This window comes from Dipodomys ordii, unplaced genomic scaffold (genome assembly GCF_000151885.1).
Source record: "Dipodomys ordii isolate 6190 unplaced genomic scaffold, Dord_2.0 Scaffold2, whole genome shotgun sequence".
NCBI lineage: Eukaryota > Metazoa > Chordata > Mammalia > Rodentia > Heteromyidae > Dipodomys > Dipodomys ordii.
Genome location: NW_012267218.1, coordinates 35,055,644 through 35,127,732, shown reverse-complemented (window position 1 = coordinate 35,127,732; position 72,089 = coordinate 35,055,644). Strand labels below are relative to the sequence as shown.

The 72,089-nt window shown below is 39.9% G+C and overlaps 2 protein-coding genes across 2 annotated transcripts in view; both read right to left on the bottom strand.

Annotated features, from left to right (window-relative positions):
• Positions 1–8,283, bottom strand: part of Ccdc175 (coiled-coil domain containing 175) — a 51,315-nt gene extending 43,032 nt beyond the window's left edge. The window contains exons 1-3 of the mRNA XM_013013929.1: positions 8,040–8,283; positions 6,416–6,501; positions 2,054–2,165 (exon numbers count right to left, since the gene is read on the bottom strand). Of these exons, the coding sequence (XP_012869383.1) occupies positions 2,054–2,165; positions 6,416–6,501; positions 8,040–8,283 (442 nt within the window). The remainder of the gene's footprint in view (positions 1–2,053; positions 2,166–6,415; positions 6,502–8,039) is intronic.
• Positions 8,284–24,488: 16,205 nt separating this feature from the next.
• Rtn1 (reticulon 1) lies at positions 24,489–49,395 on the bottom strand. Its single transcript, XM_013014007.1, has 7 exons — positions 49,194–49,395; positions 34,313–34,520; positions 31,216–31,354; positions 29,504–29,573; positions 28,920–28,966; positions 28,777–28,835; positions 24,489–25,311 (listed from the first exon to the last, which is right to left on the bottom strand). Exons 1-7 carry the CDS (start codon positions 49,252–49,254, stop codon positions 25,269–25,271), a joined length of 627 nt encoding a protein of 208 aa, XP_012869461.1. The 5' UTR covers positions 49,255–49,395; the 3' UTR covers positions 24,489–25,268.
• Positions 49,396–72,089: the final 22,694 nt, after the last annotated feature.

The window sequence follows — 72,089 nt, the reverse complement described above, 5'->3', positions numbered from 1 at the left end:
ATCTCCTCTGGAAAAGTAAAGGAGAAGAGAGGGCTGGCCAGGGACAAGTGAAACTGGAAAGCGATTTGAGCTATGCTAACATTTCAGACTTCCTTCTCTGCTGATGTGGGGGAGCCAGGTTTTTGATTCCTTATGGAGACCAATCACAAGATGTGAGAGGCAGACAGGGCAGAGTGTAACTGGGGTGGCATGTCTATTTTGTCCAAGTCAGCCCTTAAGACAACATTTCTGCAGCTGAGAAAAGAAAGTTAGTTATTGCACGTACACAATTTTAGTAAAAAGTGATTCACAAACTTAAGTGGAAAGCTAAACTATAAATAAAAATCGAAGGGGCTGAGATTGCATGAGTCTTCAGGGTTTTTTTTCTCCAGCAGTGCAAAAACAAAACAAAACAGCAACAATAATAATTTTAAAAAATGGTTAAAAGAAAACTAGGATAAGAAAGAACATCAAGAGTTTGGATATGGTAATGATTGCTTAGGCACAATACCAAAAGCACAGGTAACAAAAGAGAGAAATACATACTTGGGATGCTGAGAATGGGAAGATAGTGATTTCTAAGGTGGGCTCGTCAGAAAAGTATTGTTGAGATCCTTCTCAACACAAATCTGGGCATACCTCTGTCCTCCTAAACTACACAGGAGGCTGAGATTGGGAGAATTGTTGTTTCAGGCCAGCCTGAGAGAAATGTCTGTGAAACTCCATTTAAGCAGAGTGAAACTGGTCACAGTGGTGTGTGCCTATTATCCCAGCAACAATGGGAAACCTAAAATCATTGTATCATAATCCAGGGGTGTGCCTAGACAGGAAGCTAGACCCTATCTCAAAACTCACCAGTGAAAAACAAGGATGGAGACATGGCTCAGCAGTAGAACTCCCTGAGTCCAAACTCTAATACTGAAGAAAAATAAAGATGCATGAGGCTGCCCCCAAATTTAAAAATGTTTTGTTTATCAGAGGTCTATATACGCAGAGTAAAGATAAAAGCCATGAGGTGGGAGAAAATATTTGTATATATCTAATAAAAGGTTAGTATCTAGAATACAGGAAGAACTACTACTCAGTATCAATAATGACACCCACAAAATCCAATTAGACAATGGACAAAGGACCTGAATAGACATTTTCCCAAAGCTGATATACCAACAGCCAATAAGGGCAGGAAAGGATGTACAATCTCACTAAGCAGTGGGAAAATGCAAATTAAAACCACAATGTGGTCCCAGCCCATGCTTAATAAAAATTAGAACAATCCAGCAGGTAGCAAGTGTAAAACTAGAACCCCTTTGTATTGCTGCTGGCCATGCAAAATGGTGCAGTCACTTGCAAAACACTAAGAGTTGGTTCCTTGAAAACTGAACTCAGAATTATCATGCAATCTAGTCATTGCATTTCTGCAGATAAACACAAAAGAACTGAAAATAGAGTCTCAAATAGACATCTGTTATCTAGTGTTCATAGCATTATTTACAACTGTAGAAAAATCAACCTCCATTAGTCAGGGTCTAGGTAAGCATAGGTGAGCACTTGAGCACTTGAAATGGAATAATAATCAGCTTTTAAGAGGAAGGAAGTTCTGATACACGCTATAGTATGAATGAACCTTGAAGATATTATGCTGAAGAGAAATAAGCAAGTCACAAAAGGACCAATATTGGATTATGCCGCTTAAATTCCTAGAATCTCCCAAATCATAGAGGGTTAAGTTAGCCAAACTGCCTACAATATTGGATTATGCCGCTTAAATTCCTAGAATCTCCCAAATCATAGAGTAGAGGGTTAAGTTAGCCAAACTGCCTAATTTAATTGGATAAATATCACTTTGGAATAGGCTAATCATATATCTTTACTTAGACATGGAATGATTTAAATTTCTATATAGAATATGTTGTTTTTCTTAAAATGTAAGAAACAAATTATTATCAGTGATATGCTGTCTTAAGCAATTGTTCTAGTTGCAGTTATATAAGTGACAACTATTAAATGCAACTTGGTTAAAGTCCTTGGTTTCTATTTTCATAGGAAATAAATTCAGTCTTTACAGCAGAAGTACCTTCCATTTCCCTGTTAATGATAGCAGGTACCGTCTCCAGCAGGAAGTACAGCCTGCTCAGTTCCATACTCTCAATTTCCAAAAGATCGATTGTGTTCTTTCTCATTTCTTCCTGAAAAAATTAAGTTACATTAAAACAAATTAATCTACCAAAATAATAAGAGTGGTCTCCTAAATGAGCCTCTATAAATGTTTTCTGGGCTCTAATTTTTACTGAGCATCTACTGCCATTATTTTTATTGGAATAAAAAGGCAGAAAAAGAACAAATTCTACAGCCTTTTTTTTTTGTCCATTGTGGGGCTTGAACTCTGGGCCTGAGCGCTGTCCCTCAGCTCTTCAGTTCAAGGCTAGCACTCTACCACTTGAACTATAGCACCACTTCCAGTTTTCTGGTGGTTTATTGGAGATAAGAGTTTCAAGGACTTTCTTGCTGGGCTGGCTTTGAAACATGATCCTCAGACCTCAGCCTCCTGAGGTGTTAGGACTACAGGTGTGAGCCACTGGAGCCCAGCTTCTACAGCCAATTTTCAAGTCTCATTGTTATTTCTTCTACTTATAAATCTTCTTAATATGTTTCTCTCCTGTCTACAGTTTTAATTACTTTAAAAGGAAATATCCCAACAAGAAGGGAACATTGAAAAAGAAAACAATTGCCAAAAAAAAAAAAGAAAGAAAGAAAATTTCTATAGAAAAATCTATTTAGGGGGCTGGGAAGGTGGCTCAGTGGTAGAGCGCTTGCCTTGCATGCCTGAGGCCCTGGGTTCGATTCCTCAGCACCACATAAGCAAAAAGAAAAAAGCCAGAAGTGGCGCTATGGCTCAAGTGGTAGAGCACTAGCCTTGAGCTGAAGAGCTGAGGGACAGCGCCCAGGCCCAGAGTTCAGGCCCCACGACCGGACCCAAAAAAAAGAAAAAAGAAAAATCTATTTAGGTATAAGGAAAATGGGTTTCTTATTCATACCTATAAATCCAAACAAGTCAGGTCAGAAGATTGATTCATTTGTTTGTTTTAGATAAGTTAATTTCAGAAAGGAAAAAACATTCAAAAATTAATTAGGAAAAGAAACAGATAATCTCTTTCTTTCTTTCTTTCCTTCCTTCTCTCTCCTCTTTCTTTCTTTCTTTCAAATAAAATATGTTAATAGCTACTGTTATTTTATGACATGAAAAATTGTAAATATATTTTATTAACTAAAAAATCTGTTACAGCTGATTGCTGGTGGCTCATGCCCAATCCTAGCTATTCAGGAGGCTGAAATCTGAAGTTGACAGTTCAAAGCCAGACCAGGCAGGAAAACCTGTGAGACTCTTATCTCCAAATAACCACCAAAAAGGCAGCAGTGGTAGTGAGCAAAAAAAGTCAGTGAGCAATTGGTAGTGAGCAAAAAAAGTCAGGATCAGTACCCAGGCTCCTGAGTTCAATCCTTAGAACAGGTGTGTGTGGGCATGTGCAATCTGTTGCATAATTGTGTACATTATGATTGTTTTTCTTTAAAAAATAAAATTCATCTGGGTACAGTGGCTCCTGCCTACAATCTCAGTAGAGAAGTATAGATTAGAAGTAGAGATAGGGTGAACCATGGTTCAAAGCCAGTCTGGGCAACAACCTAGTAAGATCCCATCTTAATAAACAAGCCAGACAATGGTGGTTCACTTCTATAATCCTAGCCATGCTAAAGGTCAATCCCAGGCAAAAGTTCAACAATCTGTTTGGAAAAACAAAACAAAAACAAAAAACACTAAAGCTCAGATAGTAGGTCACCTGCATTGCTAGCACAAGGTGCTGAGTTCATACTCAATGCCAAAATAAAGTTCAATATAAACATCACATATACTGTGAAAGTATGATATTCTTTAAAGACTAGCTAAAGGTTTTAGGGCAGTGGGATCATAGCAGTTTTTACTTTCTTTCTTTTCCTTACCTATTTTTCTTCCTCAGATTTTCAAAGAATATTTATTATTGTAATAATGGAAAGATTTTTCTGTTATGTAAGAGGTCTCACAGCTCAGGTAATAAACAGATACATACTAGTTACTTTAATCAGACACGATGAGTATTTTTGACTCTTGCACATGCTGGAGGAAAACAATTGAAAGACATGAGGAAGAGGAAAAGTTTCCATAGGACCCCTTGGCAGTACAACATACACGAACTCTTCAGTGTACACTGGTTTCTATTCAATTGACTGGGATCATAAAGTATGACTAAGTACTATACATCCACAATTGCATGTAATTATGTAAGATATAGAGTGATAAGATTTTTATCTGCCGTCTGTGGACTCCCATACATTACAGTTATATGTCGACACTTTTAGATCTAGACCATGTAGCAGATTCTTATTTGATATTTTAAAATTAAATGAAACATTCAACATTTTGATCCTGCTGAAGAAGCCTTTGAAACATTCAGACATGACAAACAAACAGATATATTGATGAAAATTAATTTTTTTTCTTAAATATGTCTTTGATAGGAGCTAGGTTATAACTGAAAGAGGTTCTGCTCTTTTCATTAATAATAAGACTATTTCAGTGGAATAGACAAGATGAAAAATGATCTTTTATCTGCTGTGAAAGAAGCAGCTTAGAAAAAATTGATAGTAGGTACCATGGGTGTGATTTTGTTTTTGTTGTTGTTGTTAGGTTGCGGGGTTTGAACTCAGGGCCTAGGTGTTGTTGTCCATGAGCCTCTTTGGGATCGAGGCCAAAGCGCCACTTCCAGTTTTTGAGTAGTTAATTGGAGATAAAAAAGTCTCATGGGGACTTTTCTGTCCAGGTTGGCTTTGAACCACTATCCTCAGACCTCAGCCTCCCGATTTGTAGCTAGGATCTAGGTGTGTGCCACGGGCACCTAGCTGAATGTAATTTTTAAAAATTTCTTTTTTGAGATTGATTACATAAATTTCACAGTATTGTGAGATAGTGATACTTAGCTAAAGTCACAAACACATTTTTAACCTACACAAGGAGAATTGTCATTATCGTGGCCTAGAAAGCTTATGAACTCTACGAACTTTGACACTACAACTATTTTTTTCCAAATCTGGTGATATGTACATTTCTCTCCTTTTGCTTAGTGTCAGCTGTTCCTTCTCTCTCATTCCCCCCTCCCATCGCTGCCCTTGAGTTGCTTGGTTCACTTTCATCAATGTCCAGTGCAGCTGAGGGACCCCTCTGCTGTATTTTTCACCTGTTTCCCTCTGATTCTGTGCCCTCCTCCTAGCTTCCTTCATATGTGCACATGTATATACCATATGTGGGGTCAAGAACATAGAGTCATCTAAAAATGATACCACAAATTAAGAAGAGGTCCTTTGTTTCTTCAGTCCTGTTTACTTTGTCTTATCTTGTTGGGTTTTGAATTTAACATCTGCATATCAGGGAGACCATGTGCCATTTGTCTCTCTGATCTTGGCTTACCTAGCTCTATATGATTGGTTCCAGTTCCATCCATTTCCCTGTGAATGCCATTATTTTGTCCTTTCTAATGGCTACATAATATGCCATTGTATATAGGTACCATAATTTTTGGCTCCATTCATCTGTAGTGGGGCATCTGGGTTGTTTCCATATCTTGTCTATTGTAAAACAGTGCAGCAATGAACATGGAGGTGCATGTATCCTTGTATCCTGGTTCCTGTTGCTCAGGGTAGATGCCTAGGAGTAGTATGGCTAGGTCATTTGGAAGGTCTATGTTTAGTTTTCTGAGGAACCTCCAGATTGCTTTCCAGAGTGGTTGTATTAGTGTACCTTCCCACCAGCAGTGCAGTAGAGTTCCTCTTTCTCCACATTCCTGGCAGTATTTGTCATTGGCTGAATTTAGGATGTGGGCCATTCTGAGTGGGGTAAGGAGGTATCTCGGAGTTGATTTTATTTGCATTTCCTTTATGGCCAGGGATAATGCATGTGATTTTTTAAATAGTCAGTTTGCTATGGTTAGATGGTAGTTGTTGAGTGAATGTTTACTTGGTTGGTTGGTAATAGTGAGTTTTGTTAGTTGTTGGTTGGTTGGTTGGTGTGCAGGCATTTGCCATTTGGTCCTTCCACTAAGTTTTCTTACCACCCCTATTGCTTTCCTAAGTGACTTGACCTCATCCTTAGCACAGTATCTACAATTCATTTACTACATAGAAAACTGGGCAGCAATCTCTACTTATGGATATATTTTCCAAGTTGAACGAAAAAGATTTTTAACTCCAGACAAATGTTTCACCTATTCACCTATTAAAATAAATTGAATGAAGTTGGTGCCAAGTTAAGTTTTTTGAAAAATTAAGTGGATGATTGAAAAAGTTGAGCTAACAGATAACACAATACAGTAGATGATTGAAAAAGTAGTTCTAATAGACAATACAATACCAGTTGTTTAACAGCTACAGCAATGTCCTTGAGAAAGATCCTAGCTTCTTCATTGCATTTAAAATCGTCACTTTTCAGAGATTGTTCTAAAAAGCAAAGAGATTAGAAAATTAAGATCTTTTCTCTATTCAAGTCCTATTTAACCATTTATGTTCTGGTTCAAATACTAGAAGTGATTTCTAAATGTATTGTATATGTGAACTTTGTTGGTACTTGCTACATCCTACTACATAGCATTGTAATTTAGACAAGCATTTTATGCTTTTTGGAGACAAACTCATCTTTGCATATCTTCTGGTAGAAAGAGTATGACTAGGATGGGGCAAAAATATTGATACTTATAAGAGGTTTAAATCTACCATGGCTATACTGAAGGTTTGATTAGCCATGATTTCATATGCATACACTAAGTACATATTAATATAAAGTAATATGGGATTGTGCCAGGGGGCACATATCAAATAAACTGTTATTTTTACTTCCTTGCAAAAATTTGAAGCATGGAATGGGATTATTTGTAAAACTAGAAATTGTGAAGAAGTTTCTGTCTTGCTCCTAGCCGTGTGTGTGTGTGTGTGTGTGTGTGTGTGTGTGTGTGCCCTTTCTCCACATGTTCTGTAAGTGACTTTGCAAGTCACCATGTTAAAGACTCAGAGGTGCTACTTATTTCCAGTGGGGTTTTGGTTTGTTTGTTTTAAGGAGGGAATGAGCATGCTCTTGTTCCACTTGCAAATAAGATGGAGAGCAACATATTTTACAATCCATACTCATAACAAAAAGGTTTTTTTCTATCAAAATTTTTTGAGAGTCAAGACATTATTAATAGAAAAAATATTTGTGCCTGCATACTAAGGTTGAATGGACATGGTGATATACTGATCATCATGAAAAGAATTCAAGGCCCGAGCTGGGAAGCTTGCTTTGCATGCCTGAGGCCATGGGTTCGATTCCTCAGCACCACATAAGCAAAAAAAGGAAAAAAGCCGGAAGTGGCGCTGTGGCTCAAGTGGTAGAGCGCTAGCCTTGAGCTGAAGAGCTGAGGGACAGTGCCCAGGCCCAGAGTTCAGGCCCATGACAGGACCCCCCTCCCCAAAAAAAGAATTCAAAGCCCAAGTTCTATCAATAACAATGATTATTAACAATGAATATTAATATATTAATAATGTGCATCTCATTAGTGGTGAACATTCTTCATAACACTTGTCCAGACCTGAGAACTGTGGAATTAAATCAAGCCTTTTATGAAGGAAGAAAGCATCCTAAAGAAACAGCAACATCGTCGCAGAAACCACTATGATTATTTTGAAACAGAAAGACGATTCATTCGAGTAAAACAAGGAGATGTTTTGCTCTTTGGAGAAATGATTTTTGAGGAGCTACCCAGAAATACCCTTTCTTGGACTAACACATTGAGCTTTCTAATAAGTATGTTGGCGTGGACCCATTTAAATCTAAGTTTCCTAGTTTAATATAGCCTTTTCCTCTCCTATTCGTCAAATAAACCCTGGCCAGGCAGAGTCCCCTGGTTTCAGGAGGAGGATTTTCCATTAGAGGCGGTGGAGCACTGAGCTCCGCCTGGCCTCAGCCTCCTGTCCCTGAACTTTGCACTCCCGGGGCCTCTCACCTATGGCAAAGAGTTGCTCTAGGGCAGTGGTCGCCACAGAGGAGCCCAGAGTAGGGGGGACAGTGCTTAGATCCACGGACAGACTGGCGGAGATGGCGACATTCCTCCCCAACTCAGGGACCAAGGAGTACAGGAGTTTCCAGGCCATTTTGCTGCTGTTGTTCACAACCTCCCAGGCCCGAGTATGGCGGTTGCTACGGGCAACGAGGATGCCGTGGTCCTCGTGCGCCCCCTCGTGGTCCATATCGGAGGTGCGGACTACCAAGTTATTATTATTGTTGTTGTTGTTATTGTTATTATCATTATTATACTTTAAAAACTTATTGTACAGGTGATGTACAAAGGATTACATAAGTTAGATTATGAGTGCATTTCCTTTTGAACAGTGTTATGCCCTCTCTCATCCACTCCCAGCTTTTCCCTTTCTGACTTTTCACTCCCTAAAGTTATACAGTTCATTTCCAACATAGTGTCTAGTGGATTTCACTGCTGAATTGGTTCACCCTTTGTCCCACCGTTTCTGTGCTTTCCTTTCCCCTCCCCAAATCACATAAATTTATATACAAGACAAAAGGCACAGAAACAAAACATAGTGACAAAAGAAAATAGACGAAAGAAAAAAAAGATAAAAACCCATGAACGGTATAATAATAAAAATAAACCTCTTGTTTCCATTTCTTGGAGTTCATTTCGATAAACATCATTTTATATGATCACAGGCACATAGCTATTAAGCCCTTGTGATCCATTACTAAGAATAACTTCTTTGTTCTCACTGTGTGAATGTTTAGAGTGCTATTTAATCATGTCCAGATGTACCTATTTGTCCATTACTGTCCATTGGGTTTACTTGTAGATTTATAGGAACATTCTAGATATTACAAATGAGGGAAACCATGCAGCCTGTGTTTCTTTGGGTTTTACTTTGCTTAGTATAATTTCAAACTCTATTACAAAGCTATAGTAATAAAAACATCTTGGTACTGGCACAAGAATAAGCCTGAGAACCAATAGAATAGAATAGAAAACCCAGAAATGAACCCACAGGCCTATAGCCATCTAATCTTTGATAAGGGAGCCAAAAACACAAAATGGAAGAAAGATAACCCATTTAACAAATGATGCTGGCAGAATTGGCTATACACATTCAGAAAACTGAAGTTAGAGCTTTATATTAATCACTTTGCACCAGAATTAACTCCAAGTGGATCAGACTTCAATGTAAGACCAGATACCTTGAAAATATTACAGGAAGGGATAGAAGAATCACTAGGGCTTCTAGGTACAGGTTGAAACTTCCAAGTAAAGATCAAAATCAAAACAAAGAAAGACTGAATAAATGAGATTGCATCAAACTGAAGGGTTTATGCATGGCAAAGATATAGCTAGCAAGATAAATAGAAAGCCCACAGAGTGGAAGAGGATGTTTACCAGCTATGCATCAGACAAGGACCTCATATCTAAAATAAACTTAGAGCTCAAAAAAATTAAACCTTCTCAAAACAAATCCTCAAAGAAACAACAACTCAATTAATAAATGTGCTAAAGACTTAAAGAGAGATTTCTCTGAAGAAGAACAAATAAAAATGTCCAATAGACACATAAAGAGATGTTTCACATTTCTGGCCAGAAAAGATATGCAAATCAAAGCAAAATCGAGATTCCACCTCACCCCAATTAGAATGGCCACTATCAAGAAGGCTAACAATAATAGATGCTGGTGAGGATATGGCCAAAAGGGAACACTACTGACTGCTGGGAGTGTAAACTTGTTCACCCACTCTGGAAATCAGTATGAAGGTTTCTCAAAAGACTAAACATAGAGTTTTCCTATGACCTAGCAATCCCACTTCTGGGAATCTACCTACTTGACCACAAACCAGGCTACACTAAAGCCACCAGCACAACCATGTTCATTGCAGTATTGTTTACCATAGCCAAGATATGGAATCAACCCAGATACCCTTCAGTGGATGAATGGATCAAGAAAATGTTGTATACACAATCGAACACACACACACACACACACACACACACACACACACGATGAAATTCTATGCTTCCATCAGAAAGAATAACATTACCCCATTCATAAGGAAATGGAAAGGCTAACTTGGAAAAAATTATACTAAGTGAAGTAAACCAGACCTCCCAAGTTCTAATGTCCACATGAATTAGGTGGTCTTCGAAGGATAACATTCCCTCAACTCACACCTCTAAATCTGCCTCCCTCCCCGACTTCCTAAACCATTCCCACTCCCTTAGTTTAAGATTCATATCTTCTCCACCTCTGAAATCACACTAACCATCATGTTTGCATGCCTGCCTCTGTCACCTTCTCCAGAAGAGCCTTTACAGGAAATAGCTTCATCTTTCATAAACCTTGCTAGGGCTATTCTTTTACTATCTCCACTTTTACAGACAAAGAAACAGAGGCACATTTGACTAAGTAAACTTCCCAAGACCAAAGGAGAAATGTAGTGCATTTAAAGTGGCGTATATAGCTATATATGAATCATTGTGGGGTTTTGTTATCTATTCCTGTGCACATTTTGCTTTGAATCAGTTTTCTGCCTTTTCCTGTCTTCCCTTCAAATTGTGAGTTCTTTGATGACAGGAACTTAGTATTATTTTTCTCTGCATTTCAGAAATCTAGCGTAGTGTCTAGCTCCATTTCAGTGTGACTGCTTCTTTTCTGCCTCATTATGGACAAGCATAGATACTTTAACTGCCTCCCCATTCTGTCTCTGTCTCTGTCTCTGTCTCTCTCTCTCTCTCTTTGCCTCTCTGTCTCTGTCTGTCTCTGTCTCTGTCTATCTCTGTTTCTGTCTCTGTTTTTCTCTCTCTCTCTGTCTCTCTTACTCTTGTGCTGCCACTGGGTTTGAACTCATGGCCTTTAGCTTTTTTCCCCCCTCAAGGCTAGAACTCTTCCACTTGAGCTCAACTTCCAGCTTCTTGGTGAAAGAGGCTCATGGACCTTCCTGCCTGGACTGGCTTTGAACTACTTTCCTCAGACCTCAAGCACCTGGATAGGATTACAGGTCTGAGCTGCTGCCACCAGGCTTCACCCCTCACTTTTCTTTACAGATGTTGAAACTGAAGTCAGGACAGCAACAATAGTTATTGCTAGATGAGGAGTTGACTGCTCCAAGCTTCAGGCTCTGCTCTGCATCCCATTTAACGCTCATAGGGATTCCTGTGAGGGAGCAATTTATTTACTTATTTACCTATTTATTTTATTATCCCCAAATACTTGTAGAAAGGTATTCCACATCAACAGTCTCAGTTTATGAGAACAAAGCATCTTGGTCAGTGCCAGCCCTTTCATTACTCTCCCCACATTGATCCTATACACCCACCTCAACTTCCCTAGTTACCTTGAGTCCTTTGATTATATTTGCACACTATTCTCTCCAATCATCCACTCCTTCTTACCCGCTCACCCCTCTCAGATAAGTTACATTTCCGTTTCTTGGTATTGATCTTGTTAAACTGTTAATTGTTCAAAAAGGTTACACTATAGAAGCCTACACCTGCAAATACAATAATTTATTCTGTGTGATTGTGTCTATATGCCTATGGTCTTGTTAGTGTTTTCATGTATGCTTATATTTTAGGTCTAATTTCCACAGATGAGAGAAAATATGTGCCCTTTGTCTCTCTGAGCCTGACTTTATATGCATTTTATTTCCAAGTCCATCCATTTCTGTGCAAATGACATGATATTCTTCCTGATGGATAAATAAAATCCCAAAGCATATATTCCATTCTCTTTGCTTTTATTTTTTAAACATTTTACTGTAAAGAAGATGTACAGAGGGTTTAGAGTTTCATGTCAGGTAATGAGTAAATTTCCTTTCGAACAGTGTCATCCCCTCTCTCATTCTATATCAGTTTTTCCTCTCCTGATCCCCCTCCTCCCAAGATGTATTAGTTCACTTCCAACATAATGTCTAGGGAATATCACTTTTAAATTGGTTCACCATTTGTTCCACCATTTCTGTGCTTTCCCTTCCCCTCCCCAAATCAGATAAACCTATATACAAGGCAAGCAGTACAGAAATAAAAAACAGTAACAAAAGGGAATAAAGCAAAGGAAAAAGGAAAGAAGAAAAAAACTTCAAATAAAAAACCTCATAGTTCCGTTGCTTGGAGTTCATTTCAATAAGCATCATGTTATATGATCATATGCACATAGCTATTAAGCCCTTGTGATCCTCTCCTAAGAATATCCTCCTTTGTTCTCACTGTGAATGTTTAGAGTGCCGTCTAACTAATCATGCCCAAGTGTAATTTTTTTGTCTTTTACTATCTATTGTGCTTACCTGTAGATTTATAGGCACAGTCTAGAGATTACAAATGAGGGAAACCATACAGCTTTGTGATTCATGTACAGGTTGTGGGGCATCTAGGCTGTTTCCATACTTGGCTATTATGAATAGTGCAACAATGAACATGAGTGTGCAGGCCCCTTCATTGTATCCTGACTTGTGATCTTCTGGATATATTCTTGAATGAGGTAACATTGTCCACTTTGCCCATGAGACCCTGAACCATCATGCTAGAGTGCCTTGGAGAAGGCTCAGCTGATCAACAATAAATCTAGTTCCAGATGTTTTTTTCACTCAGGAAAAACTATACCCTGACCTTGGACACTGTCCTGCACCCTTCCTTGTTGCTACAATTTGCTCTATTAGTAGTTTGACCTCTTGCTGCCTTCCTGTGCTGTCATATGTGGTAGGAGCAAGAAGCTAGATTAATACATTTCCAGAACATCCATGCTATCTGGTTTCCACCAATAGAAGCCAAAGGCAAGAGATTAGAAGAGCAACAACCCATTCTGCTTCTGTCTCCAGGAGAGGCCATTTTGGGACCATAGTTGATTGCAGGTCACAGCAGTTTTCATGGCTCCTGAGCTGGCAGGAGTGGGATTCAGGTTCCAGCAGTCTCCATAGTCACAGCACGAAGAGTGGGTGTGGGGGCACTGCTCATGGGAGGGGGCAACTTTCCACTCTCTGGGATCTTCTTTGCTTACTTCCTCTTTGGCTGTTATTGTTCTTGTAACACATTCTCTGTAAGACTTTCTCCTGGAATTATCTAGTCTGGACCACACCAAGCCAACCTTTACACTGTCACCAGAATATTCTTCCTTCTTATCATCTCTTTTGTATCTCACTGCTCTTGGTTGTCTATGAATGAAGCGTAATCTCTAAAGAGACACTGGTGATTCCCCAGTTACTGGCTAAGGAAAGCTGCACAGGCTTTCTGAATTATTAGGTCTCTTTGTTTCTCTTCTTGTCTCTCATATTCCCTCTCCTCGAGCATGCAATGGGAGAAATGTCTAGCCTCTCCTCTATCTCATGGTTCCTTTTATAAAAGATGTCTTTTACAAAAGTCATCCCATCCTTTTCTAAAACAACATGAAAAGCATTTTGGAAATGAAAAAGTCCAAGAAATGCACTGTGAAGAAGTTTACCCTCATGAGCATTCAGAGAACAATAATACACTTGTTTTCTGTGTTGTATAAGATTAAAATGAATAATAATTCAAGGTATAGACACTAGAAATGTGAACAACTCTACCTCCTCTATCTTGAGGAATCTTAGCATACAGTAATATTTGTAAGAATGGTTCTTACAGACATAATCACTGACTGAGCACTGGTAGCGCCTATAATCCAAGCTACTCTGGAGGGTAAGATCTGAGGATAGGAGTTCAAAACTGGAGATGTGGTTCAAGTGGTAGAGTACCAGCACTGAGTAAAGCTCAAGAAAAATGCCCTGACCCTGCATTTAATCTCCAGCACCAGTATACTCTCTCCCTCTCCCACTCTCCCCTCTCTCTCCTTCTCTCACTCTACCTCTCTCTGTCTGTCTGTCTCTCTCTGTCTCTCTTCTCTCTCTCTCTCACACACACACATACACACATCACAATGATATGGAAGCACATGGTATTTGATGATAGTATTGCACTGGTGGCTACTTCTTCATATAGATCTAGAATCTTTGGAGAAAACCCAAACTTCTTGGGTGTGTTTGTAATTCATGGGTGAGGCCAAACCAGTGTCCCACTCTTAGTAGATATGTTGTTGGATATCTCATGAATAGGAAATGCTTCCAGGTTACAGGCTTCTGTGCTATTTGTCAGGATCCACTATGGCTTACAACCAGACTACGTTTAAATCTTTCTGGGAAGAAAATACTTATAGCAAGCCGAGTTTCTGTCTTTCTAATTTCCAGCCCTACTAGCCTGGCACAGGACCTCATCTCCCCACCAGTGTTTGATCAGTCAGATCTTGTTACCTGTCTACCATCTCCACCTGTTGTCATTTTCATCCTCAGAACTGTTGCTTCAAACCAGTGGCTTACTGTGGCCACGTGGAAGTCCCCCACTTCCTTTTTCTCAAGGAAGGAAGTTACCCATAGACTCACATATTATCTATTCTTCTTTGAGGAAAAGTGAGGTTAGGATGGTGAGTGCCTGGGTTCCAGCCTTTATAGGGAGAGCCAGGGACAAGGGGGCTCAGAAGAGCTAGAGGATTTCCTACAGAAAGTCATCCACACGGACATTCTTCAAGCTACTGTTTAATCAACTGCAATATGATCCCTATGCCAGCTGGCTAGGTGGAGTTTTCCTGGGTGGCTGGGAAGAATTCAGCACAGTTTCTAGTATCAAATAGGAAGGCTGATTTTTGTCTTCTCCATTCTCAATTAGATCTTCCAAGTTAAAACCTCTATGTTGGATGTATGTCTTAAAAGTCCATAAGATGTTTATACATTAAAGAGTCTCCACTCCTTGAGTTTCTTACAGATTCTAAAGTACCCATCTTGTGGTCCTGGCTACAGTTCTCAGTTACAGTGACTTTAGCATCTGCTTATAATAAAATGGCAGAAAGATCACCTCCTCTGGGTAGTGCCAGATTGTTAAGAGACGCAAGCAGATGGGATGGCACCCATAATGAAATTTGCCAAACAAGGAAGGGCAGACTCTGTCCATGTTTTCATCAGTCTCCTTTCAACGGCCTCTCTTGACTACTTGATTTTATCTAGCAGCAGAAATTCCTGAGCAGATTTGGAGCAGGTATTGGTTACATCAGATTTAGTGTCGTTTTGGAATGGCTTACGTAGTCAACCTTCTAGTCCCCATTTTTTTTTCATCTGTAAGATTATGTCAGGTGCTGCTGGCTCACACCTGTGATCCTAGCTACTCAGGAGGCTGAGATCCGAGGAGTTCAAAGCCAGTCTAGGCAGGAAAGTCTTGAGACTCTTATCTCCAATTAACCATCAAAAAGCCAGAAATAGAGCTGTGGCTCATGTGGCAGAGTGCTAGCCACGAGCTCAGGGACAGTACCCCGTGTCTGAGTTCAAACTCAGGACCAGCACAAAAAATGAAGTTATAGGATTATTAAGACAAGGGGGAATGAAGATGTGCTACCCACACAGAACAGGCCAGTGGAAAATAGAAAGCATTTTCTACCAGTGGAAAATAGAAAGCATTTTTTTCTGAAATGCAAATATTAGCTATTCACCCCTGTAATGAAATCAACATTTGCCACTCTAGAAGTGGGAAATTGGTCTTATTTCCATGCCATTTTCTCTTGGACACTGCCAGGAAGTTTCCAAGGTCAAATCTCACCACAGAAGAAAGAAGTCTGCACAAACATCAGAGAAAAATAGGGCCACACATGAGTGAGTGCCAGGTTCTTCAGCTCAGTGCTTGTTACATGCCTGCTGTGTGCTGGCATTGTGCTGGTCACTGAGCATCTACCAAAGAGATCTTTAGGTGGAGCCAGAGCTAGAACCTTTGAGGAAGAGAGACCAGAGCATTGAGAAGTCAGGATGTGCTTGTTTGTCTTCTAGTAAAGAGGGACAAGAGGTAAAAGCAGGAAAAGGAAGGAGAGGGGGGGAAAGGTGGGAATTTAAACATCAGCTTTCACCCACACAGTACCCTCCATACTTCTCCCCTCTCCATGATAGGGACAAAGAGCCTGAGGAGTCTGATTTTCCCTAAAGGTTCACTTGTCCTCCTTACTTCCATCATTATATATCATAACCTCTGATCAACCCTTCAACAAAATACACTTGTGAGATTTGGCCCTAATTCCCCAGAAGACGGGAATTCCTCTTAAAGGCAGGGTGGGTTTTGAAGCACAGCTTACAACCTGATGTACTTGCATGTAAGTAGGGAAATGCCATAACGACTGCCACACCTGCAAAGTATTTTCTCTTCTTACAAAAATGGGTATTTCTCTGTGAGACTTTCTCCCAATGAGCTGGGATGGTTATGATTAGCCTACTGTTAAAGAAAAATTACACAGACACTAGACATTCAGTGATCTTAGGCTTAGAATTAGACAGTGGTGGGGTGGGGGCCTCTGACTCAGGTTGGGGACACAGCCTGCCCTGCCAGAACTGCTTTGTGGCACTGCAAGGAAGGGCAGATTGTTGGCTGGCAGGGGGTTAGGGCAATCTGATTACACAGGCTGTCAGCAGAGCCATCAATGTGGCCAATGAGAAGCAGGTGTCCAGCCAGGTATTTAGGTCTTGGGCCTTATTTCACTCCGCAGCTGGATGTTATGCTGCAGGCAAATGTGCAGTGAATGATCAGTGCAGGCAGACTAGACTGCACCCTGCTGGAAGCTGTTTATTTCTTCCGGAAGTAACAAGCTACTTACAGTAAAATAGGCTTTGTGATTTTTTTTTTCCAAGTGAGCATTAGCAGAGAAATCTGAAATTAACTTGGGCCAGAAATAAACAATGCTGTATTTGGCAAAGATGTCTCATTTCTCATTATCTTTAATCACTTATGTTTCAGGTAGTTTCTTCAAAAGGTAGCAATGATCATTTCTAGACATTCCCAATACTCATGGTCTTCAAAGTAGCAGTGTTTTCAATTTTCCTTAATTTAATTCTTATTTTTAAAGAAGTGTATTACATTAGATGATTCATCTGAAGATGATGATGAAAGGAGGTAAGTTTTATAATTTGATTTTCAAAAATCTGTCTTCTAAAAATAAATGGGCAGCATATTGGAACACACAGGACGAATGAGCATTTCTGGACTTCTTGAAGGAAAGGGAAAACACAAGCAAGTAAGTTCCTGCAGCTCTGACTCCCCTTCCCACCCAGTTCCTCAGAGAATTTCCTTCCCCATCTCCCCCACTCACCTGTCTTCCTCAGGTGGATCTGGTTCCTGTATTTCTCTGACTAAACCAGGCCTGGCCTACCCCTTCTGCTTTAGTACCTTCCTGCTTACCTCATTAGCAAACAGTTTGGCTGCAGGTGTTCATGTGTCATGCACTTGGTTCTTTTCATGGGGGTCTCAAGGTAGTGTTCTTTAAGTAAGGCCTCTGGGCAGTTCCACAAGCCTCTACCCTCTCCGTGGCTTGCGGATGATGTATTTTTCATTTTTATACACCATTAAAGTGTTTTCTGCCATGCGCTCATGTGGTCAAAGTAGCCCTTTGTGGAATCAGTGTGATGCTGTTTGAACTTTCAGCCTCCCAAACGATCAGCCCAACAGGCCTCTTTTGTTTAGAAATACCTAACCTTGAGTATTTCATTTTAGTAAGCAAAATAGAGTGGTCACTATATTTGAAAGTGTTGTCTCCATCTTGGCTATAAGGTAATGTTTTCACCCTGAATTCTAAACTAACTGGACCTCATCTTCTCGTTGTTTTTACTCAGACTCTATTTCCTACCTCCACTCAGCTCTTTTTCTGCAGAATTTTTTTTCTAGTCCTGGGGCTTGAATTTAAGGCCTGGGCATTGTCCTTGAGTTTCTTTTGCTCAAGGTTTGCGCTCTACCACTTGAGCCACAGCGCCACTTACAGCGTTTGCTGAGTAGTTTATTGGAGATAAGAGTCTCACCGTCTCTCCTGCCCGGTCTGGCTTGGAACCACAATCCTCATATCTCAGCCTCCTGCGTAGCTAGGATTATTGGCACCAATGCCCGGCTGCCTGAGAAATGGTGGCTGGCTCCCTGCAGAATTTGACAACGTTGTTCAATAAGCCCAAACTTTATTTTTGTGGTACTGAGGATTGAACCAAGGGCCTGTGCATGCTAGGAAAGTGCTTTACCCTTGAACCCTTGGTTTTGGGGGACAGCGAATTACTATGTGGCTCAGACTAGCCTAAAAATGAACATTTTCATCCCTATGCCTCTGGTTGTTGGTGTTAGAGATGAGCCTCACCTTGTTAGGCCCAAACCTTCTTTAGAAAGGGGAGAGGGGTTTAGTGCACTGGGGATTGAATTTAGGGCTTCACACTCTTATTTAACTTTTTCACTCAAGGTTGGTGCTCTACTACTTGATTCAACCTCTTCTTCTGGCTCTTTGCTATTTAACTAGAGTTTCATGGAATTTTCCATCCTGGCTGGCTTTGACCCAAGATCCTCAGAGCTCAGCCCCCTGAGTAGGTAGGCCCATCTTAATTTGCTCCCAAGAGACCTAGATTGTACTCTCCCCTCTTTTTCTGACTTTTTCTGCTTCATAGGTATCTCTGGCTCACTATCTTCTTCCTCCTGGTTGTAAAATGGGGACATTTATCCTGGGCCCTGAGCCCTTTGGAGTTTTTGTGTCATGTTCCCTCACACAGAGGCAAACCTACACAAATACCTTCTGGCAGTATCTGCTGCTCAACTCTAATCTTATAGCCAAAACAACTATTCTCATTGTGTATGCTGCTAGAATACCAAATTTCAATATGCTTGAAATCGAAGTCTGTATTGTAGGTGATTTTTCTGTTTTGAAATCACTCTGATATCATCAGCTCATCTTGAAAGCTGACTCAATCAGAATATTTTTTTCTTTACCTCACTAATCTCTCAGCATCCAAAGTACTTGGTTCAAGTTTTCCTGGGTGAGAATTATCCTAGGCTGAATGGCTTCATATACAATTCTGTGTAATAATCTCATTGTTAGCTCTGTAAACTGTAGGCCTAAATTTTGTCATCTGTAAAATTGCAAAATTATAGGATGATCATAAGAACTATAGCAATTTATCTAGTGAGAGTCTTGCCTAGAACAAAATAAATCATCCAATATATCTAGCTATTATTATCTCTATACTATGAACCCCTTAAAAGACTTACGTCTCAGGCTGGGAAGTTGGTTTAGTGGTAGGGTGTTTGCCTTGCATGCATGAGGCCCTGGGTTTGATTTCTCAGCACCACGTAAGCAGAATAAAGGCAGAAGTGGCACTGTGGCTCAAGTGGTAGAGTGCTAGCCTTGAGCTGAAGAGTTGAAGGACAGCACCCAGGCTCAGAGTTCAGGCCATTTGACTGACAAAAAAAAAAAAAAAAAAGACTTATGTCTCTTATTCTCCTACACACCTAGTCCAGAAACTTGCACTAGATACTTACGATGTTGTTGCAAAAGATAAGAAGAGATTTGTGTTTGCAGAATTAAAAATACATATGGCTAAAATCTTCTTTGTGCTTGCTTTTGTGCAGGTGTTGGGGCTTGAACTCAGGGCCTGGGCCCTGTCCCTGAGCTTTTTTGCACGAGGTCAGTACCCTACCACTTGATTTATATCCCCACTTTCAGCTTTATGGTGGTTAATTGGAGATAAGGGTCCCCTGGATTTTTTTCCTGCCTGGGCTGGCTTTGAACCTTGATCCTCAAATCTCAGCCTCCTGAGTAGCTAGGATTACAGCTGTGAGACACCAGTGCCCAGCTCTGTCTGGGTTTGTTAGAAAGGAAAGAGCTGGAGAAAGGTAGCCTCTTCCCCCTGATCTGCTACTCACCTTCTTACCCAAGCCAATGAGGCCTTACTGGTCATTCCTATCACAGAACCCTGAAAGACATTAAAAAAATACCTTTTGCTTTGTTTTAAAACTTGTTGAAGTAAAATAATTTAAAAATTTGAGTTTTTGTCTTTAAGTAGTTGTACAAAGGAGTTACCACTCAACAAATCAGTTTATGAAGACAATGTGTCCTATTGATATCACCCCTTTCACCATTCTCCCTCTCAACCTTCCCCCTTCTCAATTTTCTTAGGTGCTGTCCTTGAGCTCTTCAGCTCAAGGTTAGTGTTCTACCACTTGAGCCACTTCTAGATTTCTGGTGGTTAATTGGAGATAAGAGTCTCACGGACTTTCCTGCCCGGGCTGGCTTTGAACTGTGATCCCCAGATCTCAGCCTCTAAGTAGCTAGGATTATAGGTGTGAGCCAACAGCATCCAGATTCAATTTTCTTTTCTTTTTTTGGGGAGGGGTCCGGTCGTGGGGCCTGAACTCTGGGCTTGGGCGCTGTCCCTCAGCTCTTCAGCTCAAGGCTAGCGCTCTACCACTTGAGCCACAGTGCCACTTCTGGCTTTTTTCTTTTTGCTTATGTGGTGCTGAGGAATCGAACTCAGGGCCTCAGGCATGCAAGGCAAGTGCTCTACACTGAGCCACCTTCCCAGCCCCCAGATTCAATTTTCTTAATTTAATAGGATGTACATTGAATTATATGAATGCATTCTGCATCCCCTTGCTCTCTTCATTTGTCTACTCCCCTTGACCCCATTCCTCACCTTTCCAGTACTAGCTCCCTGGTGTTGTGAGTTAGTCTTTCTAAAGAATCGCACCATTTGAACTCTCCCTTGGAAATACCATATTTCTCTTAATACATTTGTGTGCACTTACATGCAACCCCAATGTGTTTATTCATTTATAAATTAGTTCTAGGTTCCACATATGAGAGAAAAATGCTAATAACAGATGTTGGAGGGGATGTGGCCCAAAGTGAACCCCACTGCATTGTTGGTGGGAATGTAAACTTGTTCGACCACTTTGGAAAGCAGCATGGAGGTTCCTCAAAAGACTCCACATAGAGCTTCCCTATGACCCAGCAATTACACTTCTAGTCATTTATCCAAACGATCACAAACAGGGCCATACTAAAGCTACCAACACAACTATGCTTATTGCAGCCTTATTTACCATAGCTAAGATATGGAACCAACCCAGATGCTCCTCCGTAGATGAATGGATCAAGAAAATGTGGTATATAGATACAATGGAATTCTATGCCTCCATCAGAAAGAATGACACCACCCCATTTGTTAGGAAATGGAAAGACTTGGAAAAATTTATATTAAGTGAAGTAAGCCAGACTCAAAGGAACAGAGGTCCCATGGTTTCCCTTCTCTGCAATAACTAGTATATGTATAGGACAAACAAAAGAGGTCAAAAGCTATGTACATATGACCATATAATCTGATACTAAGCAAAATGAACCCCAAGATAGGGACACAAGAGATTTTATCTTTCTTGTTGTTCTTTTTAATGTATCTATAATGTATCATGTGATATTTTTTGGTTTCTTTGTATGTTCTTCCCCCATGGTATAACCCCTGTTGTCACTCTATTTGATTCCAGTGTTCTGCATCTTATATATACATTTTTCTAATTTGGGGAGGGGAAGGGAAATAACAAAATGCTGAAATAAGGATATAGGATGACCCATTGTAACAATGCAATGTACAAGACAGTATGTTGAAAATTAACAACTTTTTGGGGTGGGGGAGGAGTTGGGGAGGCGGGGAGGAAAGGGATGATGGGGGAAAAATTAAGGAGGGGGTAACAATGCTCCATAAGAAATGGACTCATTACCTTGCTCATGTAACTGTAACCCCTCTGTGCAGTATCTTTACAATAAAAATATATATTAAGAAAAAAAAGAAAAATAATTTTTAAAAAGGGAAACAAATGCATCCCTTATCTCTCTGAGCCTAGCTTTATTTAACAGGACTTTTTCTGGGCCCACTCATTTCTTTGTAAATGATGTACTATCATTCCTTCTAATGGATGAATAAAATACATTGTGTATATGGTACCACATTTTCTTGATCCATTCCTCCATTGAGGGCTGATTCCATACGGTGACTATGGTGAATAGTGCTGCAATGAACAGTTGTGCCAGTAGATTTACTGTAATCTTTTGGGTAAACATCATTCTACTGCATGTACCAGAATTATCACTTAATGACTATGTTTCAAAGGCTAAATTCTTTATTAACTCAGGTTTCAGTTAAGGTGACCTCCTGATTCTCAACACTGCTGAAGTTAAGGAATGAATAGTCCCCTTGGCTTCGGTGATATGACATCTTTTTCCTGCCGCCATGTGGATGTAGGGACTAGGTTAGGGGAATGTGTATATAAAATTAAGCCACCCTATAAAGCTCTTTAAGATGTGTGTCTTGGGCTGGGAATATGGCTTAGTGGTAGAGTGCTTGCCTAGCATGCATGAAGCCCTGGGTGTGATTCCTCCGTACCACATAAACAGAAAAAGCCAGAAGTGGTGCTGCGATTCAAATGATAGAATACTAGCCTTCTATCCAATGAATTCTATCAAATGATAGAATACTCAGGGACAGTGCCCCAGGACTGGCACACACACACACACACACACACACACACACACACACATATATCTCTGTCCTTTCTTTTCTGTCTGTATTTATGGCAGGATTGTTCTATAAACCCTAGATTTAAGAACTGTCTTCAAGCAGGAAGGTCAAACCAGTGAAATTGTGTATTTAGAAAAATCACCACCAGTTAAGCCCTTAATCTTCCTTAGCATAGAAATAATAGAGGCTTACTTTAGCCATGGTCAAGCAACTGCATCAGTAGCTAAACTGATCGTTTGATCTTTGTGCATCTGAATAGCAATTTGAGATGAGGTGAGATTGAATATCCTGTTTTCAATCTCAGATCTAAATCTTGTTTAAGATGGGTATGGGATGATCAAGCAATGTATGAACTATCTCTTTACTTCTGAAATGATCCATCAAGTATACCGTAGCCTCTTCATCTACGCACCTCTTGCCAACCGCATTCATCCAGAGAATTTCTATTATCACCGCCAGAATCAGCTCACTCACCCTGGGGTCACCCTGGGACCTCTTCTCACCTCTCCACTGCGTCCTCATATTGTTTCATCACCTCCAATATCACACTGGCTAATGTCTGATGGAGAAGAAACAACATACCACAAACCCTGTGTTCTATTTGTTAAAGGTGTATGTCCATACTTGTTGTTTTGTAAGCCTGAAGTTTCCCTCAGGAATCTTCTGTACTACTGCCAGAAAAAGGGATTCCCTAACTAGATCCTTCTAATGACAATCCATCCTCTGGACCAATAGGAGGGAGGAAAACGCTGTGAATGCCAGTGTTGAAGACACTTATTCTATATAATAGAACTACACAGAAGAAACTTCATATTGCAAAGACTGAACATTGAAAAACACAAAGGAAGATCAAATCCAGTATATGAAGCACACATACTATCACTGCGTTCTACACTCTGGTAGTCCAAGTAATCCTTCTATTTAACAACTATCAAAAAGGACATAAGACACCAAATTAAGATTATTATTTCCCTTCTCCTGTTTTCTGTTGGAATTATGTTACAATTATTGTATTCTTCCAATCTTCTAGCCTTGTACCTTTATTGTGTCGGCTTTTATGTAACTCTGTGATTGAAAGAATAAAGCCCCAAATCTTGGGCACAGGTGTCTGTTTCTCCACCCCGTGAAAGCATCTTTCCCAGGCATCACCATTCCCAGGATAAGCACCTTGCAACCCAGTTCAGCTTATACTCACCATTCTCTTCACACACTGTGCACTTCCACGCACAGTACACTTGGCTCCTTAGTTTCTGTCTTTTTCTTCATTCTGGGAACCATCTTCCTCTGGCAAAACCCAGCCCAGGATCCAGCCCTGATGTTCAGTTTCCTGAATCTTATCATGTTGCTTGAGCTTGTGACACTGCTCTGGTTTTTCTGGCAGGCTTTGTCTACCTAGCATTTAGAAGTACCCCAACATCAAGATGGACATTCCTTGGTGGTGTCATGATGTCATTTCCCTTGTAACTCTCACACCTTCTCTTGACTCCTTAGATACTTACTGAGGCCAAAATTGGTCAATGGCAGCATATACAAGTGAACAATTCCTTTTCTCTTCTGCTCATTTTTCTCCTCCCATTGCTGCTCTTTCATTCTCTTCCACCTATTCATCTTTGTCTCTTGAGTATCACAGTAAAATAAATGTGCAATTGTACTTCTATAAAAGCAGAGTATGTTCATAGAAGACTTGGTATGGAAAAGGCAGGAACTATTACTTTTCTGATTCACAGTCCTATCACTGCTCAACAGCAGTGGCTCAATAAATCATTACCAAAAGAGCCAGCAGAGGACAATGACAACTGTTCTATGCCCGTGTTGTGTGGCACATGGTTACTAAAAGTTGATGTACAGATTTACATCACTCTCTAGCTTTTATAAACTGAAATATCAGCATCAACTATTGAACGAACAATAAGAATTGTTTTTCTACTACTCTTTAGTGGCTTCTATTATTAACTCAAATAAGTTATAAGAACAATCTGGGGTTAAGCCTTATGGAGAAAAGAAGCAGGGTAAACACTTTTGCATTTTCTAGTAAGATCAGGACAAGACAGGAAGAAACTTTCTACATTTAGTAACATTTATTTATGCATTCAGTATCAAGTACATAAGTGCAAATATCCAGAGTCCATAATTAAGTCCATTAGGAACTACAGAGAAAGTAATACAAATTGTAATAAAGTTAACATGCTGGTAACTTTTGAGTGACCATACATGTAAATCAGCCCGTCCATCCCATACAACAAAAGGACTGTGTGTTCATGTTGGGGTGTATTCATTTAATTAAGTTATACAAAACTGATTACCATCAACTGCTTTTTAAATTATATTTTTTATGTTGTATGTGTTGGAAAAATGCTAAAACATCAGTCTACAATTCTATATAGTGTTATTAAAGATTAATCCAACCAGCAACCCAAGGACATATAAGCGATTTCCACTATTGCGTCAGCTCACTGGGCAGGAGAGGACTAGCTGCAGGTTAGAAGCTACAGAAGCACTGCAGAGAGGAAGAGGAGGAGGAGGGAGAGGAAGAGGAAGAGAACACCATAGAAGAAAAGATAACATGGGCTCTCACCATCATGCACTTTTTTGTTTTTTAGCAACACAAAATTAAAAACCACATCTAATACACTTTTCTCTATACTTTAGTGCTTGACACAAGTGACTCAAATATTCTAAGAGTACAGAACAGCCTAAAAACAGCTGTTTTAAGGTTTGCCTCTAAGAGTATGGTAACTGGGAGGGAAAAATGATCGATTTGCAGTAACGAGTCAAAAGAGAGTGGTTACCACAGCAGACATCCCTGTTTGTATTCTCTTCTTGCTGGGATGTCCATTTACTCAATGTGCCTTTTGGCTCCTGGGATTTTAGCCTGAATTCTAAAAAGAGAATGATAAAGAGGTTACCAGTGAGATCATTTTATGCATTCATTATGTTGCACTCATTAGCCAAGTGATCAAATAGTTTGATATGCTAAAAGCCATTATAATTCTTTTGTTTGTTTTGTGCAAATGCTGGGGCTTGAATTCAGGGCTTCATCCTCTTGATTGGCTGCACTCTATCAATTGAGCAATGGCTTTTTTTTGCTGGTTAATTGGAGGTAAGAGTTTCACAGAATTTTCTGCCTGGACTGGTTTCAAATCACTGTCTTTCAATATCAGCCTTCAGAGCAGCTAGGATTAAAGTGTGAGTAACCAACACCCCACTGGTGTTATAGTTTTAAGTGTGTGTCTAAAAACTCTTCTACCAGGCAATAAAAAACAAGTGAAAATTGAATAATGAATGACTCAAGAATATTGTGTTCTTTAGGCTATAACTTTTTAGGTAGATAACTATATCAACTTTTTGCAGGGAGACTCTAGAAGCTAAGATATAACAAAGGTGCCACTGATCATGTAATTTGGGGCATTTCTACAAGAGACCAAAAGTACAGTAACCAGGAAAAGTAGCATATACAGAGTTGGTTCTGGATTAAACCAAAATAAACAAGTTTATGCCTATGTTCGCATTAGGCTCTGGTAGCTTATGCCTGTAGTCCTAGCAACTCATGATGCTGAGTCCTAGAATTTATGGACTAAAGCCAGCACTGAAAGTAAGGTAGGTGAGACTTTGTCTCCAAAGTGACCAGCAAAAAGAGGGCTGGATGCTAGCTCAAGTAGAAGAGCTCCAGCTGAGTATACATGCTGAGTGATTGTATGACAGTACAACGTGCCTAATACTATAACAAATAAGATAATCAAATAATCCCACACAAACCTATGTGTGGTCCAACTGCCCTAGAACTGGAATTAAGAAAATTGTCTTAGACTAAAGTATACTATTCATTCAGTAAATGAACATTTTTGGGCTTACAGACTCATCTTTAACATGTGGGTACAGATTAGATATTGCCATAGCTCCTAACATTCTGCAATGCTCACACTATGGTTGCATTACTGTAGGATGGGCTTGCACTTTCGAATTTGAAAGTATATGAGTCCACCAGGTAGATTTTAATCCTCTGGGCTGGGCACCCTTCCACGTTCTAGAATTCCAGGTTTAACCCAGGGGAGAAGGTACTTGCTTTCACAGAGTTTTTATTCTTGTAACAATTAAGTAGAGAGAAACAGACAAGAAAAGTACACATGGTGACAAATGGTATAAAACAGAGGAAGGCAGTGTGATTGAAAGTTAGGGGCAGTATGGTAAAGTGAGTAGTGCTTACTTTAAATCCACTGATCTGGGAAATAGATGCCTAGAGGGCAGGCAGGAGTCACTACACAAAGATCTGGAGGTGAGGGGCAAGAAGAGTAGAGGCTGGTGGGCTCAGTGTGTGGAGGGGACAGGCCTGTTAGGTAGGTAGTCACTGGATGGTATTAGAACTTGTGGGCTATGGTAAGGGGTTTAGATTCTCTCCCATGTAATGGCAAGCCATTGGAAAATAGATAGTGATGGTGAGTGTTTAAAAAAATGGGGAAATTAGAGAAAGCAATTATAGAGGGATTCCAGTGCCAGATGAGCATGGTCAGGGTGATGTGTTAGACATGAAAACAGCAGGTGACAAGTTTGGGATCTAGTTTGGAGATGGGGCCAGCTTGTTGATGGATTGAAAGCATGGACAAGGGGAAGAGAAAACAAAATTAAAAAGATTGGTTTTGGTCTGAGAAGCCAGGTGAATGATAAGGCCATTCATCAAGAAAGCAAGGATTGGATGAAAAAGAGGTTCTGGCTGTGGAACTGCAAGAAGACTGCTTAATGTTTTTTTTTTTCTTTCATGCATGTGTTTCTAACGCATTTATAAGATTATCTCTTTGTTGCTTTGTATGTCCCTCCCCCACAGTATAAGCCCCGCTTTCACTATATTTGATGTCAGTATAACTTGTGGAGGAGATGGGGAAAAACAAGTTGTTTAAGGATTCAGGTGGACCTGTTGCAACAATGAGAAGTACAAATTGTCATGTCAAAAACTTTACAATGTCGGTGGGGGGGGAGGAGGGGAAGGATTGGGTGGGGGGGAGGAGGGAGGCTGGGAAGGGAGGTGAAGGGTAAACAAAGGAGGAGGCTGCAATGCTTGGTAAGAAATGTATGAATTATCCTGCCCATGTAATTGTAACCCCTCTGTACAGTATGTTCACAAATAAAATAAAATAATAAAAAAAAAGAAAACTGAAATCCATGGACATATAAGAAAATATCTGTTAGGCGTGCATAGAATTGATGCTCCCTCAACAAGGCTAGAAATTTTACTTCTTTCGGTCTGCTGGGTTTTAGGATTTCTGTTTTTGAACAATGTTCCAGACTTGGGTCCTACCAAATTTTATTCTACACCATGCTGATATTTCTTAATATAAATATTCTTTATTTGTGTAATCATTAGGTGTTGATTATACTTGGGTCCAAGCTCATAATTTTAAGCATTTTTGAAATAACTTACAAGGAAAAACGTAAGGATCAACTTTGTATACATTTCAGGAGAGTACAGCAACCTCCTAGCAGAAGAACTTTGAAGTGTTTATCTTTTGGATTTTGTGTTTGTTATACATTTTTGAGCATTTAAACTCCCTCTCTGTATATTTGTTCACCAGCTAGGTCCAGCCACATAATTATCTGGTTACTAGATGAGTTTATGCTGACAAAGTCTAGTCCTTTGATGGCATGTATTTGTAGGTGAAGATGAGTTCAACTGTTGTTCAAAGCAAAACCTTGAGTAATATTAACAACAAAAAAACTACCATGGTAGGTGGCAACAAGCCTAAAAATACCAAGTGAAAATTGAGGGGAAATAACTAAATTAGATGAGCATATTAGCTAAAGATTTTTTTAAACTGAAGTGTTTACCTCCTAATATATTAGGTAGCTCAAAAAATATGGTCTGCTAAATACTCAGGTTTAAAAAGCACTAGTATCAGTTCAACAAACAAATATTTGTGGAATTAAATAATGTAATTAAAATATTTAGGTGACATAAATTTTAGTCATTTTGCAGTTCAGAAGTATCTTAATGCTTTAAAAACTGGTGTTATTGTTTAAAAACTGAAATTGTTTGCTAAACTAGTATTTTTTTTTCTATTTCAACTTATTGTTTACTTACTTTTTCTAAACTAGTTTTCCCTTACACCTTATCTTGGATATGGGCTGGTCCTGAAGTAAGGCTTAATATTATTCATTCATTAAAGCTCACTCATTATGACATCTGAAACAAGTCATTCAAGAATTAAGAATTTTGAAATTTATACTTACCTTCTGACCTAGTATGACACAGAGAGAAATGGATGTAAATCAAACTATTAGTTTACCATCTTGTTATAACATGTGACTAATCCATTTGTGTGACTCCTTTTCATGAATTGCACTGTGAAACTTACTTTGCCACCACAGCATTTATGTGGGTCCTCACAAGTCCCAGATATTGGTCAATCTGTGCCTAGGAAGAGAAAGAAATCATGAGTACAGCCAAACACGATGAGGTCAAAGTAGAGCAAGAATGCCTGACATGCACAGAACTTACCTGGTGCTTAACGTAGACTACAGGTAGAGTGAACATTGAAACCACAGCTATGAGGGAAAAAAAAACACAGAATTAAAACTCTGAGAGTCGCCAACAAGAGTCAGCTTACAGACACATTCAGTGTAATGTTGCAATATCATAATATTGCTGGAATAAGTAGCACTTTAGTAAAAGATGATGGGGATGTATGTGAGAAAAACAAAAGAATGTTGAGTTCTCCACAGATACTGTGCTAGTAGTCCTAGAATGAAGGTGTTTGGTCCCCAACTGAGATGAAAATAAATCTCTTCCCATAACTGCAAACTGATACATAGTAGAAGCACATAAAATCAGATGTGATTCACAGGGAAAAAAATGCCTTTAGACTTAAAAGTTTACTATTAATCATATATATAATATATTTAATATAGTATATTGTTTAATTGAGCTATGATGGTAGGGGAAATGATCTATATTCCAGGATATCCAGCATTCATTCCTAGGAATATATCAAAGCAAGCTTACATATAATAGCTTGGGAAGCATATTCTCTCAGAGAAAATTAAAGAAGGCATGGTCCCGCCCCCTCCCCAGTCTGTTCTTACCCATGAGCAGCAGGGTCAGGCCATTGAAGAGAGCGCCAACATAAGTCAGAAGCCACATCAGGACTGCAAACTAAAGGAGGAAAGGATGGTTAGGGCTCCTAAAAGCATTCCTGACAGATAAGAGTCCCATGTCATTGTCTTTTGTTTTAGATTGGGATCTAATTATTTTTTCTAGTTAGCATTACCTATTCATTTTTTTCTAATTAGAATTTTAATTAGATTTTTTTAAAGATTAGAGTAAAATACAGTAGGAAATGCATTTCAGTAAAACAATTTTCATAGGAAATGAAAGAGCATTAAGGAGTTTAAAGACCATTATGGAATCATAGAAAGAGAATCTTCTCTAGTTCTCTTGGATTTTTTGGAATCATGTTATGTAAGATTTGAGGGGCTGATGATATAATAGTCTAGGCCTGGGTGTGTACGTGGGGTAGGGCATATGGCCTGCAAATTATCCTTGATTTAATTTTGTATAGTCCCAAGAACTGAGAATAATTATTACATTTCTAAAGTCAAATAAAATAAAAAATGTTTTGTGACATGTGTAATGATGTTGAATTCCGTTTTTAGTGTTCATCAGTAAAGTTTGATTGGGACACAGTCACAATCCTTCATTGACAGATGCTGTTTTTGTTGCTTTGTGCTTCATTGCCAAAGTTGAGTAGAGATGCTCTGAAGTTAAGACCCAAATATTTCTTCTCTAGCCTTTTACAAATAAAGGTGGCTGACTCCTGCTCCATAATTTTTTACATTTTACGAATAGAAACATTACCTTAAGAACACCACAGCACGTAGTTATTATCACTCTAGCTAAGTTATGATATAGTGAGTTCTTATTCTAGTGAAGTTTCTTGTAGATCAAGACCACATCGCTTAGTCTTTCCTCTGTTCTTCCAGGAACACTTACCAGGCAGTCTCTGGTACAGAGCTCCTAGAGAGCAGGAACATTCTCACAACCAGTACCCCCAACCCTCCCTGCCCTTTACCCTCACCCTACACTCTGATCATGGCCTTGCTGAGTCAGGATTCACCTACTTGAATTTCACATGTAACTTGAAGTGAGGCTCAAACATTCTGCTCAAAACTATCCGGTGGATTCAGTGAAAGTACCAGGATGAAGGCCTGGGTGGTCTGGATCCTCACTTCATGCTGGGATGGGCACACTCCTGCCCTCCAGACAGCTCTGCCTTAGTGACTGGATCTGCTTACCACACACAAGGCTCTGAGTTTCATTCTCAGCACTGTAAGCAAACAGGTGTCTCAGCCTAAAGACATCTAGAGGACTTACTATTTTAGGTGATTCAGAGTTTCTTTCAATGAGGAAGTGTGCAAAATTTTCACATTTCCCTGACTAGATTTCTATTTTAAAATCTTGGCGAATTGGCTGAGGAATTGAAAATGGTTAAGGAAAGATACCACAGTGTGCTGTAAAAATGATAAAAATAGTTACTGTGTAACGTGGATTTGGTCCAAGGCCTACCAATGACTACTGGGCCTCGGGTAAGTATCTTAACCTCTCTGGGATACAGTTTTGTTGTCTGTAAAATAAGAGATTGGACTGTATGAACTTTGTGATGCATATAACTAGATGATTTCTGAGTAGACTATAATCAACACTTGCTTTGTAATCTCTGTGATGTGGCAGTTTACAATATTCTTCCTTTAGGGAAAGCAACCCAGGATTGCCATGCAAAGGGCTTAAATAACCATACTTTTAAGGAATCCACCAGGTCCTGGACAAGGAAGAGCCTTCGGAGTTCTTTCAGCGTGCTGTTCACATACAGCTGCAGGCAGTCTGTGTACTTCTGGACCTGCTCCTGGGACAGGGTGATCTCAAGCTCCAGGTAAGTCCTGTCAACAGATCATCCCCAGAGATGCATTAGAGGGCTGTACGCGGGCGCCAAGCAATGCTCCAGGGACAATGAATAGCTTGTCTCCTGGATTATGGCAGCAGGGTGCAGGGTACCACACATGCCTACTTCTAGTGCATTGGGAACTTGGGATATTGCAATTCTTTCCTTCCACCAAAGGCAGCATTACAGAGGAATCTGAGAGCACAGAGAAAAACCAGTGCAAAAGAAACTTGTTCATTTCAATTGTCCACTCATGAGTGCATAGGGATGAATATCTTTAAGCTGTTGAACTATTTGCAAATTCTAGCTGCTAGTCATTGTTCCTCACCAGACATCTAAGAATTCTTGTTTAAATTCTAGAACTTCCAGGTTTATCCAGAGAGCAAAGAAAACCCAAATGATCTGCACCAGTGAAAATATTCCTTGGTTCTAGGGGATGGCGGTTTTAGTAAAGGCATTTTCTATTTGCTCAAGCAGTTAAATTAGACTCACAGGCAAGAAAATGCACAAATTACAATATATTTGTATATAAGATAAAAATAGGTGAAATCATCTAATGTATTCCTTTTCCTTGGTCATGCTCCTCCACCAAGGGCCAGCCTCCCTCATCTTGCCTGCTCTGTTCTACAGAATACTTAAGAGAGCTTAAAGGGCTCTAGGAATTGTGATGAAAGAGTAGGCAGCATTTGGCTTAAGCTGTAGGAAGTGTTAAGACAGAATGCCTTGTCCCTTCAATGATGAGTCAGTGCCTTTGGAGTTGACTAGGTTAAGGGGATAGAACACTTGGGCTGAGATTAGTGGTCTTATAAAAGGGATCCCAGAGCGCAACAGGGAGGAATAAGTTTCTATTAACTGGGCGGGGAGGGGGTGGGGGGTGTTGGTTCTTGGAGCTTAGACTTAGGGCTGGGCATTGTCTCTGAGCTTTTTTTGTATATATTTTTATTGTAAAAATACTGTACAGAGGGGTTGCAGTTACATGAGCAAGGTAATGAGTACATTTCCTAATGAGCATTGTTACCTCCTTCTTTGTTGTACCCCTAACATCCCTTCCCTCCCCACCACCCCAACTCCTCCCTCCCTGCTGCACTCCCCCACCCCCTGCCAAAGTTGTAAGGTTTGTTTTCAACAAGGCTCTCTCCACTTCTGGCTTTTTTGGAGTGGTTAATTGGAAATAAGAGTCTCAATAGACTTTGTTGCCCAGACTGGCAGATCCTCAGATCTCAACTTCCTGAGTAGCTAGGATTACAGGCGTGAGTCGCTGACACCCACCTACACTTCTGTTCTTTAAGTCATCTAGTTTATGGTACTTTTTCAATGTCACCTGAACTGACTAAATGAGGGAATTTGTTTTAAATGGTATGACTTTTCTCTTCTTTAGAGAAAATACAAAATGATCAATTTTCCTAAATAGTGCATTCTGATGAAATAATATACCAAGTCAGACATTTCTTTTGCTAATAAAAATGACTTTACCAAAAGCAAGCTTGATATTTTAAATTTGTCTCCTAAAGAACGATAAAGTACTTGAGCTCATTATAGATACACTCTTGTTCCTTTTACTAGGTATTAGAAGAAATGAGCGGTGTAATAGAAAAGTCCCCCATGTCATGTTTCAGCCTTGAAGGATAAGAGTGTAGCAGAAACACTGTCACAGGGATAGTGGGACCTCAAATGGCTAAGGGCAGAGGCCAGGGGGGATGAATAAAGATAGGGATAGGTCACAGGTCATATAGGCTAGGAACATTAAAGGTAAATGTTTGTGCATGCCTTATTAGAAGTGAGAAGACTCCATGTCTCCTCTCTCCTAGCCTGTGAGAGGGGAACTTACGTAGACAAGTTACTGTATATCCCAGATGACCCATTAACAGCATTAGAAGGACTGGTACATCCCTAAGGCAAGAAAGCCCAGACTATACCTGTATTCCACATCGAGGTCAGGACCCAGAGGCTGGGAAGGAAGGTCTGATGTGTAGCTTTTACCTCTTTGTCCACAAAGTCTCATAAACAGTCATCTTTATAACAGTCATCTCATAAACAGTCATGCTTTGAGTCAGCTGACTAATGAAGCAGAGCTAGGGTGGATGCAGTGGTGGCACTGGTGAACTTTCCAGGGCTGGCCTAGAAAGTACTCTGCAGCATTGGCTACCTACCTCATCCAGGACTCAGAACTGTCCCTCGGTGTCAAAAGATAAGGTCATGCAATGGGCCTGCACGGATCTCAGGGGAGCTAGTGAGCAGGGGGGAGGGCTGACACTGGCAGTAGGTGTTGCAAGTACCCAGGTTTACCATCTGGAGATGGAGGATAAACTGGGGGAACTAGGAGGAGGTAGCTGGCCAGGCTGCCATTGCTCTCTGACATACTATATGTATCCTCTTAGTGGACTGCCCCTTAAAAGAAATTCTTTGCTTCAATATCCATTCTAAACAGATTTCCCCACATGAAAATGCAGAGAAGGAAGGGCACAGAATGAAACTGTTCATTAAGCTTGATCCTGCAGTGTTAAATTTCCAGAGATGGCATGGAAATAATAGTCCAAGACTCCACACTAGGTCCTGGCTACAGGACCTTATGTATGTATTGTAACTTCCTGGAACTTGAGTTTCCCATTGGTACATTGAGACTACAATGCCTCCCTGCCTTCCTTTATAGCATTGGTTGGATTAAGCAATTGTTGGAATACTCTACAAATTATACAACATTATATACAGATGAGGGATGATGATTACTATTCATAATGAATTATAAAAACTCAATCCAGGGAGAAATATTAGGATGGTGATTTGATTTTTGTCACAGAAATCTACCAGCACTGTTAGATACTAATGGCAAGTGTTGGGGGGAGCCTCTAGGAGGTCTTCAGGATTCCAGAAAAATACCCTCAGGTGTATCTGTGGGCTAGGGAAGAGCCTAGGGCAGGCAGGCAGGCAGGCAGGCAGGCAGGGATGGGGCACTCACTTGAAAGGGTGGCCTTCATCGGTTTTCTGTACAGCTTGTAAAACAGACTTGTAGATACGGAAGCTGATGGTGGCCGAGAGCGCAGCCAGGGCCAGGTAGGCGATGACGCTCACCACGCTGAACTGGGTCAGAGAGAAGAGCAGCAGCAGGAAGCTCCCAAACACAATCCCCGTCTGCTTGATGTCCCGCCAGTACAGCAGGTCAATAGCTGTGGAAGAGGACACATACACACACCTCATGAACCCTGCTTGTGCTAGAATGAGCTGCTGGTCATCTGCCCAGCTGTTGGGGCTGCGGGCTCCCACCAGGCACTGAGACTGCTAAACACAAAGCAGTGGACAGATGCCTATAGCAGCAATTTCCTTTGGGAAAGATGGAGGATACTTCTCCACATTCACAGATAAGACTCCGTGGACAGCAGTGCTACAGAGGCATTGCTGTGGGCTACAGCATCTATACAGTGGCTGGAATTAGGCGAATTCAATACAGAGGACTATGTGAAGCCCCTGTGCTCTTCTTTTGGAGAATAGGGATTACGTGTGCACCCTGCTATCCTGGTGACAACTTTCTCAGTGGCAGCCTGTATGTAGATTCATACATCAGCACCCCTGCTGCTCAGAAGGGCAGCTTTTATTTTTGCAGAGAGAGTGGTGCCTTTGGAAGTATGAAGTCAATCTGTGAGACACCAGCTTCACAGATGCATATGATACAATCCATACCGTACACATTGGGATGAAGACATCACCCACCTCCTAAACCCCAGCAGACCTGAGCTGCAGCGTCAACAAATCCTGGGGCTGACATTTGCATTCAACTTTTGGACAGCATGACTTGTTTACTTAAATTCTATGACTGAAAAAAATCTGGACTGCAAGTCTGAAAATTGACATTACATTTACATCATCTTTTTTCAGCCTATAGCTGTGTTCAAAAGAATAAGGCCAGATGCAAGAGCATAGCTCAAATGATATGGCAGCTACCTAGCAAGTGTGAAACCTGGAATCCCAGTCCCATGAATCAATACATAAATATGGTGCCTAAGCCCTGAGTTCAAGCCCCATTACTAACAACAAAAATAAATAAATAAATAAACAATACTATAGTGTTTCACACGTGGTATAGAATGGAAATATTTTGAATATTTCAGTTGCTAAAAAAAAAAAAAAAGAAAAGCACATGAGGCTTGCTGACAAAGCTCTGCAAACTTTTTTTTTCTAGCCAGTCCTGGGGCTTGAACTCTGGGCATGGGCACTATCCTGAGCTTCTTTTGCTCAAGCTGAGTGCTCTACCACTTGAACCACAGTGCCACTTCTGGCTTTTTTTTTTGAGTAGTTTATTGGAGATAAGAGTCTCACAGAGTTTCCTGCCTGGGCTGGCTTTGAACCACGATCCTCAGATCTCAGCCTCCTGAGTAGCTAGGAGTACAGGCGTGAACCACCAGTGCCCAACTGCAAATGTATTCTTTAATTTGGCAAATGACAAATGGTCTTTACACACTGTTATTTTCAATCAGGAAGAGAAAATGTTATTGTCAATCAGGAAGAAAAAAATCAGAAAAAAATGTCCCATGTCATAACCAGATGTAAACCGCAGTAGCTTAGACTGTAATTTCCTGTGCACAGTACTGGAAGACATCTGGTTTACAAGATTAGATTCCAGTCACTTGCACGGGGTGAGGCAAATGGAGGTGATCAGGTAGGGGGAGCAGGACACAGCTCCTATCATTCATCTGAATGCAACTGCTGAAAGACCAGTGCAGGCTGAGAATCTCTTGTCCAAAATGTGTGGGAACAAACATGCTTTGCATTCTAGAACACTGTTTGGATTCTAGATTTTTTGGGGGGGATTCTGGCTTATTTACATCTACAGAAGAATATATCTTGGAAACTGGACTCCCGTGCTAAACCTGAAACTCACTTCTGTTTTAAATACATCTTATACACATAGGAAGGTAATTTGAGACAATATTTTAAAAGTAATTTTATGCATAAAACAGAATATCACCATATGGATGTTTCCACTTAGGTAGCATGCTGATGCTCTAAAAGTTATAGATTGTGGAACATTTTGTGTTTGTGAATTAAGAATGGTAACCTTCTATGGTTACCATGGCAACCTTCCAACCTTGTACCCTAGTGACAGTCCCAGGCTAAAGAGGTGACGTGGAATAGGGCTGGAGCTAGGTGCTAACCCTCCTCATGCTGGCTTGGTACAATTCAGGGGCTGAGAAGCAAGGGACTCAACAATGGGCTCATGATGACCTCCCATTATGACACTGGAAAAGGAATTTACTCCCTATCCACTGGCCCAAGAGAAGTGGGAGGAGCCCCACGGAAGCCTGGTCCCTCTTGGGGCTGAATGTAGGGGGAAGATACAGAGGCAACAAGCCAATCCTAGGTTAACTTTTTAGAGCAGCAGTATCTACCACAAAAGGAAGGAAGGAAGGAAGGAAGGAAGGAGAGAGGGAGGGAGGAAAGAGAGAGGGAGGGAGGGAGGAAGGAAGGACAGAAGGAAGGAAGAATGGAAGGGAAAAAGAAAGAAGAAAGGAAGGAAGGAGGGAGGTAGTGAGGGAGGGAGGAAGCAAGGAAAGAAATATAGAAGGGAAGAAAGAAGGGAGGAAAGGAAGGAAAGAAAGAAAGAGAAAGGAAGGAAGAAGGAGGGAAAGAGAAAGAAAGGAAAGAAAAAAGAAAGAAAGAAAGGAGGGAAAGAAAAAAGAAAAGAAAGAAAGAAAGGAAGGAAGAAAAGAAGAAAGGAAGAAAGAGACAGAAGCTAAGAATAACAGAATGACTTGCATCTGGTCTGGGCTGTCTTGGGTAGTCTGTGGACAGAGCAGTAAGTCACATTAGTTTTGTGTAGCGTTATCTCCTAACAGTTCTATCAGTCCAGTTGCACAGACTGAGGAAGATTTCTACTTAGATTAACAAAAGAATGATTTTAAAACAATGGCCAGTGGATTCTAGGTAGTTTGTGACAGATACCCATTTACCCTCAATTCTTAAATGTTCAAAGCACTTCGTACATGATCACATTTAAACCCCACACTAAACTCCATTAGGTCCAAGTGATAGGTGAGGAAGCTAAAAATTAAGAAAATTGTATCCTGAGTAGGTATTACGAAGAACCAGAAAGCACTCCTAAATTGGTTGCTTTTCCCCAAAGAAAATAGTTGTCTGTCTCATGTGGTATGTTGAATAGAGCCTGGCTGCTATCCTTGAGCTTTTTCACTCAAGGCTAGCACTCTACCACTTAGAACTACAGCTCCACTTCCAGTTTTCCAGTAGTTAATTGGAGATCCGAGTCTCGTGGCCTTTCCTGCCTGGAGTGACTTTGAACTGCGATTCTCAGATCTCAGCTTCTTGAGTAGCTAGGATTGCAGACATGAGCCACTAGCGTGTAGGAATTTTTTTTCTTGAAGTGAAAACAAAGGAATTATCAATAGTTGATCACTGGTTACCTAGTAAGGCCAGGAATCAAGCAATCACAAACCTTGTTCCTTCTCTTAAGAAACTTAAGGCCTAGCTGAGATAACTGTGTGTTCATTTAAATAAACTCTGACTCAGTGTCAGAATATCTTGTGATGTGGGAGGTGGCAAACTTTTAAAGTGAGGACCAAGCATGCCTAGGGGTGGATAAAGGAAGAGGATGTGGGGTAGTTTGTAAATGTAGGGAACAATTTGTTAAGGAGATGAGGTGGATAAAAGGAAATATTATGAAGGGTTAGTTGACAAGAATGATGACTAATTAGCTGTGGGAGAAAGGAGGAAGAGTTAATTATGGGTAGAAGCAACATTTCAAAGCTGGATGATTGAGATATGAGCATCAGTGACAAAAATAGCAAGCTGAGGATGAACTGGCTTGGGGGGAAGATGGCACTTGTGTTTCAACCTCCAGATTCTGACATGAGCCTTGAAAGCAGGCCACTGTAACATAGCCTGTGGCAGGGGCAAGATAGGAGTCACCAAGGAGACAGACTGCCAATTAAACAGAAATCCCCTTTTTTTCAAAATTCTGTGAGGTTAAGTGACTCTTTTAAGTCTTTTAACTCAGTGGACTTGAGTTAAAGCCAATCATATCAATTACACAGTGACATTCGGAAGAGTAAGCACAGCAGACCATTTGGAAATGTAGGCTGAAATTTGGTAAACAGGAGAATGTTTAGAGTTCGGTGTATTCTGGGTAGAAATAACGATTGAAGCCAAGGGAGGGCAAGGGGTGCCATTTAGGATCAAGTCATAGAAAAGAATAAGTGGAACTATAGAAAAAAGGGGGTGGGCAACTGCAGTGTCTAAGGGCACAGCATCTATGGTGATGGGAGTTCCCAGAAGAAAAGCAAAAGCTACCAAGTGGTATTCTGGAGAGAGCAGGGGGGGGGGTTGGGGGGGAGAGGGATGAGAGCCAAGAAAAGGAAGACCAGTGTATTTGCAGCTGGAAGGTCATTCACAGTTTGGCCGAGGGTGGTGTTGGGAGTCATGGGGGTGGAAGCCCCATGTAAGTGGTTGGGGGAGGTTGTGCAAGCTCAAAGAATAGAGATGATTGTGAAGCAGCAGCACATGCAAACTCTTAGGGTGAGCAAAATCTGGGGACGCTGGTAGAAAGATGGATGAGGATTCTGGAGAGAGAAGATAATTGGTTCAGCAAGATCTCAGAGAAGGCAGGACAAGATCCAATGTCTTTTCAAAGAATGGAGAAGAAAAGAGATGGGCGAGACTTTGGGGGAAGGTATGGGAGTGGCAATAGATACGTGTTAAGCTAAAAGTGTCCTGAGCTGCTGGGCACTGGTGGCTCACATCTGTAATCCTAGCTACTCAGGAGGCTGAGATCTGAGATCACAGTTCAAAGCCAGCCCAGGCAGGAATAGTCCATGAGACTCTGATCTCCAATTAGCCACCAGAAAACCAAAAGTGGCACTGTGGCTCAAGTGGTAGAGCACTCACCTTGAGCTGAAGAACTCAAGGATAGCACTCAGGCCCAGAGATCAAGCCCCCGATCAACAACAACAAAAATGTCACTTGAGTTAAGTTGCCTTGATTTTTCTTTGGAGAGTAAGTCCTGAGGTCTTCCTGAGACTGAAATGGTCAGGGGTAGGCAGGAGTTGAAGATAGTAGGAAAAGATGAGGCCTGTGTTGTGCAATACCCTGGTAACAAGTTACAAGAGGCTGCTGAGCACTCAAAGTGGCGTGGTCCCAAATGAGACTTTCTGTGTCAACTACTATATTGGATTTCAAACTTAGTGTAAAAAATTGCAAAACAGAATATCTCCTTAAATGCTTTTCTTTGTACTAATGAAAGGTGAATATTGCAGATATATTGGATTAAATAAAATACAAAAATCTATGTTGCCTCTTTTACTATTAAATATGGCAGACATTTTAGTAATATATGTGACTCACATCCTATTTCTATTGCCCAACAGGGTTATAGAGAAATAGTAAGGATTCCCAAAAGGATGAATGAAAGAAATGTCAAAAAGTGGGTCAAGAATTGATAATGTAGTCAGTAGGGCTGGATTCTGGGTGCTCTGATCAGCAGTAGAAGTAGAGTGTGAGCTCACCCAAGGAGCATAGCCAATGAAGCATACAATTTGAGAGGACAGAATCAAAATGAACAGGCCTGGGACTCAGGCTGGGAATGATGGTGGAGACAGCTGGGGACTGAGGCAGGTGTGAGTGATAAAGGGCTGTGGGTGGTCAGAGCAAGCCTGTGATCCAGACCTTTAACGTCAGAGTGGGAAGGCTGGGAGGTGACAACACTGTGATCAGAGCTGAGAATTTCCCTGTTCCAAATCTTCCAGGACATGCTGATTTTTCACATTTTAACCTTGCATTGGATGTTGTAAACCATTGTGGGAAGCTCTATGCTAGCTGCTATGGTGTGAATGAAAGTCGCTTTGAATTTTAATCCCCTTTGTGAGGTATTGAGAAGGTAGAAACTTAATCTAATCCTAGTGTTTAGAAGTGAGGTCTTTAGGAATGATCCAGATTAGATAAAGTCATCAGGGTAGAGCTTCACAGATGAATACAATAGCTTAGTGAGAACAGACCAAAGCACTTATATACAGAGTGCACAGGGAGGCATATCAAGGGGAAGTGAACCGAGAAAGGACCACTGGATCCAAAGACTGTAAAATCATTTTCTCCAACCCAGCATCTCTTGCGCCATATGATGCTGTGTACCACCTTAGGATTCTGCCAGCAAAAGGCTGTCACCAGACGTGGGTTTCCAGAGTCATGAGCCAAGAAACCTTTCTATAAAATGGTGACTTTGTATTATTAGCCACAGACCACACTGGATCCGGAAAATGAGATATTTGAATAACAGTTTCCTTGGAACCCAAGTAAGAAAAATCGAAGTAACTAACTGCTGCAAATTTACCCCATTAGTCTCTGGGTACAACAAGCAATGTATAACTTTCCTCTCAAGGTCCTCCTCACCTAGAAAAACCAGGTAAGAACTTAAACAGCTGAGCATACATTTGCTATACCTGCTCTTTAGGGGCAGGTATATTACTGTATCACTCTGACAATTATAAAAATGAAAGCTACCTTGCTAAAAAACCAAGAGGCAACGTATTAGTTTTGAAATGATACATCAGTGAATCCTATCAATCCTATCAATTTGATAAATGGGCTTGGTGATGTCCTCTTAGTCCTGATACCACAGATAAAAGAACAGTTTGCAGCCGGCCTGGGACTGACTTAGAGCAGATTCAAAGGTAAACCTGACAGATTGAAGACACTATTCAATGCCAAAACCACTGTTCTCCGCATCCCTGAGATGTAATTAATAACAGAAGAGAAAAATAAGAAACATGATCCTAGGCTGGAATGAATAGCTAACTATGTCAAATTTCTGGATAGAACAGCTCTTTACTGCATTCCAAACTTGTTTTTGATTTGGGAGACTATTTTAGATACATCCAATTACATAACCCAATAGTGACTGCAGTATTTAGAATGTTTATTAAAAATGTATGAACTAAAAAGATATTGGTACAGCTACTTATATTTTATTTATGAGATAAAATGTAGTATAATTAAATAATATAAAATGGCAATATATTGTGCAGAGCTATCTGCATTATTGTGCCATTTTCTTAAATGTGTATTTATATCCTATCTTGGTCTAGAAAAGGTTGCAGGCAGCATTGTACAACTTGCTGTATGACAACTTAGTGCTACTTTAAAATAAAACGGCCAAGTGAATGTCACAGAAATACCATCATTTCACAAAAAGAATTGACAAATGACACACTTGCTTTAAATTCGTCATGTAGTAGAACAAAACAAAGAGAACCATGAAAACAGAGAGCTGATGCTTTTTGTTTTTGTTTTTAAGAAAGGGTTTTATTGTGATAATCGCAAACATGTGTATAGTTGGATCACCCCTAAGTTATATTTTCAGTGTTTGGTGGGTTTGATTACATGCAATGTATGTACTTCAATCCTCTTCACCCCAAATATCCTTTCCTTTCCTCCTCCCTCTCCTATTGATTCCTCCCCTTTGGCATGAAAGTTTCATTATTATTGTTATTATCGTCCTCCCTATTTTATGTCTAGATTCCACAAATGAACACAAATGGAAGAATAATATCCCACAGTATGTATATATCATATTTTAAAATGAATTTAAAAGTCAAACTAAGACCATGATGATTCTTTGTATGAAGTGCTCTACCACTTTGAGCCACTCTTCAAGCCCTGAAGTTATTTTTTGAACTAAGAAGATATAGAAAAGGAATGAGCTTCAATCATTCCAGTGTTTGCCTATTACAATGTAAATGTGATGCTCTTCCTCGCATCAGTTCCCACTAGATTTCAGATCTGCCACTCTACAATTTGGTGAGCAGGCTCTTGAAGAGGAGAGAGAAAATATGACCATGACTGAAGTTTGCTGATTGTGAAATGGTAGAGTTGCAGTAAGTTCTAAAAGATGAAATCTGCTATGTTGGTACTTTTCATTTGTTCAAAATTAACAATGGTATTGGCAAAGAGCTTGTAAATAATGCAGGAATTACTTCCCCTTTTCCTTTTGGCAATATAAAAAATAAAGCATTCAATTATTGCACTTCATGAAATTAAAAACGTTGCTCAGATTTTAAAGTTATAGTTCAAACATATTTTGGCAACAATCAAACAAAAAATCCTTTAATTCTAAGTTCTAAAATTCATAACATTTTTTGCTAGTATTGGGGTTTGAATTCAAGGTCTCCCCATCAGTTAAGCTTGCTGGTGCTCTACCACTTAAGCCATTCATCCAGCCTGGTAGTTTGCTGATTAATTGGAGACAGGATCTCAAGTACATTTCTTTCCTAGACTGGCTGTGCATTTTGATGATCCAGATCTCAGTTTCCTGAGTAACTAGGATTACAGGAATGAGCTATCAGCATATGGCCAATGTTTAAAAAATTTGAAATATATGCTATACATTTATAACGATTATAATTATCAAGGTTTTAAATCATTTTTTATTTGTAACCTAAGCAAAAGGTAGTTTTTTAACTAATCATTAATGACAACTTCTTAGCTTTTCAAATTGTCAGCTTAATAAATAGCTTGATTAGATTTCTCTGAATGGCTGCATATGTTTTCAAAAGAACAGGAAAGGTGTCTATGTATAAATAATGCATGAATCTTAATATTGTAAATATGCGCACAATATCAAGAACAGGTTGAGAAGGATGGGAAAGTTTAGAGTCACATACAATTAATTATTTTCAAAAAGGAATGTGATATTCTGAAGGTCATACACTCCAGGACTAAAATAGATTTTGTTTTACTGGATCCAGTGGATTTTTAGAATTTAAATATATTATAACTAAATATGCAATTTACCTCATAATTGTGTTGCATCTAAAGATGCAAAATAACTGGGTGCAACATATCACTGCAAATATAGAGAGGAAAAAGACAATGAGGAGAAGAGAGAGAGAGAAAAGAGATCTGAAAAATAAAGAAGGAAGTACTTGCTAGCTAGAGTGGAAAATTGCATATACAATCTATTTATATTTATCATAAAATATCAGAATTATATTTTGTTATCAGAATTATTGTTTTAATGAAATTATTATTCATTATGTTAGTTCATGAAATCTGAAAGAAAGGAGAGATTTGAAGGTGTGTGTGTGTGTGTGTGTGTGTGTGTGTGTGTGTGTGTGTATCCTGAACCTTGAACTTAGGGCCTGGGCACTGTTCCTGAGCTTTTGGAATCAAGGCTGGTGCTCTACCACTTGAGACATAGCTCCATTTCTGGCTTTTTTGTAGTTGAGATACGTCTCTCTCAGGTTGTCTGCTAAGCTAGCTTCTAACTCTCACCCTCAGATCTCAGTCTCCTTGGTAGCTAGGATGACAAGTGTGAGCCACACTTGAAGATGTGATTTTTTTTTTCTTTGCCTAACAAAATTTTTGTTCAGATATTGAAATCGAGATTGAAAGGTTTTGGAGAAGCTGCAATACCAATTATGATTTGATGTTACAATCATGCTGTAAAGAAAAATAGGCAGGGAAAAAAAACTTAAGGAAAGCATAAAATGTTCAAAAGTATTTTATAAAAAATTATAAATGGTAAAAATTATAAATGATTTTTAAAACTATTTTTGTTAATTTCTAATTAATGTCCACATGTAACTCTTCAAACAATAAATATATTACCAACACTTCTGTCAATTTTTTTCACTTAGGTTAGGTCATCTTCTAAGAAAAGTTAAATGCTATAGAATCTTCCTGTGAAGTCTAAAACTAAAGTGTCATTAAAAGCTGATCTAACTTACTAGTTCATACGTCTTTCTCTTTATTTTAAGGAAAGCATAAAGTGTAAAGTAACATGTGATCAAAAGCTGTTCTAACTTACTAGTTCAGACGTCTTTCTCTTAGTTTTAAGGAAGGCATAAATTGTAAAGTAACATGTGTCTGAAGTTTCACAGTTCTTTAAGTCTCCTGTTAGCAACTTCCATCTGATTATTTTAAACTATCTTGAAGAACTATAAATCTTATTTATAAACATGATCTTTCATTGGCTACTCAGCCCACTGGCCTTAATTTTATAGTCTATTTTTTAATGGATGCAGCAACATATCAATCAATCAATCTATCTATCTATGTAAATATGTCAAACAGTATTAGGAAATATTAACTCTGGATGGTAGAATTTGGGGTGATTTGTGGCTTTCCTCTGAAATTTTCTTCATAAAAATAATACTCATGATATGGATACATGATCTGTTTTAGGAAAAAATATATATAGTCATTCCTGTCACAGACTGTGAAACATCCCTTTGTAAAGTTTTTCTTGGCAGTGATAATAAATTTTGTAAAAGGCCTTCATTTCCCAGTGGAGTAACTGAAACATCTAAATAATATGCAATTAGCAAATTTGCTTTCCCATTGTATCTCACTGGAATCTACACAAAGGGAGATTTCAAATGCAATTTTACACTCATATTCCAAGTGGAGCCTTATTTTAGATAAAATTATCAATTTTCCTTTATATGTGTGTGTAAAATTGTCTTTGCTCAATTCCCTTTTCAAACGACCAGCCTTTCTTGCAACAACTGTGGCTCATACAGCTCTGTGCTCTGTGTATTCTGGAAGGCTCAGCTCTTTAACAGGGATCTCAAAACAGCCTGGAGAGCCTTGATGTGTTTCCACAGAGCACTGTAGGCTAGCATAGAGTTTTCAAAATGTTTATTTTATATAAAAAATAATAAATGCTTTTAGGTTTGACCTCTGTGGCATGTGTTTCATCCTCCATCAATAGTTTCCATGCTGGGGGAGGCATAACTTCAGAGCATGCCACCCACAGTAAAAGGGAGCCAAAGCTCATGCTTAGCCAAGCACAGAACAGGTACCCACCCTTCGTATTACTATCGATCCCACCAGGTGAATTCACACAGTGAAATCTGGAAAGAGTGACATTTGACTAGACATGGAATTGTATGGATGAGGCTCTGATTCTTTCCCCCGGTACAATATTATTTGGACTTAAGTAGTGTGGTGGAATAAAATGTAGGATTTATGATTAGGCTGCTCTATGTTCAGGACCCAGTTTCATCCTGGGCAAATTACCGATCAAAACCCTCCATTCCCTCCTGGATACTGAGTAATTTTATGGAGGCTAAATTAAGATAAGGTTTGTCACAGGAGTTTAGGACAGTAAGTGACACATAGCAACTATTTATAGGAATTTAGGATGGTGATTTGATGATCATGGTGATTATTATAGGTATCATATGAATTAGATAAGATTGTTGCCTTGCTGCTGGATTTTGTTTTGTCTATAAAGAAGGAATCTATGTGAACATAACTCATTGATGATAAATGGGAGTCCACTTTCTGTCATTCAGCATGAATTACAATGTTGAAATGGCCAAACGCTCTGGATAGGATGCCAAGCAAGTCAGCTTTTACTATTTCAGTCACCATTTAGCACAGAACATTGACCAAGTCACTTGGTTTCCTTAGGCCTTCTGATGGCGAAGAGTAAACCAGACATCTCAAACGAGATGTGGAGCAAAATCAAAGCTTGCGAACACAAGGGTCATTCAGCTCACACAAGCACCCTTACACAGATCACTCATATCTTTAGAAAAGTCCTGGAGGGAAAAGCAGTCCACTGCAGAAGCAGATGGCAGAACAGTGAGAAGTGTGGCCTCTAGCAGTACTAGCTGAGTGCCTGGATAGAAACCTCAGCCATCACCTGGCACATGAGGATCATTAACATTATACAGCACAGGACTTGAGAGGATTAGATGCAACAATGCAAGTAAATCACACAGCAAGAGTGAGCCGTAGGATTAGTATTGTTCACTGTGATTATTATCTATATGGTGCTTATTAAGTCATTGTTTTATCCCATTTCTTTTTCATTGAATAGAATGTGCTTTGATTTATTATTGATTGAGTGCTAGTAGTATAATTTTTTTTCTAAATTAGAAGCAGAATCCTGGTACTTACTAGTCACTAGGTAGAAAATGAACTGTTCCCTCTTGTGGGGACAGGAGGGGAAACTGGGAGAGAGCCAGGGAAGGGAAGAGATGGTTCAAAAAGAATTGAGCTCATTACCTGATTCATGAAAGTATAAGCCCCCTGCACATCACCTCTACAATAACAATAATAATAAAATTAAAAAAAGAAACAGAATTTCCACAGGGTACCATAATGTAGACTTTAACTTCTCTTTAAATATGCTTTTTGTTTGTGTGTTTGGATATTTGGTTTGATTTTGTTGTTTTTGAGACAGGATCTCACTCTGTAGCCCACATTGGCCTTGAAGTCTCTATCTTCCTGCCTTAGCCTCCTGAGTGCTAAGATTACAGACATGCACTGCCATTAAACATTCTTGCCTATAGCCAAGATCATACATATTAATAAGGTTATACATAGTCCTTCTACATGTGCATCGTAATTTATCCTAACTGAATTCTGAATTGGCTATGATTTCCTATTTCCATGAAATATTTTAAAATATGGAGAAAACTTGAAGCATGCATTATTTATCTTTTCCCCCAAGCAAAATCTTCACCTCCTAATACTTCCAGGGGACATTCCTGACAATGCTGTGCTGACTTGTTTTAACTGTATTTACGGCTGACTCAGTCACACTCATGTCATTTGTGTACCGGACTTTTGCTGCCCTATGTGTTCAGCACACTAAAAATTATTACACCAGTGGCTTCAACCCTGGATCCATATTAAACTCACCTGAGGAATGTTAAACAAAAAATACAGATGCTCACTCGGCTCTATTGAATGAGGATCTCTCAGGGCGGGGCCCCGCATCCTTTGTGCGTTTTAAAGCTTCCCAGGGGATGCTAATGTGAAGCCAGGGTTAAGGACAACTGCTTTTAATGAACGTGAGCATAAAATGAAGAAGATGTGCATCTTATTGTAGGTTTAGATAAAAAGTTCTCACACTAGCCTTGGGGGAGAATAATTCATTTCTTACCACTTTTGTGCAGATAAACCCACCCAGTCCGTTTGCACGATAATGGTTTTGTTCTTTCTGAGAAAAGGAAGTAAACGGAAGACAACCAAAGGTCACTGCATGTGACAGATCCTGAATGATCCTCTCGTGTAGCTGTGTTTGGAAGGAAACATGATGGACAATTGATGGCATTTTTGTGTTCATGTCTGATTATAAATGTCTATACATTTAAAAAAAGACAGAAAGTCAACTGAGGGAAAACACAAGATTATGATGAAACAATGCCCTGTATCTCACACAAATAAAACAGGAGAGCTGCCATCTTTTGGTATCCACTTTTGTTAAGAAGAGAAGAAACTCATAATCACAGTCTAACAGCCGGTCTTTATGTCCAACTAAACAATATTATATGAAGCCATGGTTACCAAGTATATTTCTATCTATCCATCTATCCATCTATCTATCTATCTATCCATCCATCCATCCATCCATCCATCCATCCATCTATCTGTCTATCTATCTATCTATATCTATCTATCTATCTATCTGATGGTTCTAAACACATAATGAGAATACCGCAAAGCCTTTCCCCGCTGCCTTTCTATCATCAGCATATGCTATTGTCATCATTTCCTAAAATGATGTCTCTCAATTGGCATGTATTTCTTATTTATTGGCTTTTAAATTTATTGTCCATCTATTTTCTTTTGACAATCGCATTTCCAACAAACTCAGGCAATTTGAAGCAACCTACTGTATTTATGTCATTGACACCCAATGCCACATACAAGAAGCATGCTTTTAATTCGGAGGCTTGTGTTTACTTTTGCTTAAAAAAATTTCCAAGAAAATCTCTCCCACAGAAGCATTAAAAAGGCACCCATTTGTCTTATGATATAAAATTACGAGGGAAAAGATACCCAAGTGTTGTGTTTTTTTCTTTTCATGAACTACTACTCCAGGGTATTCTTGTTCCCCGGAGGGATGCTGCAGGTTACACCAAAAGCGCCTTCTTCAGAACCGAATTTATTACAGTTCAAAAGACATCTCCTTTACAAACACCCAGGTTACAACACGCATTTCATTCCTGCATGTATCTCTTTCTCCTCCAGCAAGGTAAGGGAGGGAATTTCAATGTAACAAAGGAGAGAGATGGATATGTGAAGTATGAGGCTGAATAAAAATGGCTGAAAAGCAATCCAAGCGAGGCTGGAGGGTGGGCCACACCCAGTGCGAATATGGACTGTTTCAAAATAAATCTGTTATACTCCAGGGCTACCTCCACTGTTTGGTTATTTCCCTCCATTTCCGCCACAGTAACCCGTCATTAATAATATTCCCAGGTGATGGGGATGACAGACAAAAGCATAGGAATATTTCAGAGTGAAGCATTCTAATACGTAGCTACGCCATCATAGTTTCAGGATTTGGAAAGCCAGTCTTTCCAGTCTCCTTTGTGTGGCCACAAAAAACAACCCTGAGATGGGTGTGTCCCCTTAGAAAGCTGCACTGGAGCCCTCTCGGCGACTGGTTCTGCCAGGAAAGATTGGGATCTTTGGGCAGAAGTAAATGCACTGAGATGCTTGGAACAATAAGAAAGCGCTTTAACTCTGGGGATGAGGAGAGATTAAACAAGTCCTGAAGGTTAACACCCAAAGAGCTCCCGCAGGAGGCAGAAGATGCACGATCTCCACTACCCGCGTTACACTATGAAAACAAAGGGTGCAGGAGGAGGTGTAAAAGAAAAGGGGGGGGGGTGGAGAGGGGTAAGGGGGAAAAAAAATCAAACACCACCCACTTTGATTTCGAAATAACAGATTTACTCCCCCCCCCCCGACAGAAAGCTCTTGGGTCTAAAGCATGCATGGGTCCCACAGGTGAAACGCTGCACAATGGACGGACGAGTCAGGTTCCCGGGATTCGCGGGCGCCGCAGGCATGCACTACGGAAAGAAAGAGAATACCCTGACTTTTCCAGTTGCTCCACACACAGTCCATCTTGGTGGAATCGGCTGTGGCCTGCATGGTGCGGGCTTTGGGGGACTCGCCGTGGCTCTCCTCCGAGGCGCTGAGCTCGCACGCGGGCGTCGCTGGCCCCCCGGCTGCAGCGGCTGGGTTCGTGGTAGCCTCGCGGCTGCAGACAGACTGAGGCTGCAGCGGGAGCGCGCGGCGGCGCGGCTGCAGACAGACTGAGGCGGCGCGGGGCGGGCGGCTGGGCGCGGGCGGTGCGGGGCGGCGCGGGGCGGGCGGCTGGGCGCGGGCGCCGCAGTTCACGCGCCGCCAGCGAATCAGCGCGGTGCGGCTCCGGAGCTGCCTGCGCGCGCGCGTGCGTGCGTGCGCGCAGGGACGCGCGAGGGTGGGATGAGGCGCGGGCTGGGTCGCTTTAGCCTTTGAGGATGCTCTGGTCCAGACAGTTGTGTGGAAAAGAGATCTAGGGTAAGAGCGTTAGTTAGAGGGTCCAGGGCTATTCCCGACCAGTATGGTACCGATTCTAGAAATGTCTTACCGACCCAAGAAACCTGTTGGGAGAGGCAGAGTCAGTGGCCTTGGAGTGTCAGGTCTGCAGCACAGTGTCCTCTAGTTGTCCCTTCGGATCGTTCTGTTCCTGATTCTTTAAAAAAAATGCTGGCCACAACGAAATTTGAATTGCTCAAGATCTTTCCAAAGAAAGTGCCAAATTCCCTCCCTCTTTTGGAATATTCCACAGTTATCCAAAACCTTTATCGGCAAGCAACAGTCATAGGAGAGAGATCCTACAGCGTAGTGCCCTGGGGTGGTGCGATTCTCCCTTTACCCAGATACCGTTGGCTCTGTTGCAGTTGAAAGAATCAATGTCACCATGTGGTATCTGTAGGTTCCAGACCCAGGGGACGCTGGCCACTGCAGACCCAGGGGACGCTGGTCACTGCAAACCCAGGGGATGCTGGTCATTGCAGACCCAGGGGAAGCTGGTCACTGCAGTGCCGGGCAGGGGCGATCAGGTGTGGGGACATGCAAACGGAAAATGCAGAAAGCAAAGGGCATTTTGTGTCTAGAACGTCATCTTTGGAACTGGGCGCTGAAGGTGGTGGAGGTGGGTGGTGTGCACAGTTTTGTGTCATCTGAGAGAGGACGCATATTTTCCAAGGTTAGTCACAGATTTTAGGGGTCCCCGATGAAAATGAAAATGCCAAAGTAAGGAATGCCAGACTTTAGCATAAAATACTTGGTCTGAATATACACTAAGACTTGGGAGCCTGGGGACAGGGCCTACGTGTGTTTTGATGAGGAAAAGGTAGATAAAGGCAAAGAGAAAGAAATGTCACGTGGGCATGGTCTGGCTTGGGGTTCCGTGAGACAGGACAGAGCACGAAGCCAGAAGATGCCTAAGGGGACCACAGAAGCCTATCAGAGGAAGAATTTCTAGGCACCAGAGACAAACTTGCTGTGGCCTGGCCTTACCCATGGCACAAGTTCCACGCGCCTCCCCTTTTCCACCTCCCTCCCCCCCTCCAGTAGAGTTTCAAGATTTCTCCCCAGACACAGAGGTGTTCTTTCTTAGACTGAAACCTGCATTTATTTGCACAGACTGCCTGCGTGGCTTAGCGACAGGAATCTCAATGTTATGCTTGTCGACATAATGTATCTTTATTTTTTATTTTTATTTTTTGTCGGTTGTGGGTCTTGAACTCAGGGCCTACACACCATCCCTGAGCCTCTTTGTGCTCAAGGTTGGTGCTCTACCAGTTGAGCCACAGCTCCACTTCCATTTTTTTTTGAGTGGTTAATTGGAGATAAGAGTCTCCAGAGGACTTTCCTGACCTGGCCAGCTTCGAAAAGCGATTCTCAGATCTCAGCCTCCTAAGTAGCTAGGATTACAAGCGTGAGCCACCAGAACCCGGCTGTATCATTCATTTTTATGAAGCATATAGACATTAAAATACAATCTTTGGAATTATGCTTTTTCTTCTTAGGATACAAACTTCAAGAGAAACCAGCTGGGCCTCTCTGCATATCTTTATAATATGTCTGAAATAATTCTTAAGGAAGCTTAATAGATATGACTAGAGGAGGAGGATTTTGGCACTTCTGGGCAGCTGCTATCTGCAACAAGAGGAGGGTGTCAGCTCCCCCAGAGCCGATGGGGAGGAAAACAGTGACCCACATGATTACAAAGCACTCTTCAGAGCAGCCTCCCATAGAGACATTAATATTTATTCTATTCGTATCTTCTGCTGCCCCCCCCCACACTGGTTTTTTTCATTGTCATGGTAATGTTGGGAATTCAGTCAGCAAGTTACTGAAAATATTGGTGCAGGATGATGAACTCATCATTACTTAATTCTCACATCTTGATAGAAGCACAGCATGGAAAGGCTTGCCAGGTGAGCTATTGCTGCTGCCCTGGCCACTTTTCAACTGGAGATCTTTGGAGCCTTGGCCACTAGGAGGCACTGGCAGTCCAATGATAGCTTTAACCTTCAGTTGTAGGTCCAGTAGGGGCCTTCAGTGAGGGAGAGGATGGGTCACAGAGAAATATAACTCAAGTGCGCATTGTTAATCCGATACCCTGCGTAGTGTGCATGGCTGATCTCGGTAGCAAGCTATGAGTAACACACCCCCAACCAGACAAGCCCTCCTTCAAGCACAGGATAGATGACACCAGACTGCTTGGGTTGTGCATTCTCATTGACCATAAAGTTTGACCTTAGAATGCCAACTTAGCCGACAGGATGTATTACTATTGTTGATGTTGTTGTTGTTGTTGTTGGTGGTGGTGGTGGTGGTTGTGGTAGTGATGGTCATAGGGCTTGAACTCTGGACCTGGGAGCTGTCCCTGAGCTATTTTGCTCAAGGCTAGCACTCTACTATCTTGAGCCCCAGTGCCACTTCTGGTTTTCTGGTGTTTAATTGGAGATAAGAGTCTCACAGACTTTCCTGCCTCTGCTGGCTTTGAACAGCGATCCTCAGATCTCAGCCCCTTAAATAGCTAGGGTGACATGCATGTGCCACTGGTGCCCGGCTTTTATTTCTTTTCTAGTTCTGGGAACAGGACTTGAACTGGGTGCCTGTGTCTGCTTTCGCTCATTGGCTAGCTAGCTATCAACTGATCCATGCCCCCCAACCCCAGGACCACCTTATTTATAATCTTGCTAAATCTGGAGAAACATGCTTGGTGGCGGGTATATGAAAACCCATAGTTAAAAGTTGGAGAAGCAAAACTACAGATGACACAAACGGGATTCGCATCAGTGAATTGTGGAGCTATAGATTCATGCACAGAAAGTAAGAGAAACATAACTGAGTTTGTTAAAGGAAAGGGCAGCAGGGGAAGGAGATCACTTGACTGGAAATCATAAGTCATAGATGTAGTGGATCCACCCACATGAAGGAACTTAGTAATGTGTGGCCTTTTATCTTCTGTGGACCCTCCCTCCTTCCTAAAATTTACAAATAAGTTACCATTTTAGATGTTTGCTTTTATGAAATAATAGGAATTTAATTTCTTATAAACGTTATAAGTGGATGTTCCTTTGTACAAATATTCACACAGATTTTCAAACTGATAAAAAGGGTAGAAAAGATATGTAAATTTCCCTTTGGCAATGAAAGAAAACAGAAAGCAAAAGAAAGCTTGCTAAAAGCAGGCAGGAACTGCCACTATCTTTAAGCCAGTAGAGAACAGACGGGTTTTGTACACAGCCAATTTCAGAACTTGGTTTAGGTGCTTGCCAGGAGAGGAAGTGATTTCTTTAGTTTTCAAGATGAAATCATGCATTAGGCAGTCTGTTTTAAAGGAAAAGCAAAATAGTTGAGTTTGTGATCTCATTCCCACAGTGATGAGTGTTGAAGGCTGGCATGCTCAGGGTGGCTGAGTGGCATGTCTCCTAGCATTAGGAGTTTACTCATGAGAATCAATGGTACTCACATTGATGTACTTATTAACAAATATTTATTGAGCTCCTAGTGTGTGCCAGCCACTCTTCTAGGTATAAATGTTTATATGATAGAAGTTTATATGATAGACTGGATAGATAGGAAGGAGGGCAAAGAATAACAAATAAATATAGTTTTATATCTCTAATAAATGTGTATATTTCAATAATAAATACACAATATTTCATTTGTAGACATGCACTAGAAAAATAAAGCAGAGAATAGAGACTGGGAGTGGGTGAAAGTCTGCCATCATAAGGAAGATCAGTAAAGACCTACTTCATAAAGTTGGCGCAGACATCTAAAGAAAGAACAGGAGAGGAGAAGAACAATCAAAGATGTGCCAAGATTTCATGACAGAATTTAAGAACTATCATGCTATATCAAATATTTTCATAAAATGTCTTTAAGTTTTTTTATGCTTGGAGAGGTGTAGCAATTGGAAGAAAAGGCAAGGAACTAGACTTAATAGTAAACTTCATTGTGATCAAAGAACACTAAGCACCCTGACTTATGCCAATGGAATAAGGAAATTCAAAGAGAGCTAATCATAACCCAAGGCACTAAGATAACGCAGGAATCAAAGAAACTGAAACAATGGATCAGTACTTAGAACTTGCAAAGTTGGTTAAAAATAAATTTCGCAAATGTTTCATGTGGCATATAACCAATTGTTTTAAGAGTCCTATGAAGTAGAGAGTGTGTACTCTCATTTCTAGATTTTGTTTTTTGTCAATACCTTCATGAGATCTACAAACATTTATGAAGCCAATACTAAGACTCCATCTCTGTAAATACAAATGGACTGCCTACTGGGAGTCTAGGTGAGGGAATGTTACATCTACATAGAGCTAGTCAGTCACCTGACACAGGAACTGGAAAGAGTAGCTACACAAAATAAGATGGTTAGGGAGAAGAAGTTTTGGGCAAGCCTACAAAGAACACGTGAAAATTCAACTCGAGGTCTGCACAGGAAATAGCATCACCAATTTGGTTGACAGAAATTTCTTGGCAAACCGATACTGATTGAGAAACTTAATAATAGGAAGGGACCCAACTGTGACAGGCCTGAAAAGTAATGCTGTCAGTAAATGAAGAAGGCACTGAAGGGTTTCTAGAAGTGAAGTTATATGCAAAGATGAATAAATTGTCTAAATTTGGACTTTTCCAGCATTGATAAAAGGCAAAATTCTAAGGTTAGTGACAATTGGTCCTTCCTTAGTAAGACAAAGATGAATTCAGTACCTCAACCCATAACATAGTAAACCAGCAAGGCATCCAATACAAAAACACATATCTTAAAAGCAAGCATAAATAAAAAGGAGAGCCTCAGTAGATGAATGGATCAAGAAAATGTGGTATAGATACACAATGGAACTCTATGCCTCCATCAGAAAGAATGACATTGCCCTATTTGTTAGGAAATGGAAAGACTTGGAAAAAATTATATTAAGTGAAGTAAGCCAGGCCCAAAGAAACATAGGTCCCATGGTTTCACTTATTTGCAATAACTAGTATATGTCTGAGATAAGCAGAAAAGGTCAGATAAGATGATGTTAAGTGAAATGAACCCCAAGATAAGGACGTAAGTGGTTTTTTTCTTGCTTGCTATTGTTTCCAATGTATTTATAAGGTACCACGTGGTTTTTTTGTTGCTTTGTATGTCCCTCCCCCATGGTATAACCCCTGTTTTCACTGTATTTGATGTTGGTATAATTTGGGGAGAGGAAGGGAAAAAACAAATTGTTTACATAGGGATACAGGTTGACCCATTGCAACAATGAAATGTACAAGACCATATGTCGAAAATGGACTATACAATTTAGGCCGGGGGTGGGGAGTGAGGGGTGGAGGAGTGGGGGGATGTAGTTGTGGAGATGGGAGGGAAGGGATGGTAGGGGAAAAACAAAGGAGGTGGCAACGATGCTTGATAAGAAATGTACTCATTACCTTGCTCATGTGATTGTAACCACTCTGTACAGTATTTTCACAATAAAAAACTTATTTCAAAAAATGAAAAGAAAAACAAACTTTACAATTGGGGGGGCAGTGGAAGTGGAGGTGGGAGGGAGGGTAGGGGAAAACAAAGGAGGAGGCAACAAGGCTTGAAAAGAAATGTACTCATTACCTTGCTCATGTAACTGTAACCCCTCTATACAGTATTTGTGCAATAAAAAAGGAAAAAAATAATAAAGGAAGAGAAATTGTTAAATCAGCAGGTGTGTTTAACAGAATGAAAAAATATGTTGAGACAATTATGTCCTCAAAGTAGAAAGGGAAAACAATTGTCATCTAGAGTATTGCTGGATACAAAAATAAATGGCATTTTTAATAGTATGGCAAAATCTTTTTTTTCTTTTTGTAAAATAGGATACTCAAGTTACCTATCATAACAGCAGTAAATCTATAAGGTTGCTATGAATAAACATAACTGAAAGCATCCAGAAACATGAAGAGATTATAAAAATTTTAAAGGAAATCTTAAAAAGAAAATACCATGTGTCTTAATGAGTCCTTGTTGTACATTGTTATACTCATTGTTTGGAGATCCTCAAAATATTAAAGAGTGACCATATGATCTAGCTATGCTACTTCTGATTATATTCCCCAAAGGATCAAATTCCACTTACTTTCCTGTGTACCTATACTCATTGCTGTACTGGTCACAAAGCCAGACTATAAAATCAAGTGCCCAACGATGGATGAATAAAGAAAATGTGGCATGTATACAAAATGGAGAATTACTCAGCCATAAAGAAGAATGAAATGATGCCATTTGCAGGAAAAGTTGATAGCACCCGGAGATCATCATATTAAGTAAGATAAACCAGTCTCACAAAGAAAGCTAGAATATATTTTCTCTTATTTATGGAACATAGGGTTAAAACAAAAGGGCATAGAAGCAGAAGAGGGACTATGAGGAATGTGGAAGGAGAAAGGAGAGGGAAAGTGGAGGGGGATAAGAAAGGGCAATCGAGGAAGGGAATATGACTCAAGTGCATTGTAGACATGTGTGGAAGTGGCACAATGAACACCCTTTACCTTACAATTAAATAAAAAAACCACAGCCTGCCAGAAATACCCTTGGTTTCAGAGATAATTCCCCCATTAATTATTCTACCCATTCAAATGCTTTCAATAAAAATTCCAATAAGCTTTTCATTGTACTTTACAAACGAATCCTAAAATTCCTGTGGGACTGAGAAATGCTGCCAACATTTGTTGCAATTTTGAAAGAGAAAAATAAGTAAGGAAGAAGGGGAAGAAAAAGGAGAGAAGGACGATTCTCATCTTTTAGGTATGAAGACATATAAATTCTCTAATGGAAATAAACATAATGTTGTTGCAGTCGTAGATAAACAGACCTATGGAACAAACCAGAGAGGTCAGCGATGAACCGGGGAGTGTATGGGATTTGGTTATCACCACCAATGATATCAGTTATCACTGTTTCCAATACTTTACATTTTTAAATATGGTGTCAATATAGTGATATATAAAGCACTAGTCAATAAAAAAGTACTAGAATAATTGTCTATGCATCGGTAAAAAGACAAAATTAACTCACATTATCTATAAAAAGTAACAACAAATAACTTAAAGACTAAGAATAAAAATCAAACTGTAGGAAAAATGTATTATATTTATAATACATAAATATATTATATAGCTTTATATTATATTTATAATATATAAATATATTATATATTTTATGTATTTTATATGTATTAAATATTAAAAGAAAACAGTGATCACTGGTATTACATTAAAATGAAAACCTTAAGTTTGATCAAGAAAAGTATAAACAGAATGGAAAAAAAAGCCACAGACTATATCATGTAACAAGCTTCACACATGAAGGAAATTCAACAGAAAAATAGGAAAATATAAAAACTTTTCTATCTCAAGTATTCAGTTGGAAATACCTTGAGCCAATAAACACAATGCAATTCTCCCCCCCCCACTCCCCCCGCCCTTCCAGGGGGGCACACACACACACTTTCTAAGAGCACTAAACCACTGTGAATGACATTGCTCAACCTAGGAGAAACTAAATGTTTAGTCTGATGTTATTAAGATGGAAAATGTATAAAGCCATATATGTTGTATGAGCTCTGCCGAGCAGGTTGGCAATTTCTAATACCATTTATATGCATTCCTTATGACATAGCAATTTCAAAAAGTTGCTTACTTAAGAGAATTTCCCAAGGAATTATGAAAAATGTTGCTTATTTTAGTGATATCTATAAAATTTGCAACAGAGAAAGGGATAAACTGTGGGTTATTCATATAATGGAAACTTATATAACAGTTATGAAGAATGAACTAGGGTTTCAACAAAACTGAATTTGAAAATATGATGGTTTACTTGTTTTTATTTTTTGTGATGATAGGGCTGGAACTCAGGATCTCACACTTGCTAGGAAAGTGCTTTACCACATGAGCCATGCCTCAAACCTGAAAATTCTATGTTAAGCAAAAATGTAAGATAACAATTTAATTAAGGAAACTAAATGTAAAGCACTATGGAAAACAAGATGATAATGACTCAACAAATAGGAAATACCAATAAAGACACAGAAATTCTAAAAATGAACCAAGTGAAAATCCTAGCAATGAAAACATAACTAAGAAGTGAAATTCACCAGATGGGCTCAACAGCAGATTTAATATAACAGAAGACAGAGTAACTAAATTGGAAAATAGATGAATAGAAATGATCTAATGTGTTAAATAGGAAGAAAAAAAGCTTGAAACAAAATGAACAGAGATGCAGAGACTTGAGATATAAAATCAAGTGCACCAACACATGTGCAATTGGTATTCAAGAAAGAAAGAAAATAGGAAGGAACAGAATAAACGCTTTAAGATGTCAAGTGAAATGAACCCCAAGATATGGACACAAGAGGTCTTTCTTTGTTGTTGTAGTTTTTCATGTACTATGTGATTTTTTTATGTTTCCTTTGCGCGTTCTTTCCTCTACTGTCATTGTACTTGATTTTGGTACTCTGCATATTGTATCTATACATTTGTCTATTTTGGGGAAGGGAAGGGGAATAACAAAACTCTGAAACAAGGACACAGGATGACCCATTGCAACATTGTTACCCACAAGACAGTAATGAATATGAACTTTACAACTTCTGTGGGGAGTCAGGGAAGCAGGGAGGGAAGGGCTAGTGGGAGAGCAACAAGGGAGGGGGTAACAGTGCTGGACAAGAAATGTACTCATTGCCTTGCTTATTTAACTGTAACCCCTCTGTACAGCAGCTTTACAATAAAATAAAATAAAGAGAGAATTCTTCAGCTGGACACTAATGGCTCATACCTGTAATCCTAGCTATTGAGGAGGATGACATCTGAGGATTGCAGTACAAATCCAGCCTATACAGGAAAGTTCATGAGACTTTTACCTCCAATTAATCACCAATAAGCCAGAATTGAAGATGTGATTCATGCGGTAGAGCACCACCATTATGAAAGCCGAGAAACAAGACCCAGGCTCTAAGGTCAAGCCCCAGTGTGACACACCATAAAAAATTTTCCAAGAATCTCAATTAAAATTGGTTAATATATAAGAACCCTAATTAACTTCAAATATCTTATATACAAATAAATGTACACCAATACACATGTTGAAAAAAAAGAAGACAAACACAACTCTATCATTACACTTCCAGATAAGAAATGGGACAAAGGTGATATTAGGTGATATTAAGAGAGATTGAATTAATTATATAAAAACTTCCCACAAAGAAAATGCATAATCAGCAGAGTATGGTTGTGTATGCCTGTAATCTCAGCACCTGGGAAGATGAGGCAGAAAGAAGAATCAATCAATGAATGGACAAACACAACCAGTATATCCACACCATGGTATATTTTTCAGTCATAAAAGGAAACAAATGATCAATACAAACTACAACAGGGGTCAACTTCGAAACAGGCTGAGAGAGAGAGGGCAGATATAAGGTTGTTTACTGCATGATTCCATTTATATGAAATGTCTGGATGAAATTTTGGTTTATAGAGATTGAAAGTAGACTAGGACTGGCAGAAGAATATGGGGAATAACTTCTAATGGGCATAGTTTCCTTTTTTAGGATTACAGTGTTATGAAATTAGCTGATTGCATGTCTTTTCAAATGTACTAACAACTTACTGATTTGCACTTTTTTGTTGTTTTGTGTCAGTAAGTCAGGCAAAAGTGAAAGGCCCTGATTTTTCTTTTAAGATTGGCACTCTACCACTTGAGTCAATCTCTACTTCTGTTGTTGTTTTTGTTGTTTTTTTCTTACTGGTTAACTGGAGGTAAGAATCTCTCTGTTTGCTTGGGCTGGCTACAAATGATGATCCTCAGATCTTAGCTTCCTGAGTAGCTAGAATTGCTGGTGTGAGTCACTGGTACTGGCTTGATGTGTACTTTTGAAAAGGTATGTGAGGCTCAGCGAACAGAATGTGAGCTACCATTAAGGTTTACTTGCCATCTTGGCTAGGCCCTTGAAGAGGGCACAACTTGGCACCCTTCCACAGCAGCTTGGATTGCTTCTGAGAGCTCCGTCTGGATAGGTCTTGTTCTCCATTTTAGCCTCTGACAACAGAACCACTTCTTGGCTCAGGCCAGGATTCCTTCTGGAAACCCGAAGCAACCTGAGTTTATTTCCATCCCTTTCTTGTTTTTCCCTTTCAGCACATGCTCAAAATTTCTCCTGCCCTTCTTCCCAAGCTCCTGACTTGGTTGATTTCTCAAGTTTGCAATTTCCACAAACAGGCTTGATTGTATTGGAGTGTTTTTTCCTTATAAGGGATTTGATTCCTAACACCATTCATGCATATCATCTGTTAGTCACTGGATGATTTACAAGAATTAGCATAATCCTCTTTTCTTCTTTCAAAAACCGTATAAGACTTCATGCAAAAGCAAAAAAAAAAAAAAAAGATACCTAACCCACAACTAGCTGGAAAGAAGGAAGGCTGTGAATAGTAAACAAAGCACAAAACAACCATAAGATAGTAAAACTAAATGCAACTAAAGGGACTGACATTAATGTTTATGGTGGTAGAGCCTCAAGAAATAATCTCAGAAAGAAATCAGTCATATAGTATATGAAAACCTTATTTCATGTGTATCAATCATGTTTTCTATTTTCTTTTTTATGATGTTAGATATTGTTTCTGTCCTATAGCTTTATGTTTATCGGACATGTGTCCTTTTTATTTTTTAACCTGATACTAGAGCTTGAACTTGCTTAGCTTGTTTTCTTTTACTCAAAGCTGACATTCTATCACTTGAGTCATACCTCCACTTTTGGGTATTGCTGATTAATTGGATTTGTCTGCCAGAACTGGCTTCAAACTGAGATCCTCAGATCTCAGTCTCCTGAGTAGTGGCTATCTGTATTTCTTTTAAAACCAGTATCTGTTTATATCTTTCCTCATTTGTCTCATGAAATTATTTTTGGTTGTTATATTTAATTGTGTTTATTATATGTGTCAATACAGCATACACAGATCTAATCCATCCTCCCTTTTCCTTCTCCGAATTTCCAGTAAGCACTATTCCACTTTCTTCATTGTAGTAAATGTTCACATATGAGCGAGAACATTTTGTACATTTTGTACCTGCCTTTCTGTGTCTCACTTATTGTAATTAAGGTAATGTCATCTAGTTCTATCCATTTTGCTGCAAATGATAGGGCTTAATTCCTCTTTGTAGTTGAATAATATTCCATAGTGTATAAAGACCACATTTCTTTATCCGTTTATCTGGTTTTGGACATCTAGGCTAATCCCATATCTTAGCTATTGATCATAATGCTGCAATAAACATAGGTGCCCAGGTATCTGTTTAGTGTGCTGATTTCATTTCCTTTAGATCTATATATTCAGAAGATGGGTCTGTTAGATGACATGGTAGATCTAATGTTAGGGTACTGTTTTGTTTTGTTGCTGCTTTTTAGAAACTTTTACCCTGTTCTCCATAATGGATATATTAATTTATATTTTATACTATCTGTGTATGATAATTCATTTATCTCAACATCTCCCAAAGCACTTACTATTTTATTTTATTGTTTATTGTTTATTGGTGATAGCTGTTGTAATTAGGGTGAGCCCTCCTAATGAATTGCTAAATCCTTAAGACAATAAACTACTTTTTGGGGAGTATATATGCAAGCCAATTGCCTTCATGTATCTCTCACATTCCAAGCCTGTATTTCCTCTGCCCTATGTTATCCCAGGGCTAGATACCAGGCAACCAGAGATCACTGTTATAGTCCATTGTTTAAACTAGCCAATCTTAAATCACTTATTCTGCCTTGCTTTGACTTTCCTGTAGAACACTGTTCTCTCCACTTCCTAAGGAGCTCTCTCCCCTTAGGTCTCATAACTAAACCTGCGTCATCCTGCGTGGAGGGGTATCTCCTTACTGTGAGAAATGTAAGTAATACAAGAAATTGACCTTTGTGTGTCAGCACTCAATCATCTTAATAAATTAAATCTATTAAAAAATGAGACATTAGTCCTGATTGAAGTGTTTTTCTAAAGTCATCCATGGGAGCAAAACAATTCCACTCAATCTTTTCTGTGTACTAGAGTCTATGAAGTTTTTCTTTAAGCAAGCTAATCAATTTCATCTTGTAACATTCCAATAAGTTGCAGCATCTTATTTTTTCAAGATTATAAAAAAAATGCTTAGTTTGAAAAGTGTTCTGCTGAGAGCACATTCCCTGCGCTTTTTGCTTTAGCTCTTTCTCAAATAGCACCTTACTTTGTGTCCAGCCCACATGGACTGGTATCCTCCATTTATGTTCCCCTCATAGCTGGTATGATAGTCTTGTGCCACCTTGCCAGCTCTTTACTGGCTGAGATGGGGGAGGGGATAATCACTTTTTTTTTTTTGCCCAGACTGGCCTTGAATTATAATCTTCTCAATCTCATCCTCCAGAGAAGCTAGGATTACAGCTGTAAGGCAGCACATCCAGCTTTGAGGACACATTATTTTTAGTAAGAAAAAGAAACACGACTGCCCATATAGGGTTGGAGGCCTGGCTGAGCTGGTAAAGCGTTAGCCAATGAGTGAAAGTGGCAGGTAACCGAGTTCAAGTCCTTGTCTTGGACAGAAAGAAACAAAGAAAGGAAAGAAAGAAGGGCAGGGAAGGTTCCATATGCTTTTCAGGAATAAAAAGTAGCAATCAGATGACCCTAAAGTGACCAAAGGGTTTGCTGTGTGATGCTGCTCTGAAGTGCAGGGTGATATGAGCTGCCTTCCATTAGAGGAAAACCACCTGACTTTTCAATGAGGACAACCTTACTTCAAACAAGAGTCCAGGGCTGGGAAGGTGGCTCTGTGCTACAGCGCTTGCCTTGCATGCTCGAGGCCCTGGGTTCGATTCCTCAGCACCACATAAGCAAAAAAAATAAAAAATAAAAGCCGGAAGTGGCGCTGTGGCTCAAGTGGTAGAGCACTAGCCTTGAGCTGAAGAGCTGAGGGACAGCACCCAGACCCAGAGTTCAGGCCCCATGACCGGACCTAAAAAAAACAAAAAACAAACAAACCAAGAGTCCCAAACTCCAAATCATTATTATTTGATCAAAAGGAAGAATGAAATCTATTAGGAGAAAATATAACTAATAAAATGAATTGTATTTTCATTAGTAGTGTCTCTTAGGTGATTGGTCTATTTTTCATTAATTGCCTCTATTAACCGCAAGGTGGTGGAAGATTCATCTGAAGGTACAAGAAATTAATAGGGTGATCCTGTTTATATTTACACAGTTTTCTCCAATTGGAATAGTTTACAAAACTCTACTAACAGATCCTAACCAAGATATTGATCTGGATTTGAGAATTGTAGTGGAGCTTAATCCGATTTCCTCAGTTTCATCTGCATTTATTTGCATGTGTTTATATGATTTTTATCACCTCTGTAGGTGTGTCTACTTAGAGCCACAGTTTAAGTACTGTCAATCGCCAATATTACAAAGCTCTCTCTTGTTGTCCTTTGAAAATTACAGTCACCTTTCTCTTGTCTCTCATCATATTTGAACCTCGGGTTCTGCTAACTTTCTCTCTACAACTTGGCCATTTTAAAATGCTATGTCAATAACACTGTCATTATTGGGGATTTTCTTTTTTTCTTTGGTTGTCACTTAATGAAACATTCACAGAAATTTATTCAAGCTGTTGAATGTATCAATAGTTTCCCCTCCTTTATTTATTCATTTTTTCTGATCTCATTCCATGGGATGGATTACAGATAGCTTTATCATTCACCTGTTAAAGGATAGCTTTTGATAATTATAGATAAAAACTGCTGCATAGCCAAGTTTTTGAAGAAGCACAGGTTTTTGTTTTTCTAGGGTAAATGCCAAAAGACAGCAGTTGCTAGGTCATATGGTAATTGTATGCATATTTGTGCAGAAATCACAGAAGCAGAAATGTCTGAGGAAGCTGGTGTCTCCACATTCTCGCTAGCATTTGCTGTTGCCATGTCCGTTAGTTTAGCCATTCTGTCAGAACAATGATGTTTGTTGAGCTTCTCATTTACATTGCTCCTTTTCCACAGTCCTGGGGCTTAGACCCAGGGTCTCACCGCACCAAGAGAGCTATATCCCCAACTTTATTTTTTTAATCAGTCGTGGGGCCTGAACTCTGGGCCTGAGCACTGTCCCTCAGCCCTTCAGCACAAGGCTAGTGCTTTACCACTTGAGCCACAGCACCACTTCCTGCTTTTTCTGCTTATGTGGTGCTGAGGAATCGAACTCAGGGCATCATGCATGCAAGGCAAGCACTCTACCACTGAGCCACCTACCCAGCCCTCTAGTCATATCTTTTATTGACATTTTAATTGAATTATTTTGTGTTCAGTATTTAAAGAACTTTTTTTTTTTTGCCAGTAATAAGTTTTAAACAAAGGTCTTCATGTTTACTAAGCAAATTACCCTACCTCTTCAGCTCTATCTTCTGCCCCTTTTGCTCTGGTTATGTGTGAGATAGAGTGTTGCTTTTGGCTTAGGCTAGCCTGCCTGGACCATGATCTTCCCACACGGCAGGCATGTACCATCATGTCCAGCCTTTTCTATTGAGATAAGGTCTTGTGAACTCTTTTTGACTGAGCTTGCTTGGAATTGTGTTCCTCCTGACTCCAACCTCCTGCATAGCTAAGATGACAGGGACAGGCCACTGTGACAAGTTGTTCGTTGAACAGGGAGGTTATGCTACTTTTTTTTTTTTTTTTTTTGCCTCAGCTGGCCCTGAACCACAACACTCCCTACTCCCTATCTCTTCTTTAGAACCTAGGATTACAGGTGTGAGACACTGATGCCCAGCCTTGAGAGTTCTCTATGTATTCTAGACACTAATCTATTATCAGATGTATGGTTTACCAATATTTTTCTCCTGGTCTGTAGCTTGGTTTTTTTCATCTTTTTTAGGTGGACTTTTATAAAATAAAGGTTTGTTAACATTATGAAAGTTAGCCCAACATTCAAAAGTCACTTACTATAATCTATCACATAAATACACTAAAATCATCATACTAACTGATAAAAAAAACCCAAATTGGCAAAATGCAACCCTAATTCATAGTACTAAGTCTCTTAGAATACTAGAACACTTGGGAATACTAGAACTCCATCAACATGATAAAGAACAGATGAAAAATCCTAGAGCTGACATTACACTGAGTGTTCAAAGACTTAGTTCACTCTTGAATGTTTTCCCCCAAGCAAGGATTTCAGTCCACAGGGCACTGGAAATCCTAACTTAGTCATGGAGTGCAATTCTTCATTCTTTATTTTATTTTTATAGGAATAGGTATATTTATTGAGAATGAGAATAGACTTTTTTAAGTACATGATAGGATTTTTGTCATTGCTGGTGGTGATTGTGGGTGGGGCTTGAACTCAGGGCTGGGAGCTGTCTCTGAGCTCTTTTACTCAAGGCTAGTGCTCTACCACTTGGAACCGCAGATCCAATTCTGGTTTTCTGTAGATAAGAATCTCACAGACTTTCCCATCTGGGCTGGCTTTGAATCACAGTCCTCAGATCAGTTAGGATTATAAGGCATGAGCCACCAGTGCCTGGTTGATCATTTTAAAGGGGGTGAAGGGCACAGAATGACTACCATAATGTGGTTGGGCCATTGTAGCAAATGTCACAATCCTCACAAGGCCTCTTCTCTCATGTCACCATGGAACCTGAAAATCCGTGAAAAAATACATATAATTGCTTTTTCTAAAATGTGGTATAGATAAGGTCAGCACTGGAGCCAGGTTTTAGAAAGGCAAAAATAAAGTATGTTAGAAAAAGACTTCTGAGATCTTTTTTTTCTGTCTTTCTGATGATGCAAAACTTATCTCTCTGGCTGCCCCAGCTCCCTATAAGGAAGGATGCTTGAAGCTGACGCATCCGTCTTGCAATCTTGAGAAGGCCATGATGACTCTACAAAACTAGCACTCTAACATTGTGAATCTGTTGGTCCACCAATAGCTCTGGAATCTCCTACTTCTAAACTTCTTATTAAGTAAACGGTGAATGGCTATGGTTCTCTTGGTATTGGTGAGATTTTCTGTCCCTTGCTGCCCAAATCACTCATAATGGTCAATTCACTTACTGCGGTTTAGCAGCTGGGTCAACACTGCTATACATTTTACTCTGCTCTCTTCTTCATTATATGATCTGCTCAGTACTGTGAGGAGTAACAATATCTTCCATGTTCTGCTCGTTTTTCATGCTTGGGATGTGAGACATTTTCAGTCTTTTTCTTTGTAGGTCATTACTGACCACTCTGATAGGGTACAATGTTGATTAGACTAAGGAAATGAATGAATTGCTGTTGCAAGAATGTCCCTAAGTACATCAAAGGAAAAGAAACAGACTCATTAAGTTATCATAGACAAGAAATACTGACTTGCAGTAGGTAGTCTCGTTAGTACTGCCACCAAAAATTTTAAACATTCTTTTGCTGAACATGCACTGGTGAACAAAGACCAGAAACGAGATCTAACAAAATGATCTCATTAAACATTAACTGCGCAGCAGTAAAGTTTTGCAAACATTGGCAATTTTGTAACCCACTCCTAATTTATCTAGGAAGAAATTTTTCAAAACTATGAATCTGAAAACCCAGGAAAAGCTGCTGAAGCAGCACCGAATTTTTCTTTTTTTTCAGCAAGAGGCTACCTGAATCCACACAACTGGTCTCACTGTTTAAGGCTTGGAATTTGAGAGGAGTGTTTTTATGTTAGGGAAGAGGTAAGTGCACAGAGGATAAAAATAATGAATTGTTGTGGAAGAATGCTCCGAGGCAAACTCCCTTGTGGCACCCAATCTCAGGGGCTCAAAAGAAAGAAAGCAGTTAGAATGAATCAGTGCACTTCCTGGAATACAACTAGCTGCTCACCATTAGTCAAATTCATTTAAGTTCTTTTTTTGCCAGCCCTGGGGCTTGAACTCGGGGCCCGGGCACTGAGCTTCTTTTTTGCTAAAGGCTATCATTATACCACTTGAGCCACGGTGCCACTTCTGGTTTTTCTGTTTATGTGACAGTGAGGAATCCAACCCAGGGCTTCATGCATGCTAGGCAAACACTCTACCACTAAGCTACATTTCCAGCCTTAAGTTCTTCTTATAGCATGTAGGATGTATCCTCACTACTGTGAATGTATTAGTTTCAGAGGCCTGAAGGAAGGAATTCATTCTTTCATAATCAATAGCAAGTCCTTGATTAAAACTCATGTGAGATGAGCCCTCAAGTGATGCTTCTACTAATGATGGCTAATAAAAGTTGCTGAGAGCTGGTGGCTCATGTCCATAATCCTAGTTACTCAGGAGGCTGAGATCTGAGGATTGCAGTTCGAAGCCTGCTTGGGCAAGAAAGTACATGAGACTCTTATCTCCAATTAACCACCAAAAGGGCAGAAGTGGAGCTGTGGCTCAAGTGGTACTGCACTATCCTTGTGCAAAAAAGCTCAGGGATAACTCATAGACCCTGAGTTCAAGCCCAACTATCAGCACACACACACACACACACACACACACACAGTCTTGAAGGAGTTAGAAACATGCACCTAATGATATTCATCCAAGTCACATCTGATAAAATGAAAAGAAGTCTAGCACATCTGTGGCAATTTTCTCCAAATGGACTATGTGTTAGTACCTCTAAAGACACATGCCTCCATCAGAAAGTATGACATTGCCCCATTTGTTCGGAGATGGAGAGACTTGGAAAACATTATATGAAGTGAGGTCCCATGGTTTCCCTTATTTGCAATAACTAGTACATGTATAGGATAAGCAGTAAAGGCCAAAAGCTATGTACATATGACCATATAAGATGATGTTAAGCGAAATGAACCCCAAGAGCGGGATACAGCTATCTTTTTTTTTCTTGCCATTGTTTCTAATGTATTTATAAGGTACCATGTGATTTTTTTGTTTCTTTGTATGTTCCTTCCCCATGGTATAACCTCTGTTTTCACTGTATTTGATGTCAGAGCCCTGTATCTTTTATATATGCTTCTCTAATTGGGGGAGGGGAAGGGAAAAAACAAAATGCTTAAATAAGGATACAGGCTGACCCATTGTAACAATGAGATGTACAAAACACTATGTTGAAAATTAACTTTACAACTTTGGTGGGGGGGGAGGGAGGGAGTTGTGAAGGTGGGAGGGAAGGAATGGTAGGGGAAAACAAAGGAGGATATAACAATGCTCAATAGGAAATGTACTCATTGCCTTGCTCATGTAACTGTAACCCCTCTGTACAGCATTTTTTTTTACAATAAAAAACATACTAAAGAAAAAAAGACACAGTAGTCTTTCAGCCTCCCATCCACATGCCAGCATCCCTCCCATGCTCACAGAAGGTAAGGGATGTCCAATTGCTGTAGGGCCTTGAATATATTTGTGTGCATTATGAGCTATTTTTAGGAAGTGTTTTAATATACCCAAGAAGTGGCTTCCTTGGATTGTTTCTCTAATATCAAGGTGATTAGTTACTAGCTAATCTTTCTTAATCATTTCCTATAAAATATAGGAAAATTGGGGAAGTGCTACATGTATCCTATTCTTTTGAGGATTTTCTAACCTAAGCCACCTCACATAGCTGACAGAAAGGGCTTCTAGGAACAATGACAACTCTCCACCACCTCATGATCCCAGTATCTTCGTGATTCCAGACCTTAGAGAGTGCATCCTTGGCCCAATCTGTGTGGGAGCTCAGGGAAGTGTACACAGGGAGAAGAACATGTTTTAAAGAAATATTTGGCTTGCAAACACATTGAAAAGTCATATTTGTGAAGATAAAGGAGAAAACATTGAGTCCAAGGTTTGCCTTCTTGAATGTCCTTTGGTACAGTTGTCTTATTTGTAGAGGAGGATTACTGCTGGCCTTTTTAAAATGGTTGTTGGGTTTGAACTCAAAGATACGCACTGGCTTGGCAAGAATGCTAACACTTGAACCACACCTCCAGCCCTTTTATGCCCTTAGGTTCTTTTTCAGATAGACACTCGGTTCCTGTCTGGGGCCAGCCTCAGAGTGTGATCCTCCTACCTACCACCTCCCACATAGCAGAAGGGGTAGGTGTGAGCCAACACATCTTATTTATTTCCCATTTTTAAACTCAGTTTGGGATTAACCAGCAGGACTTTGTGTGAGAACTCCTGAACTTACTCAGGAGGTTATTTCTAACTCTTACATAAGTCAAAGAGCAGGAAAAAATAAGAATAAGAGTAATGTGAATAATCTGTCACCAAGTGACAGATACCAGGACAAGTGAATCATACGGATTATTTTACAATAAAGTCATAATGAAGGATTGCTAATCCTCCCATTTTATCAAGGGGGAAACTGAGGCTCAGGCTGCTGGATAACCCAACTCATTCCCAAAGACCCTGGGGTATAGACAGGTTTCAGATCAGGTTTGCCTGGCTTCGGAGCTCCAGCTGACTCTGGGCTCCTGGCTAACCCTGCCTTCTGACATTCATAATAGGCATCCTCTGTCAGTACTGAGGAAGCAAAGGGCCTGGGCACCAAGGGTCTAAAATGTTGAAACTGGAAAGGCCAAGGGAAAGTCAAGGAACGGTTTTAAACTCCCCAAGTTCCACTACATCGAGCTGGGATCTGGCTCGGGATGCAAAGCAGAGAAAGGATTAGTGTGTGGTTTGGTGTTTTGTTTGATTTAGTCATTGGCTGCTGCCACAACACGAAAATGAGAAAGCTTACCTATTATATTTCGCGTATCTAGTTCCTGCACTTCCCTTTCTTGGATGTTGTGCAACCTACTGCTTCAGCGACTTTTGGATGTGATCATGTCAGAGGCATGGTCTCTGTGAGCTTCTGGCTTGAGGGGGCGGGGGATGTGAATCTGATCCTGTAAATGACAGCAGTGTGCAGGCAAAGGAGTCCTGGCCTTGCTATTTTAGACACTGCTCAGCTTCTTGGAGCGCAAATTCATTGCCAGGAGCTGCCACTCACCACACTTACATAACTGGGCCAGCATTGCAGGTGTTTGATGAGTAGCAGCTGCATTAGTGCAGCACAGGGTGATAGACAAAGGGCCTCAAGATGAAAAGCCATTCCATCCTAACCAGGGAAGTGCTAAGTTACCTCCGCTTGAGCAGGCAGAATCTCAAGCATGTTAACTTTCAACACTGTAAAGCCCCACAGGGAATTCTCTCTCCACTATTATGCTATGAATTTTGTATCATCCATAGAAAGGGCACATTGTGTGGGAAATGACTTCACAGTCAATATTCAAAGAAGGTGCTATTTGTCCTACTGAAAGAAACATGTTTTTAACAGGTAATGATGTTTACTATATTCAGTATTTGTTAAATGTATGGCTTGTTGAACAAATGAATATTAATGTCTTTTTTTGTCATGACATTTTTACTTAACCAGGGAGCTCACAGTCAAATTTCATATCAAATCAGAGGCAACATATATTACACATAACACATTTGTTTTACTTCCTTTCTTTATAGGTTTTTGGTTTTCTTCCTTCCTTCCTCCCTTCTTTCCCTCCTGTCTTTCCTTCCTCTGTCCTTTCTTCCCCTCTTCCCTTACTCTCTCCTTTCCTTTTTTTCTTCTCCATAGTCTCTATTCCTTCTCTTTATCCTTCTTCCTTCCTTCTTTTCTCTTTTCACCTCTCCCTCCTTCCTTCTCTCCCTCCCTCCTTCTCTTATTTCTTTCCTTCCTTCCTTCCGTCTTTCCTTCCTTCCTTTTTTATTCCTTCCTTCCTCCCTCCCTCTCTTTCTTCCTTTTAAACCCTCATACTTTAAACTGAAGCTATCATTGAGTCATTAATTGTAAGAAGCAGAAAAAAAAGCCTTCTCTGTGTACTTTGTGCAGTTTCCTCCAGTGGTAACATTTTGCATAGCTGTAATATAATGTCATAATATGCACATGGACAGTGAGTCAATGCCCAATCTTATTGAGATTTTCCTATTTATATTTGTTTTCTTGTGTTTGTTCCTGTGAGTGTTTTGAGTTCTACACAATTCTATCATGTAAGTTCCTGCATCTAGCACCAAAGCATAGCTCCTGAATGGCTCCAACCCCACAGCTTCTCTTGAGTCAAACATTTATGCCCACACCCATCTCTCCAAACCTCCTCTCTCTGTTTCCATTTTTAATTCCTATTTTCCACATCTTAGAAGTCCAAAGGATATAAGCATAAATTAATCAATGTTTTAAAGACAAGGCCATGCCTTTACCATAGCCTGGCTAGAGATCTATAACATGAAGCCTTTCCTAGCAGTGGAAAAACATATCCGCATTACACACTTTTCTGAATTTTAATGTAAGCAGGAGCTATCGGAGTACCTCCTGCTGCAATAATATATGCCAGATGTAAGAGAAACAAGATTGGGAGTTGTTCATGAAACATATGTTCATCAACAACTGCAGGTGTTCATCAACATCTGGGAGGCTGAAACACAAAGAAGAAATAATAATGTAGATAACACCATTTACTTCAAAGATTCATGTTCTAGTATAGATTGAGGGGCCGAGATGGTGAGATGAAGAGATGTTTTGTTATTTTTTAAATTTTAATTGTTATAGAGCTGATGTGCAGAGGGGTTACAGTTTTATAAGTCAGGTAATGAGTACATTTCTTTTTAGAAAATGTCACTCCTTCCCTTGTCCTCTCCCAGCTTTTCCCTCCCAATCCTAACCACAAGTTTTATAGTTCACTTTCAGCATATTTTCTAGTGATTGCCCTGCTGCATGTGGAAGAGAGATTTTAAAGACAGCTAAAAATTACTAGTCTCATGCCAGGCAACAGTGGCTCACACCTATAATCTCAGCTCCTTAAGAGACTGAGGTCTAAGGATCATGGTTCAAAGCCAGCCTAGGCAGGAAAGACCAAGAGACTCTCATCTCCAATTAACCACCAAAAAGTGGAGCTGTGGATCAAGTGGTAGAGAGTAGAAAAGCTCAAGGGCTGCAGCTAGGCCCTCAGTTCAAGGCCCATTGCCAGCAAAAGCAACAACAAACAACAACAACAACAAAATGAACAAAGACCAGTCTCTACAACTAGCTTGGATAAAAAAATTTTCTTTCTTTCTTTCTTTCTTTTTTTTTTTTTTTTTTGTCAGTCAGGAGGTTTGAACTCTGGGCCCAAGTGCTGTCCCTGAGCTCTTCAGCTCAAGGTGAGCACTCTACCACTTGAGCCATAGTGCCACTTCCTAAAAAGACTTTCTTTAGGCCAGGTTAGTTACTAGCCTAGGAACTATTTACAAATTGGATTCAATGAATAAACCAAACACAACTATGTGAGAGATATCCAAATTACTGAAGGATCACTCAGGAGTTCAAAGCTTCATACTACAAATAGGAAGACACTGCACATGAGTAATTGTGAACTGGAAAAATGAAAACAACATGGGATGGTGCAACAGAGGTAAACAGGGTTAAAATAGCTATGGC

What these genes read in the sequence shown, in the direction of transcription:
- Rtn1 (XM_013014007.1), bottom strand. Translation starts at nt 49,254, where the DNA reads ATGCAGGCCACAGCCGATTCCACCAAGATGGACTGTGTGTGGAGCAAC. An exon ending in CCTGACCCTGCTGCTCATGG is followed by an intron (nt 28,967 to 29,503) that starts GTAAGAACAGAC and finishes TTTCCCTCATAG; the next exon opens with CTGTGGTTTCAATGTTCACT. An exon ending in TAGTCTACGTTAAGCACCAG is followed by an intron (nt 28,836 to 28,919) that starts GTAAGTTCTGTG and finishes TTCTCTTCCTAG; the next exon opens with GCACAGATTGACCAATATCT.